The following is a 72,089-nucleotide window of genomic DNA, read 5'->3' as shown; positions in this document are numbered from 1 at the left end:
TTTAATTCCATCTCCCATAATTCCACCTGAATAGACTTCATAGAAAGCAAACCCAGCATATGTCTAACTGCCAGTAATTTCCACCATAATGGTTTCTGTCACTCCACATTCTTTCCAATATTGTTCACATAGCGTGGGTTTAAAAAAAAAATTGTATTTTATCCATGTCAAGGTAGGACTGTATTCTCTGTGATATAGCACTTAATTTCCCTAAGTTGTAAATGTAAGCATCTTTTAACTTTTCTCATTTTTCTTCATTTAAAAATATACACAGAAAAGAATAAAACAAAAGTTGTGTAATTGAATCAGTCATTATAAACTAAATACTATGTAACCATCACCCAGATGGAGAAATACATCGCTACTGCCCAGAATCATCTCTGTGTCTCTTCCTGATCATATTCTTTCTCCCCCCCAGGAATAGCTACACATTATCCTATCAATTTTGATATCGATAGATACTTAAATATTATATACAATATTACATAAAATACAGAAAAGTATTCATTAAATCCAGGAACTAAATATATGCATATATATGAAAAAACTAAATTTATATATAAAATATATAAGATAAATATAAATATTATATATATATATAATTTAGCTTTTATTCTTTTCTAACTTTCTATAAACAAAATAACATACGTGTTCTTTGAAATCCTGCTTCTTGTACTCAAGTTATGCTTGTGAGATCTGTCTGTATTCTTTTATTTAATAGCACTTGGTTCTTTTATAGCATTGTGTGATATTCCACTGCATGAATAAACAACGGTTTGTCTGTTCTACTGGTGATGGGTATTTGGGTTGTTTCCAGGTTGAAGTTGTCATCTGTTATGCTTCTATATGTGCTGGTGCATGTGGGCAGCAGTCCTATTGAGCACCTAAAAGTAGAAACAATCAGTCATTGGCTATACAAAGCTTTGGACTTACTAGATAGTGCCAATATATTTTCTAAAATTATTGTACAAAATTACATTCCTATCATCATTATATGAGAGCTTCTGTCACTACACATTCTCACCAATTGATGGTAGTATACTGCTAAGTCACCTCAGTCGTGTCCGACTCTGTGCGACCCCATAGGTGGCAGACCAGCAGGCTCCGCGGTCCCTGGGATTCTCCAGGCAAGAACACTGGAGTGGGTTGCCATTTCCTTCTCCAATGCATGAAAGTGAAAAGTGAAAGTGAAGTCGCTCAGTCGTGCCCGACTCTCAGCGACCCCATGGACTGCAGCTTACCAGGCTCCTCCATCCATGGGATTTTCCAGGCAAGAGTACTGGAGTGGGGTGCCATTGCCTTCTCCGCGAAAACTGCTTAATTTTTGCTGATCTGATTAGAATTAGAATATAATTGTATATTAGGATTCAATTTAGAGTTTTCTAATTAATAATGAGGCTGAACAGCTTTTCATGTTTGTTGATTATGTATTTGGACTTTCTTTTTATCAAATGTCTGCTAAAGATGTTTTCCACTTTTCTACTGGTTTTCTTTCTTCCTATTGATTTGAAGAAATAATTTATATATTCATGAAATTAGTCCTTTATCATTTAAATATACTATCTAATCCAGTAGATTTTCTTTTCAGGACTGTTATAGTACTTTTTGATACACAGAAGATACAGGATAACTGCTGTTCCAGTCCCATTTCATTGCAAAGACCGTCCTTCTCCTCATTTCTCTGTAATGACAGCAGGGGCACAGACATGTATGAGTTGAATGTATTTATAGATTCTCCTTCATCTCCCAGTAGTCTGTTTATTTCTACCTATGCAAAATTGTATTGTCCTAATTAATTTAATTTCATAAGTCTTAAAGGCATCTCCCTAATTTTTATTCAAGAGTGTCTTTGCTATTCTTTTCCAATTATATTTCTACATTGATGTTGAACATCATTTGTAAGAAACATGTTTACAGATCACCTATTATGTGATTATAGAAGTAACGAATTATACCACAGGGATTACATTACCCAAAAAAATAGACAAAACTTCACATGCTTGTGGAGCTTACATTCTAACTTGTGTGGTAAAGAATAGGCCATGACAGTAATAATAAGAAAAAGATACATTATAAGGAATACTAGAGGGTAAAGAGAGCTACAGAAATTACAGATCAGAGTATGTGGGATCCAGTTGTTTGGTGGAGGGGTCTGAACTACAAATAGGTTAGTCACAGGAGACTGCTAATCAACTTGTTTGATTCTTGAACTTTTAAATATTTTAATAAAGAGAAAAGTCATATTTTTTATATCAGGAGAAAAGATATTTTTAGCACAATTGTACCAGCCAATTAAAAAACATGGCTTATTTATCCTTTATTTGGCTACTTATCCTTTATTTTCTTTTACGACTGTCAATTATTAGAATTTTTCCTGTGGGGGTCTTAACTGTCTTTTGTTCCTGGGTACTTGATTTCTTAAATGATATTTTAGTTTTTAAAGTTTATTTTCTAATTATTGCTGGTATGTGAGAAAATATTCAATTTTCAATTATCTATCAATCATGTCAAACTCATTAATTATAACAAATACAGAGGCTGAAAAAAAATCTGTATAAAAAATTCACATGATCTGTCCTAAACTTCTTCCTGATAAATTCCGATACCATCCATTCATTTATTCATGCTTTCCAATGCAGCCAGGACCTTCTACACTGTGTTAAATGTCAATAGAGCACACAACCTGGTCTTATTCCTAATCTCTGATGGAAAGACTTTAACATTTCACATTTAAATGTGATGATTTACTGACTCTTTTAAAGATAAGATTTGAAAAGTTGCTTTCTGTATTAGAGTTCTCCAGAGAAACAGAAAAAATAATAAACATAAGGCACTAAAATCTATGGATATTATGTGGTATATCAATATCTGTACACTAAGACAGTATAGACATAGAGGTAGAGGGAGGATTTTTTTTTTTTTCAATTGTCTACAGGTAGAATTTTTTTCTCTATGGAAAGGTCTCAGTATTATTCTCTTAAGAGCTTTAACTGATTGGATAAGGCCTGCCCATATTATGATGGATAATCTGCTTTACTCAAAGACTACCAATACAAATGTTAACCATGTCTTAAAAATTCCTTCATCTTGACTGGTTGTTTGACCAAACATCTAGGTACAATTGTCCAGCCAAGTTGACACATAAAATCAATTTACTAGTTATTCCTTTATTCTCAGTTCAGTAACTACTTTTAATATGAAAGGATGTTGAACACTGTTAAATGCTTTTTCTGTACTTATTAAGATAAAATTGTTTTTTCACTATTAATATGAATATGTGATAGATCAATCCAAATTTTACCTAAATCAACAGATCAATAGATAGATGGATATATAGATTGACTGGCCAGTATTTTGTTCTGGACTTCTGTTTCTAAGTTAATGAGCAATTTTGTCCTGTAAATTTTCATTTTTGTCTGGTTCTTAAGAGTTTTGGTATAAAGATAATGTATAGCACTTGAAAATTGAATGAGGAATGGTCTCTCTCTCTTTTTTTTATTCTCTGGATATATTTATAAGCACTTAGAATTATTTCTTAAAATTCTGGTGGAATTTTCTGATGAAACTGTGCATGACTGTAATTTTCTACAAGGAAGGCTTTTAAACTGCTCATTCAGTTACTTTAATAGTTATCATACTATTGAGGCTTTATTACTTCTTGAATCAGAATGTTATAATTTTATAATATTTTTGTTTCTAAAACTTTCCACTTCATATAAGTTTTCTAATTTATTGGTTAAGGTTTTTTTTTAATAATATCATTAAAGTATCTAAATTGGGTCTGTGACATTTGATAAATTAGATGATGACTAAATTAAAGGCTAGTGCTTCACTCAGTGGGTACTCAGTGGGTTGAAAATAGGATAGAAAGCTAATGCTCAGCCTAAGGGACAGTGTGGCGGCAAAATTAATGTTATCAGTGCTGTGTTCTGACCATTTCAGAATCTTCTGGGGAATGAGAGCTGAACTTTCCCAACAAACTGCTGATCTTCTCCTCCAGAGGAACTTTCTGGTTGACCAGGAGCTTACCTGATAAGCTCAGTGGGTTTAAATAACAAACATTTGGAGACCTGTAATAGAGGAAGCAGTTTCTTCCTCTGAAACTTATTTCAAAGGCAACTGTTGAGCCCTGCCCGCAAGGCCACAGGTGCAAGGCCTTGCACCAAGGCCACAAGCATGGAGCTCAGATGAAGGACACCTCCGAAGCTGACTGCGCCCCTTTGTAACCTTGCCAAGAGCCCCCTGATTGTCACTAACACGCTTCCTGACTCCCAATTAGGCAAAGATGCCCACTCCAGCAAACACCCTTTAGCACCCCAACAAATCCCCTAATGCCAGCCTGCCAGCAGGAATTCTCTTTGTCTTGAGACTATAAAAATTGGCTATTAACCCATGAAAACTGTCACCTCCCCCTGGTCTGTCATGAGGTCAGCCCACTGCGCTGGCAGGACCCACTTTATCTCTGCTCTTTGTTCTTAATCGACTCACTCCTTTCTGCAATACTCTGTGTCTGGCCTCAGCAGCAACTACAATATTTTCTTCCAATACTTTTCCTCCTTTAGGGATTTTATTATAAGAAGACACTTGAAATTTTCTTTGCAGATGAGTGTGAAAGACAGGTGCTCCTTTTCTACTAAGGGAGATGAGCAGTTCAACGTCTTTTGAACTTCCCTCAGAGCGGCAGAACTTTGCATGGGGTGTGCTTTCTTTCCATATACTCTGAACCTGCGTCCATATTTGATGGGGTCAGAGCTTGCACCTCCTTCTAGAAACAGTACTACACATTCATCAGATGGTCAGGTCAATATCCTCAAGAGTAAGAGTTTATGACAGCATGGGATTTTTGTCTTCCTTGTTCTTTATTGTATAAGATGCATCTAAATAGCAGACAATAAATACATATTTTTTGAAGAATTATTGAATGGATAAATGTATTGCAGACACATATTTACCATGAATTGGCCTAAAGATGTAGATCTGAGGAGGAATGCAGGAATCATATTTTGGTCTTAGATGTAAATCTTCTTCTGCAATCCAGACTTGTTAGTAATAAAAGAGATATAAGTTTTTAATTACTATCAGTCTCAAATATATATTTCTCAAAGGATCTAAAATTTATAGAGTAGAATTATAATTGATTAATTGATATATATATTCTCACATATTAATAAAAAATTCTAAGTATGAAAGTCATTAAAAAGGAGATTAATCCATTAGTCCAGAATATGTGGTACATGTGGGATATAGTGCAATAAATGAATGCTAGTCTGATGAAAAATATTTCTCAAATATATCAGCATTTCTTCTGATATGGAAACAGATACCCAGAGATACTGGTGTCACAATTGTTTAAGTCATAGAGCTATTTGGTATAGGATTTGGTACAAGAAGTTACGAAAACTGACACCTACTTTATTTATTTTGTATGAGCTTTTGTAGATTTTTTAAAATGTATATGTTTTATCTGTAATTCATAAAAAATAGTGACTCAGAAGGGTTTTACACTGTTCTCAAAAAATTAAATGTAATATTTTATTCATTTTATCTGTGAAGCAACATGCATTGTCATGGTGGCAGAAACATTCTCCTAATGGCTGGGCAATTATATGGAGAGATATTGAGTAATATCTGCGGTCAGACACTCTGGGTGTGAACTCTGAAATGACCCGTATTTGTAATGTATAACTTGGGAAAATTTGCTTAATCTTTCCGAGGCTCAATTTCCTCAATTGTAAAGTGACTGTAAGATTACTCACCCTCCAGGGGGAGTGTGAATATTAAAGGTAATAATACATGTGCGAACGCCAGGTACCCAAGATAGGACTTGATAGATGCAATTATATCTGGATTGCATTCATGCAAACTGTAAATAGGAGTTTGCATCTGGTCATCTCTGCTTACAATAAGGACTACAGATTGGAGCCTTCAGGGAGAGAAGTAAGATGAGTTAGAGAAGAACATGAGTCATTTCTATTTTTACCCTCTGAGTCATTTTTCCAAGCTCTGTCCATTTACCACCTCCATCAACCAGAACCACCTGTGGGATGATTAAAAATGAATACTCCTTAATTTTCTTTGTACCCCTCAAGTTAACCCACAGTGAAAAACCTACTATACTCAGAAAACCTTCAGTGTGATGGGAGCACTGAATATGATGGGGGCGCGGAAGGGATGAAGTAAAAGACAGACTGTGAGCACTAGGTCATAACATGGAGGAAATTCCTTATAATATGAGAAATAGAGAGTTAATAAAAGGATTTTTCAAGTAAGGGAGTGCAAAATTATATTTTAAAAAATCACTCAAAATTAAGAAAACGCGCATTTAATATTTCTATGCAATCATAGAAGAGCAATGACTCAAGCTACAAAGACAAGAAGCACAAGAACACAGAGACGCCAGCGGTAAATGGAGTGCTCTGAGTCCGTGCTTATGTCTTGCATTTGTATTATTTTTAGTTATAGCGAGCAGGGCTCATTGGCTCAGTTAAACATACAGACCTGTATTGAATTCCACCAGGCAGCAGTTTCTCTTCTTGGCAGTGCAAATTGGAAAATTGAATTTTCCCCTGCCTTCTAACCCAATTCAAAATTTATTTGTATTTAGACCCTCTATATAATTATTACTATCATCATTATTTAGCAGCTTTTGCTTAATCTATTAATGAGAAATGGATATTTTCAATGCGGGTGTGCGGTGAGGTCTATTAGGGATGATTACTGCTAGGAGCCTGGTGCAGCAGTAAAGCTGGGAATGCTTTACTGTTCTCAGCAGCCAGGCCAGGCTGGGAGCTGGGAAAGAAACATCATGGAGTCAGAGAAGGGAAGTCGGACTGGTGCATGGAAGAACCTCAGCATTTTATCTAAGCACTAGTAGGATTTTAGAAGAAAACAGATCTGAAATGAATGTTAACGGTATTAACACTTGGAAGAAAACAACAACAACAACAACAACAAAAACTGTTCCTTGACAGTTTCTTCCAGTCTGGATCCTCATAAACTTAACGGAACAGAAGGGGATTACTTTGATAATAATTTCCCCAGCTCACAACTCTCTCCCTAATTGTGACTGCTGGAACTCTCATGACCCACCTTGCACTTAACTATGCCAGCTCCCAGCACTTCAGGATCCCTAGATCTGTAGAATCAAGACACTGTTGAAGTCTTTCAGTCCAGGGATATGAAGATGAAGGGAGAGGCCAAATTTCTCCTTATACTTTCTAGTTATAACATTTTGTATCACGTGCTTCTAAGTGTTTTACGAGTATTAATTCATGTCTCTTAATCAATGCATGTAGTAAATTGGGGACACAGGAGAACACGGCACAGAAGTTGGAAACATTACAACATTAACATTTAAGAGGGGGTATCTTTTCCTTTGGCTGAGTATAGAAAGACAATTTAAACAAAGTATTATGTTTTAGAGAAATCTTCTGGTTAAAATCAGGGCTCTTTTTAATCTGAGTTCCTAACTTCTTGGTATATGCATATCCTTCAAAGAATTTCTTGTTTAATTTTATTTTTACTTCTACATTCACCTTATGATACCCTACTATGTCTTTAAATCTAGAATGCACAGTAGCAAAATTAAAGAGCCCCTGAATTAGAAGGTGCCATAGAGATCATTAAACTATTTCCTTTTATTTTACTGATGAGGGGATTAATCAGAAATCCTGCTAAAGAGAAGTGGGCTGAATGGTGCAAGGTTATCCTTACTGAACTTGTGACAGAAAGAGGGATGAATTTCTCATTAATAAATAGATTGAGAACATGAACATTTGCATAGTTTATTAAGAATAATATATTCTTATATAATATATTTCAGGGAGAAAGAAGCCTTGCCGCCCACCTTAACTGCTTGCACTTGAACAAGTATCGAAAACGTGATGGACAATAAGCTCCCGGGAAACATGCTTGGCTTTCCCAGGTAGACCAGCATTTGAGGCAAAAGAGAAATAGCAAAATGTTAAGGAAAAAGATTTTGAAATTTTGTTTTCCGTATTGTTTTTTTCTTCTAGAAGTTACTCAAACATGATTTGAAAGTTTAGTTTATAAACATATTCTTCATTGTTTCTTGTTTATTGCATACATTGATGATGATATTAACATATAATGAAATTGTGCATTCCTTGTATTCCATAGTAAATGTTCAGTCATTCTTTATTGTGCATTTTATTATTCTTATACAATCTGGAAGTGAAAATTTCTACTTCGAGTGCTGCTATAGATTGATATCTAGTCCGTGTGTATATTGTCTGCCTGTCTCTGATGAGCTCTGATGCAGGATGGAGGAAACGAGGTAAACAGGCTTCTCTTCATCTACCCTCTTAACAGGCTCATTTCTTCCTGGTATGTATTTTATACATCCAAACAGAGTGAAGCCGAGATAAAAGTATGGGTGCTTAGTTGAACATGGAATTTTTTTCCAGAGGCTTCAGTCAGCTATTAGACTATAAAATAATAGCCACTCACTCGCTATTATACCTCGGCCTCACCCCAAAACAGTGAATCTAATAGAATCCCAAGGCCCCCGACATCCCATGCAAAGATGGTGCTGGTGGTTTCATTTGATAACTAAGGATTAGGGTGAAGAAATAAGAGGTAATGCTGTTTGCTAAATTCTACCAATAAAATCTCAATAGCTTTATTTTCTTCTGCAGGGACCCTGATATCTATTTGTATTTATAGGATTCATGGGGAAAAGAGGGGAAGTGAGGACAATCTGATATAAAAATGCTAAAATGATTTCTCCTGGTGTATCTCAGAATTTTTGAGGCTTCTTAAATCAGTCAGTCAAGGGAGAGTCAGAACAAAAAATGAGAATAATAACAAGCAGCATGTTAGATGCTCAGAAGCATTTTCTATCACAGTTGTGTTAGACAGCTAATGAAATCACCAAATAGCAGGTACACATGGTGCAGCCATTTTCCGAAAGGGAAAATAGGAAGAGTAGCCAGTAATTTTTTAACCATAATTGCACATTTGAATCACCCAGGAGACATTAAAAAATATGTATTTCAGAATGTTCAGATTTTACACTGAGAAAATTTGATTGAATTAGTCTGCTGGTTGGAAATCAGTTCCAACCAAAGAAGCTCACAACTGTAATTCTAATACACAGTTAGACAACCATTGGTGTAGAAAACCACAGATAAAAGAAGATATGACTTTTTCTCACATTTTAAAGAAAAAAGTAATTAGGAGCTTAAACTGTAGGAACATGACTCCCATGTCATAATTTTATTGACTAGTTACAACTTCAAATGACATGTCAAACCATCACATATTTTTAAATGCTTCATATGTTCTAATACTTATTACAAGCGGAAAATTATAGAGAAAGATCCAGAATGTAAGAAATCTCTTAAGCCAAAGTGAGGGGTTTGGAATTTCTCCAGTTGACCTTGCAGAGTGACCTTGGAGATTATCTGAGCAAAGGTGAGGTTGGGTAGTTCAGGTAGCTGTTGGAAAAGCACCCAGAGAAGATGGTGTGGTATCTCTTCTCTTTAAGTGAGCAATGATCAGGGATTTATCAGGTCAGGCCAGGTACAATAAGGAAGGGAGATTATGTCTGTGATTGATTTTTTTAATTAGAATTGCTAACAAATGCTAGTTTCAGATATGAAAAACAAAGGAAGTGTTAAGGATCTTTCTAAGGTTTTTGGTATAGGGGAGTTGTAGAATGCTGAAGATAGTCTCCAAAATTAAAAAAAAACAACAGAGACTGTATTTTCAGGTTGTTTGAAAGGTAGGGGTATGCAGAAAATGGGGAACAGAGTCTTAGTCTGTAAGAATGAGGAAACAGGCAAGCCCATTCCAGGTCAAGTAAGGATGAGGAATCCTCCTTCACACTGAGACTTAAAGAGACACCAAAGGGTCAAAGCATCAATGATACAGGGTCAGAGAACAGAGGTGGCCGCTGTGGCCCTACAGCAGAAGAGCTTCACATTTGGAAAGGCTACTGAAGTGTTTCTGTTGTTTGCTGATGGCCTGAGATGAGAGGACATGAGTTAAATCCACAAGCGTATTGAGATCTGTGGATGAAGTGTTTTGTCAGCAAAAGTGCACTTCTAGGGTGAACCATGAGGGGGCTCGGATGAGCGCAAGAAGGTATAGGTGGCCCCAGGTAGAGCCAGAGCCAAACTGTACTTAATGGAGAATCTGGAGGCTGTGCAGCCACACAGCAAGAGCATGTTAAGGATTGAAGGATGACAATGATTAGTGGAAAAAGAAAAAAGAATGAAAAAGTTTTTGGTAAAATTTAAATGTGTTCCTTATGAAAGACTCTGCCAGAAATCTGTAGCAAACATCGTTATTAATTATGAAACAATGCAAATATTTATATCAAATTTAGGAACAAGCAAGAAAGTTCATTACCAATAGAACTATTCAGAGCAGAGAAATAGGAAATATGAAAACAATGACTTTTTGTTCATATTATACCTGCTAACCGATAAAAATCTTTGAGAATTAATTTAGGAAGGATAATAAAGTGTTCAATATGTGGATTTTTCCAAAGGAGAGCCTAAAATAGGGACAAGTGAGCCTACAGTTTAATTGGAAGATTTCAAGAAGCAGGAGAGAGAGCCCTGGGAGAGTGGCAGGGGGAAAGGAAGAAAACCAATGTGGGAATGTCAAGGTTGCATCCAGGGGCCTGGGGGCTCTTTGCACAGGGACTTCCTGAGAACCGTACAGAATTCTTTCACCAGTGGACAGAAGTCAGGAGCATTTATCCATCCTCACTGACTTAGGGTTGCTCTGATGATATTATCTGCTATATATTTCCATGCTAACCATGGATCCAGGCTGTCCAAAATCCCATTGCATCCATGTCATCAGAGAATTCTGTGGCAAGAGGAAGTGCTTAGTATAGGTGAAGCCTTGCTATGGACTGAATGTTTGTGAGCCCTCCAATTGATACGTTAAATTCTAATGCCCAATGTGACAGTGTTTGCAGGTGAGGTCTTTGGGAAGTGATTAGATCACACCACAGAGGACTCTTGTACAAGAGACACCAAAGGGTTCCCTCGACCATTCCACTAGGTGAGGACACAGTGAGGAGACAATCATCTATGAACCAGAAAGTGGGCCTTCATACTGGACACTTAATCTGCTGGTGCCTTGAATCTGGGCTTCTCAGGCACCATGACTGTGAGAAATAAATGTCTGTTGTTCATAAACTACGCAGTCTACAACATTTTGTTACAGCAGGCCCGACAGACTAAGACAGACTTGAAGCAGGCAGCATGAAGTGAGGCCATGCCTACAAGGAACAGTGTCCTTTTAAGGGAAAAACCACAGGCTCAAATTGGCACCACTTGTGCTAAACCTATGATACCAAATCTAGATTTAATACCTGACCTAACTGCAGTTTTGATCTTAACCTTAGTCAACCAGTTTAGAATTTTTCTGGTCAAGATCATGGAGGTACTCTGTCACAGTGGACTCTCTCCATCCCGAGAGGAAGCATAGGCAACCTGCCTGAGGAAACCCTTGTACTTCTCTCCTTCATGAAACGATGTCCTGGAAGAAAAGAAAGTGAAAGTGAAAGTCGCTCAGTTGTGTCCGAATCTTTGTGACCCCATGGACTGTACAGTTCATGGAATTCTCCAGGACAGAATACTGGAGTGGGTAGCCTTTCCCTTCTCCAGGGGTTCTTCCCCATCCAGGGATCAAACCCATGTCTCCTACATTGCAGGTGGATTCTTTAACAACTGAGCCACCAGGGAAGTCCGAGAATACTGGATTGGTAGCTTATCCCTTCTCCAGGGGATCTTCCCGACCCAGGAATCTAACCGGGGTCTCCTGCATTGCAGGCAGATTCTTTACCAACTGAACTACCAGAGAAGTTCTTTTGTGCTGACAGCTCCCTTGTCCCATCCTTCTTCCTATAAAACCTTCTACTTGGTGCAACCCCTCCAAGTACCCTTCTAGTTGGAGGACCAGGTGCTGCCTCATGGATTCATTTGTTGTTGTTGTCCAGTCATTCAGTTGTGTTGGACTCTTTGTGACCCCATGGAGCCCCGCCAGGGTCCTCTGTCCATGGGATTTCTCAGGCACGAATACTGGAGTGGGTTGCCATTTCCTTCTTCAGGGGATGGATTCATGGATTGTTGAATAAAATCAGTGAGATCTTCAGATTTATTTGACTGAATATGGTTTTAGAAGTAGTGCCAAGGGGGCAGGAGCAGGTGCTGATACAGTGAACAACTGAATGTCAGGAATCTGCCTTCACAGCAGTAACACCAAATGAAAAGTGGAGAGAAGGAAATAGTACCTTTACTGATGTTAGCAGATGATCTGACCAAGAATAAAGATTACATCTGTTACTATGGCTTCCTATAAATATCTTTTCATTTCTCCTCCTCACTATATTTCATTAATGCATCAGATACATTTACATGGGATGCTTTCTCTACCTACCTCTTCCCAATGGTACAACTTTTTACTTGGATAAACCCTAAAATTCTACAAATAATTTAGGACTCAAAACTCAGACCTGGTACCATCCATATCAGGAAATCTGTATGACTCCTTAGTTAAAATTTGTGCTCATACAGTTTTCTCTGTAAAGTTGTCGCTGAACTCACCACAATGTACTAAAATGATCTATTCACTTTATCCTTCATTGGGATCATTAAGCATTTGGGGAAGAATTCCTATTCTACTTTACTTTTTAAAATAGAGTTGACTAGGTTTTCCTTGGCCATTTAGTGGTTGAGAGTCCGCCTGCCAATGCAGGAGACACAGGTTTGATTCCTAGTCCAGGAGGATCCCATATGCCTCAGAGCAATGGAGCCCGTGGGCCACAACTACAGAGCCTGCACTCTTAAGTGCACAAGTCACAGCTACTGGTCCCATGAGCTGCAATTCCTGAAGACCGTGCACCCTAGAGCCCGTGTGCTGCAATGAAGAGCAGCTCCCACTCGCTTTAACTAGAGAAAGCCTGTGCAGCGCTGAAGACCCAGTGCAGCCAAAAATAACTAACTAAAAAAAAAAAAAAACTGAAAAACAAACAAACAAAAAAATAGATGGCTACATTATTGTGAAATGCAGGATAAAATGAAATTGCATGATCTTTTGTTCAAAAATCAGGAAACTAGCTCTGGTAAAGACTCTCAGTTATAAAGTTTTTGGATTTCTTTTATAACCACTTTCTTGCCTTGTCATGGTGTTTTTTCACTTGCTAGTCAATGTCATTCTGAGTTGAAAAATATATAAAATAAAATTGTAAATGATTAGCATGAATTGTATGTTTACCTTTACATTGTAAAATTAGTTTTAAATGCAAACATGTGAGTATTTAACTTATATGTGGAAGCATTAAATTATAAGACTTATCTTTTACAGCTCATACATGACTATGCATTTCATTCTCAGCAGGACAAAGTAATCTCTGCACAAAGTAAACTCAACTGGTTTTACTGGATTTGATATGCACATATTCTACCAATACCTTGCACACGTGGTTTACTGATTAGTGATTAGTGAAAAAAAAAATAGAACCATATAGAAAAAGATTCATGGGTTTCCCTTTCCTTCTAAGTCATCATTTCATCCTAAGTGGTTGGCTAATACAGGGAAATCATGAGGAAGAAAGAATATGATAGAGTTCCTTGGTCACTCAGTTTTTGTAAAGCATCACTCTCTCCTTTCTGCAAGTTTGGGTTTCAATGACAAATGTGGCTTCTAGAAGCTGTCACCACCCCCAATTAATCCTAGATGTAAAATGCTCAGTTTGTACTTGCTTTGAGTCTTGCTTAACTCCACCAACCACGGGGAGCAGGATTCTGTGCTCGAAGGGCATTGGGGAGCACTATCTAGAAACAAGTAACAAGAAGTAGCACCCCACTACAAATATGCCACTCCAAATATGCTTCCGTGGTGCAAGGATTATCTTGAGCTGATTATTTCTAAGAAAGAACAAGCTTTCTTAAAAGGAGAAGCTCCTTCTTACAGGAAAGAAAGTGGAAGTGTTGGTCACTCAGTCGTGTCTGACTCTTGTGACCCCATGGACTGTAGCTGACCAGGCTCCTCTGTCCATGGAATTCTCCAGGCAAGAATACTGGAGTGGGTTGCCATTTCCTCTTCCAGGGGATCTTCCCCACACAGGGATCAAAGCTGGGTCTCCTGCTTGCAGGAGGATTCTTTACTGTGTAAGCCATCTTACAGGAGAAGTTCTGAAAACCAAATAGTAGAAGTTACCTTTTTGTAAGGGAAATTTACATTCATAAAGGAAATCTCCATTTGTCAGGGGGTCTCCCTCTTTGTAATAGGACTAGGAGGGTAACTGAATCTCTGGAAACGCTCTCAGTGAAAAAGACAACTGACTTAACTCCTCGTAACAACCCTACCCATGTTAACTGCAGGCTGCCTGGTAACTTTCCACGCCATAGCAGCCTTCCCTCAGCATCTCCCTATCTTTAGCTGGAGATGGTATTTAAGGTGCTGGCTTGAGCCATTCTAGACAGTAACTCGTTTTCCTGAGTGTCTCCCATGTATACAGGAATTATACTCATTATTAAACTTCTGAGTATTTCTTTTTGTTTGTTTTGCTTTTTTTTTCCTGCTGATGTTTTATTACAAGGAGTTTCCTAGCCAAGAACTTAAAAGGGAAAAGATTTCACTTATAAAACACACAAGTTCAAAATAAAATCATTCACAATTTTAATACAGTCACAGCCGAACATTAAAACCATCATGAATCCCGCTGAGCACAGAGCTCGTTGTGACTCCATGTGTCTCAGCCCCATGAAACCAGTCTTGCTTCTAAATTATGGGGAAACAGCAGGATGCATGGCCCTGGGTCAGGGGCCCATTTCTCTACAATGTCTGTCTCCTGTCCTTGAGTACAGGAGGCTGAAGGAACCCACTGCATGGCCCAGTGTTTTGGAGGGAAGCTTTATCTCTAGGAAGAAGTGAAGAAACAGCTAACGTGGTGGAGGCCAATTTCCTGCTCAGCATCTGCGCTTTCCCCAGGCTGTGTGCCAGTTAGCAGTGGAGCCCTGTGCGACCTGGGGGTGAATGCACCAGTCTCTGCCCTGATTAGTGAAGGCTTCTCTCTGTTCTGCTAAGTTAAACAGTTCGCTAGCCTTGCTCCCCTTGTTTGTTTTCCATTTCTAAGTAATTGGCATTTAAGTAGCTACTTAGACTCCTCTCTGTCTAGTATTGATAGGAATTGGCAAAGCTCACTAAGGAAGTCATCATTTTGCTAGGTTTTCACAAAGGCTTTTTTGCTCAGTTGAACACAGACATTGCTTAACCTTTTTGTATGTTTATTTGTTCCAAGATTTTTCAGTGCAAAATGAGTTTGGGATGCTTTATATAATAATATATAATTAAATTCACTTCATTTCCATTCAATTAAAAAATAAAAATAGTGAGAACCTATACATACTAAATTATGTTAGATTTCTAAGTCTTGATTTTGTCTGTCTGTGTATAATGAGGATATAATAATAGAATATACAGTTCATGGAACTATGATGATACTTGCAACTCAAATTATGAAAGCACCTCGCGAAATTCTGCACTCATAGTAAACAATCACCTGAAAGGTGTATGTAAGAACCATGGGGGAAATGCAGAATTGATTGTCAGCACCTCTCCCTGTAAACTGCTCCCAGTGTGGTCGATGCAGTGCAGTGGGACTGAACACCGAGATGGAGGAAATCCAAATTTAGATGAAGGCACTGCCATTGTAAGTAGCTAAGACTTTGTATTTATATAAAGACCCCTGTGGACTTCCCAGGTGGCTCAGCCATAAAGAATCTGCCTGCAATGCAGAAGACCTGGGTTTGATCCCTGGGTCGGGAAGATGGCAACCCACTCCAGTATCCTTGCCTGGAGAATCCCACAGACAGAGGAGCCTGGTGGGCTACAGTCCATAGGATTTCAAAGAGTCAGACACAACTGAAGCAACTTACCATGCACGCATACATGCAGAGATCCCTGCAGGGGGCAAAATTTGCCACCGTAAAATGTTTCTCGGCAGGCAAACTATTTCAGACTGAAAACAAAGACCCAGAGACTCAGACAGAAACTTTGACCTCCCTCCACCTGTCTAAATGAATTTTGATAAGGGGCCTGTTTCCAGAATAGATCGATCACCAGAGGTATCTGTGAGGAATACGGACTAGGTGTGGTGGGAAACTCTTGGAGATCTGTGCCCCTTTGTTTCTGCCTGGCCCAGCAATCATGTGTTCACTAAACTTGTTTGTCCGCCTCCACGTGAATTGCCTTCCTCCCGTCTGAGGTCCCCTAATGACCACTCCCAACATCCTCATCTTTAGCTGAAGTCGTTTGTAAGCTGAGTGCTTCAGCCATATTGGGATTTGCTCAGTTTTCCTGGGTCTCTTCCATGCACATGTTACTAAAGTTTGGTTTGCTTTTCTCTTGTTGATCTGCCTCTTGTGAATTTAATTCTTTGATCAGTCAGAACCTAGTAGGGTCAAGCAAAATTACTTCCTTCCTGACACCCCTTATATGCCAGACACTATCAGGTGAGGAGCACACACTGGGGATCTACAGAAACAAATAACCCTACTATTACAAGTGTATGTATCATCTATAAAACTGACAGAACAATATGGGCCCCTCAGTTTTTATGTGATGTTCAAATGAGTTCTGGCACAAGAACTCTTTGTAAAGTGATTTCTCTTCAAATGCTCATTGATAAACTTACTAGGTGCCAGGCATGATATTAGAGGCTGAAGATGCAAAGCTAAATTAAATATGCATCCTTTTAAGACCTTAAACTCTAAGAAGTGAAGGAGTAGAAATGAAAACAGGTAATTTCTATAGAATGAGATAAAATTAGTCTTTTGGGGGATTCAGTGAAAGAGAGTTTAGTGTTATTTAATGGGGGTTGATCATAAAATATATGACAGAAGTTTCTGGTATTTAAACACATCTTGAAGGCAAGTTTGCTAGTGATCAAGGCAGGAGAAGTATTAGAGATAGAGGAAAACATATGAAGAATGAGTGTGTGTGTGTGTGTGTGTGTGTGTGTGTGTGTGTGTGTGTGTGTAAAAGGTCCTGGACAAAGTCATGGAGTTAAAGAAAAAATATTTCTCTCCTTTTTTGGCTATTTTTAAATTCTAATTGTCAGGTGTCTCATCAAGTTTAGGAATTCTTTTTTCAAAAATGAATATGTATAACTGAATCAACTTACTGTACACCTGGAACTAACATGATGCTGTAAATCAACTCTATTTCTACTATAAAATAAAAATTAAATTTAAAAAATCAATCTGTTACATTTAAAACATGTTAGTCATGTGGTCTCTTTACAACTGGCATAATGTAGCATTATGCAAATATCTCCTTACAAAATAGGTCTGATCTCTCTACTTTCTTATTTGACAATTATTTATAGAGTGCCTAAGATGTCAGGCGTCTTGTCAAGCATTAGGATACAAAGATAAATAAGACAGTGTCTTCAATAACTCCACTGTCCAGTGGCAAGAAAAATAAGTGATTAATGATCCCTGGGTTAGGAAGATCCCCTGGAGAAGGGAATGGCTATCCATGCCAGTACTCTTGCCTGGAGAATCCCATGGACAGAGAAGCCTGGTGGGCTACAGTCCACGGGGTTGCAAAGAGTCTGATAGGACTTAATGACTAACACTACACATGAGATATTAAATAGTGAATAATTTTGTAGATTAGAAGAGATGAAAACTCAGCTAAAAAGGAGAGAGAGACACCCACAGAGAGAGGAATTAATTGGTTTACATTAAAGGGAAGGGATGAGGATGTCTTCAGAGAGGAAACTGAATCTGGAGTCTTGGAAGAGATCAGGAATCTTGTTTACTGTCCAGTCTATGTCTCTCTTCAAAGATTATGCTAATTCTTCCCAACTTCTTTAGGGCAAGATTATAGGAGCTCAAACTGATACTCCTACCAACCTCCAATTTGAGAACCTAAGGGCATATTTCGGATTAACTAACCGTGTGTATATGCATGGGTCATACATCACCATGTTCAAGGGAGAAGTTTTCTCCTGAGTCGAGGACCTGTCCACACAGAGGCCGGGGTAGCTAGAGAATCTCCCCATTCCAGGGGATTCAGGCACAAGTCCTATATGAGCACAGTGAGCAAGGGATTGGTTAGGGGTGAGAGCAGGGTCTGGACAGTGGCTTTGAGTTGAACTTTGAGTGCCTGTGCTCGCTCAGTTGTGTCTGAGTCTTGTGGTCTCACCAGGCTCCTCTGTCCATGGGACTTTTCAAGGAAGAATACTGGAGTGGGTAACCACATCCTTCTCCAGGGGATTTTCCCGACCCAGGGATCGAACCCACGTATTTTGGGTCTCCTGCACTGCCAGGTGGGGTCTTTACCAGCTAAGCCACTGGGAAGCTCTTAACTGAATTTTAAGATGACATAAGTTTAGCCATTGGAGGAGGGTGGACCAGGGGGCACTGGAGTTAGGAAAAAGTAGCAGACTGTATAGAAGTACACTAAAGGACACAATCATAGTAAGCTCCAGCAACTGAACATAGATCAGAAATAAGAAGATAAAAATAGTGTGGCCTCAGATAAGATGAGTGATATCATCATAAAGTGGACTGGCACATTACTAATGTGTCTTCCCCAAACCAACGCAGGATGGAGATAAAACAGTACTATTAATGATGTGGTTTATTATGTTCATTATTTGAATTATGTAAGGTCAAAGAATATTATTTAATAAATGCTTCTCAAGTCTTAATTATGTTTAATGGCAAGCCTTGAGCTTAAACAGCAAAATTAATAACAAAAAGAAAGCTCATTAATGTTAATAATGGTTTGTTTTAGGTCTTTTCTGCATAGGATAACAAAATTCCATTAGGAATTTTCATCCATATTTCATTGTAATACACCCCCACTTCTCTGGAAGCTGGCAGGATCAGAGTGTGGTATTGGCAGGAGGTTGTGGAAATACCTGGAGCTGCACTGATGCTGGGTGACACCCAAATGGCCATTCAGGTGGGAATCCCTTTCTCCCCTCTGCTCTGGTGACTCCATAACCCCCTTCTGCCCCCCTTTCACTGGGCATAGTTTGATCCTCTGGGTATTATTTCCACATGCATCTCATCTCAGTATTAAAACAAGCTCAGGGGTCACTTAAATTTTCTCTGCTCCTCCTTCTACAAGAAACTTAAGCAATCAGCTTTCGGAAGAGTAACTCATCAATGACAGGTATTTAATAAATACTGAATATATCTGTATAGGAAAGTCGGTCTAAATTTTTTTAATGGGTCCTTAACAGTACTTTCATAAATTGAATATCTAAGCTTTAATTTTCAAAACTGATTTAGATAATCTAAATAAATGGATTTAGATAATTTTAGATAGTTTAGAATTTAGATGAAACGTTTGTATTATTCTTATCACTTTAGTCTGTTTCTATTTCAACCCCAAGTCTACAAATATGAGAAGATACCTCCTATAACGGCCTCATCTAAGTGTTTGCTTTCTTTAGACTATATTATTGACAACTCATTCAGACAAACTAAACTTAGAAATGCTAATAAACTCAAAACTCATTCTTTATTTCTTCTTTATAGGGTGGGCATTTCCAACCTCAGATTCTGACAGATGTAAATGAAAACACAAACCCTCTAAATTATTTGATTTGCAATTTTTAAATATATTATATTACTTTTTACATGTAATAGTACTTATACAAGACTTCTAGAAAGTTTAAACAAATTTAAAACCAAATTTAAAATTAAAAAATCATTTATTCACAGCAAACTATTCAGTAATTAAATTTAGTATAGTTCCTCATACTCTTTTTCTATAAAATATTTTACAGATGTAATTTAGCAGTTTTTTATTAAATGACATCTATGTAAGCACTTGGGATATATTAGCAAAGAAAACTGACAAATTCCTGTCTTTCTGAAGCTTATATTTTAGTGGGTGAGTGATACAAGAAACATGTTGTACATGTAAATGATATAACATAGTATAATAAAGTGTTACAGAAACATGCACAGCCATACACATATGGAGAGGCTCAGGCTGAAACGTTAAATAGGTAAGTCTCACTGAGAGGGAGCCATGTGGACAAAGATTTGAAAAGGATGATGAAATTAACATTGTGAATATTCTGAGCATGAGATAGATAATTTAGGTAGCCTAACGATCTGAAGATTTAATACTGTTAGGAAAAAGAAGTCAGGCCAAATCCCTTTGTTTGTACAGCTAAAGAGAGTGAGTCCAGATAGTAAATTACTTTTTCAAGGTTTGGTAAGTTTCAGAGACACAAGAGCAACTCAAGTCCCATCCATGGCTCGAAGGGGAGGGTGCACACAACCTGGGAAGTATGTTAAGGATGCTTGGAACTGAGAATCACAAGGTGCTAATCACTGTCCTGCCAAGCTAGTTACATGTAGACAGCTTCTAAAATAGTCCCTAAATATCCTGGTCCTTATGGATTTGTATAATCCCCTTCCCTTCAGTTATTTGCTCCTAACCAACTCAATACCTTGACATTGAGAGGATGAAACTTTCATGATAAGAGCGCAAGAAATGAATCAAGCTGCATGTCATGAACTGTGCCTACATGAAAGGAACTGAAAGTGGCTCTGTTCATTGACCAAGAAACCGGGGCCATCAGTCCAACAATTTGAAAGGAAATGAACCAAACAAGCATGAAAGTGGGCTCCTTTCCAGTGAAGTATTAGATGAGCTACCATCCCGGCAGCCTTGTGAGACATCCTGAAGCAGATGCCCAGCTAAGCCTTGCCTGAATTGATCCACAGACCCTAAGGTGCTGCTTTAAACTGCTAAGTTTTGTGGTAGTTTTTAATGCACCAACAGACAACTAACACACACACTTTCTGTTGCCTCATGCTATTTTCTTAAGATATCACATTTAAGAAAATTATCTGTCAATTATTTTATATTACTGAAAATCAAAGCAAAAACTATTGAAAAGAGTCTGAAATATCAAAGTTAATTTAATAAAAACATAATTATAATTATTAAGAATGAGACCATTTTAATTTACTTATATAGTTTATATTAAAAGCAAACTAGCAAACCTTTTCCTCCAAGCTTATATGTATTGGTAGTTTTCATATTTGGGCTTCCCAAGTGGTACAGTGGTGAAGAATCTGCCTGCCAATGCAGGAGACTTGAGAGATGCAAGAGGTGAGGGTTCTATCCCTGGGTTGGGAAGATCCCCTGGAAAAGGAAATGGCAACCCACTCCAGTATTCTTGCCTGGAAAATTCCAGGGGCAGAGGAGCCTGGTGGGCTACAGTCCATGGGGCTGCAGAATCAGACACGACTGAGCACACATACATACACAGTGTTCATATTTACTGCAGAGGTAATTGTGTGAATTAAATGTGGTCAGACTGTCTAAGGACATGCATTCAAAAGTACCTCACTCAAGGCAAATGCTAAATCTATACTAGTTATTTTCAACATGATCATCAGAGGATACAAAACAATTTAATCATCTTAAAAGGATATCTATGATAATCTGTATAGCCTTAAAGACATTTTAGAGCAGTGCTACCATCTCAGCCTATGAAGATAAAATTAGAGTTGTCTCCCTACAAAGTGCAAATTCAAAAATTAATTTCTGTAAGCAGGTCACTCTCTGTAAACCATTCCCATATGATTCTTCTAGCACAGTCCATCTAAGATGTAGCCCTGAGCATCCTTGTACTCCCTTGAGTGGGCTCCACAAATTCACAGGTGATTTATTTTCACTTTCCTGCAAGGTTTTCTATTTTTCCTGTGGATGCCAGTCTTCTTTCCTCTCCACTTATCCTTTCCAGGGTCCTCAAGTCCTTCCTTCTGCCTCTTCTGCCAGTCACGTGGTTTCTCCCCCAAACATTCTCTCCTGTAACTAGACTAACTACGACCCAAGTAAAGAGATGCAAGGGATCTTTCACATCCCCTTCCAAAAGTAAGTGCCTGGGTTCCTGGAGGGCCATGAAATCTATTACTAGCCAATCCTGCAGAGCTACGATAATATGTTGACATGTGGGATTGGATATGTGAAATTTTTAGCACCTAGCACATAGAAAGCACTTGGTGAATTACAGATATTGCTATTTATTATTACTGTTACCACCATTACAATCCTTAGATATGTCTGTCTGCACAGCAAGACTGTGAGAGAAGGAATCACATCACATTTATCTTTGGAAATGCCCCAGCACTCAGCACAGGACCTGATACACTGGCCATAGATGTTTGCTGAATGTGTAGCCTTGAGACAACCCCCTCTAGGCATGACTCAAAGATCAACTTTGCACAACTCACCCATATCCGCCTACAGGCAACAATCCGCAGAACAACAGCCTGGGCAGAGCAGACTCTTAATGACCTGTCTCCAAAGAAATACTGCCAGGGACTACAGTGATTCACCACCAAAAGGTGCGTTTTATGGTCTCATTTTTCTTCTGTGATATTTTGTGCCATGTTAAATTTTATCCATAGCAATTGAGATTCTAAATCCAAGCTTAAAGGCAGAAGGCCAGGGAGGGGGCTATCATTACAGTGACGCTGGGAGCAATGACTGCATTCAGCAGTGAAGCGAGGCTTCTGCTTCAGTGTTAACACGTGGTAATTAACTGGGAGAGAGCTTCTTCCTTGCCCCAGGTGAAACAGTGAAATTCTGAGCCGAGATGCGGGGCTTAAATGTGCCTCCATCTCCCTTACCTGTCATACTAGCAAGTCACGTCTATGGCATAGCCAGGACTCCTTTTTAGAGGAGCTGGGGGAGGGAGGTGCTTCCTTGTTGATTCACTTATTCAGTCATTTTATCTACATACAGATGTGCATCCACTAATTAAATCTGTCTCCTAGCACTGCTCAGTTCTCCAAACCTTTCTCATGTGTTCTCTGGAATGCAGTATCATGCTGAGTAGACTAAAATTACAATAATGACACTAATTCAATTAATTCAGTTCAGTACAGTTCAGTCACTCAGTCGTGTCTGACTCTTTGTGGACTCATGGAATGCAGCACGCCAGGTCTCCCTGTCCATTGCCACCTCCTGGAGTTTACTCAAACTCATGTCTGTTGAGCCGGTGATGCCATCCAACCATCTCATCCTGTGCCGTCCTCTTCTCCTCTTGCCTTCAATCTTTCCCAGCATCAGGATCTTTTCCAATGAGTCAGTTCTTCATATCAGGTGGCCAAAGTATTGGAGTTTCAGCTTCAGCATCAGTCCTTCCAATGAATATTCAGGACTGATTTCCTTTAGGATGGACTGATTGATTAAGATGGAAGATAAAGAAAATGAAGAAATAAACCCAATGCAGTATGAGAAGGAATCTTTAGCAATCATGTCATATCACGTATTAGGTACATATTCTGAGTTTTGTACATATTTGTTTTTATTAAGTTAATATATTTGCTTTGTAAATAAGGAAAGTGAAGCAAAGACCTACCCTCTGATACCTGAGGAATGAATCAAGATAAGACTGGATAAGGGCAAATACAAATTAAAAATAAGTCTTGGTTCTCCCTTTTGAAAATACAGGAAGAGATATCCCTCCCTCACTCCTTTTCTTATAGCATTTACTTTAGAAAACATGTATCAATAATGGGAGGTTCTTTCTCTGTCTGAAATGCACATAAATCTTTTCAAAAGCTACATAAACCTCTAACCTGAGTTATAACCCAAGAACATCATTCTCAAGGACCTGGGACTATTTCTTTGAATGTAGTTGTCAAGGAAGATTACAAGTCTCTCAGTTCCTAGGAGAGGGTAAGAGTCTAACTTCCACTTTCCATGTAGCCTTACTCCAGGTTACAAAATTACTTCTCCTTGTAAAGATATGAAAAGTGTACTTCTCTTTGAATAAAGCCAATTAGCTGAGAAGATTGTCACTCTAACTACCAAATAAATTTAGAATGAACTATTTGTGATCAAAGGTACTGTCAAGTAAAGACTAGAGATCTCTTCAAGAAAATTAGAGATACCAAAGGAACATTTCATGCAAAGATAGGCTCGATAAAGGACAGAAATGGTATGGACCTAACAGAAGCAGAAGATATTAAGAAGAGGTGGCAAGAATACACAGAAGAACTGTACAAAAAAGATCTTCACGACCCAGATCATCACGATGGTGTGATCACTCACCTAGAGCCAGATGTCCTGGAATGTGAAGTCAAGTGGGCCTTAGAAAGCATCACTACGAACAAAGCTAGTGGAGGTGATGGAATTCCAGTTGAGCTATTTCAAATCCTCAAAGGTGATGCTGTGAAAGTGCTGCACTCGATATGCCAGCAAATTTGGAAAACTCAGCAGTGGCCACAGGACTGGAAAAGGTCAGTTTTCATTCCAATCCCAAAGAAAGGCAATGCCAAAGAATGCTCAAACTACTGCACAATTGCACTCATCTCACACTCTAGTAAAGTAATGCTCAAAATTCTCCAAGCTAGGCTTCAGCAATACGTGAACCGTGAACTTCCAGATGTTCAAGCTGGTTTCAGAAAAGGCAGAGGAACCAGAGATCAAATTGCCAATATCTGCTGGATCATCGAAAAAGCAAGAGAGTTCCATAAAAACATCTATTTCTGCTTTCTTGACTATGCCAAAGCCTTTGACTGTGTGGATCACAATAAACTGTGGAAAATTCTGAAAGAGATGGGAATACCAGACCCCCTGACCTGCCTCTTGAGAAACCTGTATGCAGGTCAGGAAGCAACAGTTAGAACTGGACATGGAACAACAGACTGGTTCCAAATAGGAAAAGGAGTACGTCAAGGCTGTATATTGTCACCCTGCTTATTTAACTTCTATGCAGAGTACATCATGAGAAACGCTGGGCTGGAAGAAACACAAGCTGGAATCAAGATTGCCGGGAGAAATATCAGTAACCTCAGATATGCAGATGACATCACCCTGATGGCAGAAAGTGAAGAAGAACTAAAGAGCCTCTTGATGAAAGTGAAAGAGGAGAGTGAAAAAGTTGGCTTAAAGCTCAACATTCAGAAAACTAAGATCATGGCATCTGGTCCCATCACTTCATAGGAAATAGATGGGGAAACGGTGGAAACAGTGTCAGACTTTATTTTTTTGGGCTCCAGAATCACTGCTGATGGTGACTGCAGCCATGAAATTAAAAGACGCCTACTCCTTGGAAGGAAGGTTATGGCCAACCTAGATAGCATATTTAAAAGCAGAGACATTACTTTGCCAACAAAAGTCCATCTAGTCAAGGCTATGGTTTTTCCAGTGGTCATGTATGGATGTGAGAGTTGGACGGTGAAGAAAGCTGAGCGCAGAAGAATTGATGCTTTTGAACTGTGGTGTTGGAGAAGACTCTTGAGAGTCCCTTGGACTGCAAGGAGATCTAATCAATCCATCCTAAAAGAGATCAATCCTGGGTGTTCATTGGAAGGTCTGATGTTGAAGCTGAAACTCCAATACTTTGGGCACCTCATGCAAAGGGTTGACTCATTGGAAAAGACCCTAATGCTGGGTAAGATTGGGGGCGGGAGGAGAAGGGGACGACAGAGGATGAGATGGTTGGATGGCATCACCGACTTGATGGACATGGGTTTGGGTAGACTCCGGGAGTTGGTGATGGACAGGGAGGCCTGGCGTGCTGCAATTCATGGGGTCGCAAAGAGTCGGACATGACTGAGCGACTGAACTGAACTGAACTGAGTCATTATTTTTCTTGAGAACACGTATGGGTCCTCATAATAGATGTATCTGGTTGGCTCTAGAAAAGGATGACATTTCTTTCTGGCTTTTCAATCTCTTAGCAGCTGACTTTCTGATTTAATGCCTTTTTTAATATTAAACTTGTTTTTTTTTTTCTCTTCTACTTCGTGGAGAGGTTTGGAGTGGACATTTTTTAAATTATATTTCCCCAACAAGTGCAAGAACGGGACATTAAGATAAAAGAGATTAATGGTGAACACTAGAATCTAATTCTATATTTATAACTATGTTTACCCCTGAGAAATAAAGGAACTGAGGCAATATAACTTTGACTTTTGATTTTATGTATTTGCCAAATTGGTTGATTCTTTGCAATGAGAGTATGTGTTACACACTCCAGACCATAGTGTGGGAAGCCGAGGGCTGGTGCTGCCAACTGCAGCATATTCGGAGCCTTCATAAAGGCCCCCAGAGCCTCGTGACTGCATTTTTCTTTTTGATATTTGAAAATATGCACATCCTTTACTGATATATGTAAGAACTTGGCTGTTGTAACAAGTAACCACAAGTTTGGTGACCTTAACAGAAATGCATTGTTCACAGTTCCGGAGGTCAGAAGTATGAAATGGGTTGGGAGGGTTATGCTCCTGCTGGGAGCTCCAGGGGAGGGCCCACATCCTTGTTTCTCCCAGCTTTCAGATGTGGTTTACATTCCTTAGTCATAGTCCTTGCTCATCTTCAATGTCAACAGAGCAGCATCTTTCAATATCTCACTCTCTATCTCTGTCTCTGTGTCTTTCTCGCTCTCATCATTTGCAGGAAATATGGAAGAAAGATAGTGTGTTAATCTGTTTGAGATGCTATAACAAAAACACCATAAACTGAGGGGCTTAAATAACAAATGTGTATTTCTCACAACTCTGAAGGCTGGTTTGTCTTCTCCCTGGAAGCCGACTTGACAGACAGGACAAGGGAGCTCTCTGAAGTCTTCTTTATAAAGACATCAGTCCTGTCGTGAGGGCTCCACCCTCATGATTTTATTACTTCCCAAAGAAAGGCTCTTCCAGGTACTATCACATAGGGATTAGAGTTCATATGAAAACTCAGTGAACACAAACATTCATTCTACAGAAGATGGTCTTTGTGGAGGAGATTGATAAGACTGAAGTCATTCTGTTTAGTTCATAACTTTATCTTCAAAGGTTTATCCCATTCAGCATCTGTTGTTCTTTTGTTCAGCCCAAAGATAATAAGATCAGCCTTTCTCTGGGCCTTGATCTCACCCTGGTCACCACCTAGAGTAACTAAAGCTCAAGCCCAATTTATATGGAAGTTTAGAGAAGACCAGAATCCAGCACTCAGACATAAACATGTTAAACTTCTCTCCTGCTGAGTCAACCAGGAGCCGCACTCGCTCTGCAGCCAACACTTCATAATAGTTATGTGCTCAATAAACGTCCACCCAGAATATGGATTTCAGGAAAATGCAACACTATAGCCACCCCAAGGGTTTATGATCCATAATTCATTTTGGAAAATGGCTTGATTCACTTGGAGTAGTAAAATCTGAGAACTTCATGGCTCATAATAATGTCAGAGGGAGCAATCTCCCATGCTAATGGCGCACAGAGAATCAAAGCTGCACTGTTTCAACACCGCACCCACCCTGTCCCCACACAAATCAGGTGGGGCCCACCCCTGAACATTCTGATGAGTAACGATCAAGACTAATTCATATTTTATTTTCCGCAAACCAGGCAAAGTGTTGATATAGGCATTTCCTAGAAAGTAAGCTCACCAAGAGAGGTGGTTTCTAGTCTCAATAGGTCAATTGGTTAACTTTGTGACCCTTTCTGACCTCAACCTATTTTCAGGCCTTAGTTTTTCACATACTTCACATCCTGTGACTCTTTAACAAAAGAGTTTCTCATATTTCCCAGGATGAGTGTTTTTCCTATCTCCAAGCATTTACACAGAGGTTATCACTGCCTAAAAATGTGCCTATTTACACTTCAAGCCTAATTTGATGCAACTTCTTTCAGGAACTCTTATGCTGTTATGTAATCTTTGAAAGCAAGGGCTGTTTTTCAGGTTGATTGGTACTTAGTAGTTGCTCATTTATGTTTGTTTGCATGTTGATTTTATTTGATGTGTTCTAAATGTTAAACATGTAGGTAATATAATTTCACAGCTGTTAGAATTTGAGTCTGACTATACCATCTAATTGATGCAAACCAAGAGACAAGGACAATTGAGAAATGTGAGGGAGGGTCATAACCAGACTATCTCCCTTTTTTGAGTAGAATGCAAGGCTCTCCCACTATCAAAAAGTAAAGTGTTCCTAGGGAATCTTTGCTAAGCCAAAATGGCTAAAGTGAAGATGCAATTACCTAGGACATATATCACTAATTTTTTCAGTCTCTCAGTCGTGTCCAACTCTTTGTGACCCCATGGACTGCAGCACACCAGGCTTCCCTGTCCTTGACCAACTCCCAGAACTTGCTCAAACTCATGTCCATTAAGTCCGTGAGCCATCCGGTCATCTTGTCCTCTGTCAACCCCTTTTCCTCCTGCCTTCGGTCTTTCCCAGCATCAGGGTCTTTTGTAATGAGTCAGCTTTTTTGCATCAGGTGGCCAAAGTATTGGAGTTTCAGCTTCAGCATCAGTCCTTCCAATGAATATTCAGAGTTGATTTCCTTTAGGATTCACTGGTTTGATCTCCTTGCTGTCTGAGAGATTCTCAAGAGTCTTCACCACCACCACAGCTCGAAAGCATCAATTCTTTGGTGCTCAGCTTTCTTTAATATTGCTAATGGATTCCAAAATAAAAGGAGATAAAGCACAGATGCTCACAGACAGTTCAAAGCTGGGTGACTCGATGCTGAGATGCTGAGAGCGGTCCCCAGGAAAAACCTTGGCTGGACCACTCCTGTCGCTGGGGCTGTAGCTCTCTCTAAAAGGGCTTGCTACTAATACAAAACAAATGCTGAAATCAATTTTTTTTTTTTTTTGTAAAAGCAAAAACCCTCTTCAGATCTTTTTCGGTCAGCAAAAACAGGTACTAATGTATGTGTTTCATAAAAGCTCCATGGTGTAAGCAAACTTTCAAAAAGGAGGGGAAGCCTTACCTGACTTCCAGTCAAGTATTTGTCCCTGTCGTGTTATGGGGCATTGCATCCTTTCAAAAAGATAACACGGGATAATGTCACTAAGTGCTTGGTATTGTGCCTGGCACATCTTTGAGGCATCTAGTAGAGGCTTTTATTGTTTGCATGTTGTATTGCTGTTATCACTGCCGCTTAAGTCTGCTTTTCACCACAAAGTAAACATTATTATCCTTAATTTACGTAAGAGGCAAGCGAGGCTTATCGTTTTTAAAGTCCTCGTGAATATCATCCTGTTACCTAGGCAGTGTTCAAACCTCATTAACTTGTACCATTTTATATTTGAATGTCCTTTCTCCCTCTATCCCAGCTCACACACTGCCTTGTGGGTCAGAGGAGGGTTTGATCTGCAAGGAGACCTAAGGTCCTGTGTTCGAAGATGCTATTGTGTTCCCAGCGGAAGGAACTGGGTCCACGGATCAGCGAGCACTGTCTGGTCTTCAGGAAGCGGCTGTCTCCAGGACACCGTGCATTTCTTCAGAAGCCCTGGGGCAGAGCACGTTGTTCGTCTGGCTCTGGCTTCGATCTGTCTAATTATTCCTAAAATCATTCATCATGGAAATAATGACAACTTATTAGGATGGACACATTCTTAAAGTGAAACAAAATGTCAAGCTCCAGCAACCGCGGACCTTGAGGCTGCATCTTGGGGGAGCTCCTGCTGAGCCTTCCAATGGGATGGAAGTTCAGCTCACCATTTGCTCAGATATTTTCCTGCCAACGGAAGAGGAATCAGATGAGCTCTTAGACAAATATTTAGTGAGCACCTGCTAAGTAAAGCATATGGAACACATGATGGATGATATAGAAGAGTATACTCTTGGTGAAAACAAAACCCCTTGTCCTCCAAGACTTGGAAACCCTGGAACTCTAGAGGGAGTATAATTTGTTACACTCAGTTTGGTAAATTGGTAGTAACTCTGAATCTAAGCATCCAACGACCTTCTGGCTGAGCAGTTGCTCTCTTATTTGTATACCAATGAGCGGTGAATGCCCATGTTCACCAAAGACACAAAAGAGAACGTCCAAAGCAGCCAAAAATAGAAAAAAGAAAAGCCATCAACAATAGAATGAGTGAATAAATAGTAACCTATTCATATACTGAAATAATACTTAGAAATAAATAAAGAACAAACTACTTACTGCTATGCATATCAACATACAGAAATCCGACAGTTAGTCTTGAGTAAGTTGCTGCTGCTGCTAAGTCGCTTCAGTCATGTCCGACTCTGTGCGACCCCATAGACGGCAGCCCACCAGGCTCCCCTGTCCCTGAGATTCTCCAGGCAAGAACACTGGAGTGGGTTGCCGTTTCCTTCTCCAATGCATGAAAGTGAAATGTGAAAAGTTAATACTGAGTAAAAAGAAGACAGAAGTGCATATTTTATGCTTCCATATGTATGAAGTAAAGGCTTCCCTGGTGGCTCAGGGATAAAGAGTCTGCCTGCAATGAGTCCGAGGTTCGATCCCTGGGTCGGGAAGATCTCCTGGAGGAGGGCATTGCAATCTCCTCCAGTATTCTTGCCTGGAGAATCCCATGGACAGAGGAGCCTGGCAGGCTACAGTCCATAGGGTCACAAAGAGTCGGACACGACTGAAGTGACTGAGCATGCATGCATGCATGTATGAACTGCAAGGAAAAGCAAAACTGAGATGATGGAATCAGCATAATAATTATTTTAGTGTAGTGAGTGAAGATGAGTGAAAGGATCTTCTGGGTGCCTCAAATGTTCTACCTCTTGATCTAGATGTTATATGAATAGTAGTCAAACCCCACATACATGCATATAAATGTATAAAAATATGGTTGTAGATCCGTTTTGCTGTACCATAATAAGTGTACCTTTTCTGTATGTAAGTTTTTCTTAACTTATTATCAAAATAAGGAAAAAGCCCCAAATACCAAACAAACAAAACACACCTGGACCTTGCACTGCCTACAGAATAGAAAACCCTGAGATACAGTGGTCCTCACACATTATATATACTATGAATTTTATGAAAACAAATTGTGTGCATAAACATGATACAGCAGTTTTTGCTAGTCAATGACTCTTTATTTCATTTATTTATTCCTTCAAGTGAATCTATAAAGGCCAACACCATATATAGTTGAAGTAAAGAGGGGAGACAACTTAAATGCCACCCCAAGATGAAAAGTGGAAGACAAGCTAAGCCATTACAGATCCAAAGTGCTCAGGAGCCCAGGGCAGCACAAACATAGCAAAACTATTAACGTAAGCTCTTAATGGTTAAGAAGGAAAATACTGACACTCAGAGACATGATTTAAAGAGCCTAGTAAAACTGAAAATGGAAGTTAGACTTCTTATAACCAAGTGAGTATGCTTCTTTGAAAGTTATAGGCCACTCCACTTCCTTGATCCAAGAGGTCCTGATCCTGAGTGGCAGTGTAAGGAATGGGACTGTTGGAGCTGGAGGGAGTCTGGGGGCTTGGAGGCATAGTATCTGTGTTTCAGACCTGGAATAAACCCTTATTGCATGGCTGTGGCCTATAACCAAGCACTCTGAGCTCCACTTCCTACAGCTGTAGAATGAGAATAACATTTACAAAATGCTTTCCAAGACATAAAGATAATATCTCAAACAGGGTAATGTGATTTTCCAAGTTGCTCCCAACTCTTTTGCTGCTTCATTTTCTGTGTGTACTCATGAATTATTTGTTGAAGGCCCACTGGAGAGCAGATGCTTTCCCAGATGCCTGAGATTGTGAAGAGGGCAAGATGGAACTATGTTTTGGAAGAAGATAGACAATGAACAGAAAATAATTCAATTCCAGAGAGGATTGATGATGTGAAAAAATACAGGAGGTATGATAGAGGAAGTGCGGGGTGACTGACTCAAGGTTGACTCAAGGTTCAAACAATGTGGAAGGCGTGTCAAAGGAAGTAACATTTGACCTGAGCTCAGTGTGGCCATCTTTTGTGCCTCACTGCCCATTCTCTCGGTCTACTCCTTAGGCCAGCTACCTTTAGCCCTCAGCTCCAACAGAAATGTAAATGGACGGTTCCTTGCCGCAGCTTCACCTTATGTTTCTTGCACTCTATGCTCTCTGATGTCACACTGTAGAATGCCTGTAGGAAAGCATTAGGCCTTACAGATGTATCAGCCTGCAAGGACAGGAGAGAATTAATACATCACGGGGAACCCTTGACAATGATAGATGGCATCCACAAGACAAGTTCTCCTTCCTCCCACCTTTTGGATGGGTGATTGTAAAGATTCATTCTACATGGCTTTTCAAAAGATACAGAGCTCACACTGTCCACAGCAGAAACTCACTTAACAATGTACTTCCTTCTTCCGTGCTTCACACCATCTGCTAACCCTCCTCCCTGATTTTATATATGTCTCAGGCTAAACTGAATGCAGAGTTCCAAAGAATAGCAAGGAGAGATAAGAAAGCCTTCCTCAGCGATCAATGCAAAGAAATAGAGGAAAACAACAGATTGGGAAAGACTAGAGATCTCTTCAAGAGAATTAGAGATACCAAGGGAACATTTCATGCAAAGATAGGCTCGATAAAGGACAGAAATGGCATGGACCTAACAGAAGCAGAAGATATTAAGAAGAGGAGGCAAGAATACACAGAAGAACTGTACAAAAAAGATCTTCACGACCCAGATCATCACGATGGTGTGATCACTCACCTAGAGCCAGACATCCTGGAATGTGAAGTCAAGTGGGCCTTAGAAAGCATCACTACGAACAAAGCTGGTGGAGGTGATGGAATTCCAGTTGAGCTATTTCAAATCCTCAAAGGTGATGCTGTGAAAGTGCTGCACTCGATATACCAGCAAATTTGAAAAACTCAGCAGTGGCCACAGGACTGGAAAAGGTCAGTCTTCACTCCAATCCCAAAGAAAGGCAATGCCAAAGAATGCTCAAACTACTGCACAATTGCACTCATCTCACACACTAGTTAAGTAATGCTCAAAATTCCCCAAGCCAGGCTTCAGCAATACGTGAACCATGAATTCCAGATGTTCAAGCTGGTTTTAGAAAAGGCAGAGGAACCAGAGATCAAATTGTCAACATCTGCTGGATCATTGAAAAAGCAAGAGAGTTCCATAAAAACATCTATTTCTGCTTTATTGACTATGCCAAAGCCTTTGACTGTGTGGATCACAATAAACTGTGGAAAATTCTGAAAGAGATGGGAATACCAGACCCCCTGACCTGCCTCTTGAGAAACCTGTATGCAGGTCAGGAAGCAACAGTTAGATCTGGACGTGGAACAACAGACTGGTTCCAAATAGGAAAAGGAGTCCGTCAAGGCTGTATATTGTCACCTTGCTTATTTAACTTCTATGCAGAGTACATCATGAGAAATGCTGGACTGGAAGAAACACAAGCTGAAATCAAGATTGCTGGGAGAAATATCAATAACTTCAGATATGCAGATGACACCACCCTGATGGCAGAAAGTGAAGAAGAACTAAAGAGCCTCTTGATGAAAGTGAAAGAGGAGAGTGAAAAAGTAAACTAAGATCATGGCATCTGGTCCCATCACTTCATGGGAAATAGATGGGGAAACAGTGGAAACAGTGTCAGACTTTATTTTTCTGGGCTCCAAAATCACTGCTGATGGTGATTGCAGCCATGAAATTAAAAGACGCTTACTCCTTGGAAGGAAGATTATGGCCAACCTTGATAGCATATTTAAAAGCAGAGACATTACTTTGCCAACAAAAGTCCATCTAGTCAAGGCTATGGTTTTTCCAGTGGTCATGTATGGATGTGAGAGTAGGATGGTGAAGAAAGCTGAGCATCGCAGTATTGATGCTTTTGAACTGTGGTGTTGGAGAAGACTCTTGAGAGTCCCTTGGACTGCAAGGAGATCCAATCAATCCATCCTAAAGGAGATCAATCCTGGGTGTTCATTGGAAGGACTGATGTTGAAGCTGAAACTCCAATAACTTTGGCCACCTCATGCAAAGAGTTGACTCATTGGAAAAGACCCTAATGCTGAGTAGGATTGGGGGCAGGAGGAGAAGGGGACGACAGAGGATGAGATGGTTGGATGGCATCACTGACTCGATGGACATGGGTTTGGGTAGACTCTGGGAGTTGGTGATGGACAGAGAGGCCTGGCATGATGCAATTCATGGGGTCACAAAGAGTCGGACACGACTGAGTGACTGAACTGAACAGGCTAAACTGCCTGCAATGCAAGCCAATGTCTCTTGGAAAAAACAAGGAAAAGACAGATTCAAATGTTAAGAAAGAGCCGGCCATGTGATGATGAGGAAGCGAGTATTCGAGGCAGAGGAAACAGCAAGTAAAAACTCCTTGAGTGTTCCTTTTACTATCACAACCCTAAACTTTCTCACAATTTAAGAGTCCACAGCCATGACTAGAAAATAAAACTGTATTTTGTGTCATGAAGAAACTATAGGAACCACTTTGTTCTATAAGACTCTGCCTGCCACATTACAGGGCTGGGAGTGCTGGACAGTATTTCTAAATGTAATGGGAAAGTTTCATGAAGTCTAGGAGAGGGACAATGATATTTACACTCTGAAATGCAGGTGTCTGGGTAGAGAATGTGGTGAAGAGGAAAGGACATGGAAGCAGAAGTTTGCTTTGCGGCTTTGATGGGAGACAATTTTCCAGATCAAGACATGATTATGACACCATCTCTGGAACAGAGGAAGAGGGAGATACAGGGCAGCTATATAGACTCAAGGACACTTAAGAGACCAATCAGTTTTTCTATTACAATACTGAGATCCTAATTTAAACAAACTATATTATATCGTGGGCTTCCCTGGTGGCTCAGATGGTGAAGAATCCTCTGGCAATGCAGGAGATCTGGGTTCGATCCCTGGGTCAGGAAGATGCCCCGGAGAAGGGAATAGCTACCCACTCCAATATTATTGCCTGGAAAATTCCATGGACAGAGAAGCTTGGCAGGCTATAGTCCACAGCGTCACAAAGAGTTGAATATGATTGAGCAACTAATGCATGCATGCATGCATATTATATTGCATATGTAATACCTGTTTATATCTATCCTATCTACCCTTATGCATCTATCTCTAGATAGACATATAGACAATAAAGATATATATATAAACACATAAATACACATTTATATATATAGATAGGTCTGTATACCATTTATGAGAAATACGAAGCTTAGTGAATATATGACAGTATCAAAAATGATTATTCCTTGATTTTGAGGCATCAAAATGGCACTGTGATTAAGAAAGAGTCAATATCTTTCAAAGAAATGTACTGAAATTTTTATGGATGGAATAATACAATAACTGGAATTGGATTCAAAGTAGAGCATGATGGAGGGAGAGGGGTGTAGGCATAGATGAAATAGCAATGGTCATTAAATGATAATTGTTGAAGCTATATGATAGATATATCAAGATTTTTGAGGATTCCATCTACTTTGGTAAATATTCAAATGTTCCATAACAAAAATAAAGACAGAGAAGTGTGTGCGTGTGTAAGAGAGAGACTGTGAGAAAGCTGCTGTGGTTTGGTGGGACTTGGGCTATTGGGTGGCTCCTGAGAAGGATAAGATATAGTCAGAGTCTCAGGTATTTAACAGGTTGAGTGAACAGGACTTGCTGATGGATGTCTAAGTCTCTGAGATTTTTGGACAATGGTTTTATTCTGTAGTCAGTTCTGAGCCACTGGAGGTGTTTTTTTTTTTTTTTTTTTTTGATCAAGAGGTTTCTATGATCAGTCATGCTTTGAGACTATGGCTGACAGCATGGGATTAAAGCCAAGAACTCTGGTGCTTTTTCAATATGGGATGGAACCTCTGAGAGGTACTATGGTTTTATTCTAAATGGGTTTTGATCCCAGTGGGCATGGAGTGTGTCCACCTCTGTATTCAGCAGTGCCTATCATGCACTGTCTGTGATCAGCAATCAAGCACAAGATAAAGAATCCAGCTTCTCAAATGGATTAATGAGCTAAAATTATCATCAGTTGGGAAAGCGATGACCCACCCAGGCATTAAATAAACGCACACTCTGCATGCTTGCATTTCCACTTAAGACCCAGTGTAATCTGCTTTTCACATTCACAGAGTCCTTTAAAGTATATAGATTGTCCCAGATTTTAAAATGCTTCCCTAAAGAGCATCGAGCATTTGCCTATTTGGGAGCAACTTGGACTGTGCTCTGAATAGAAATTCTCAACTCGTGGAAGCCCAGTCATTTATTTCATTTTCTTGTTCAATTCCTTACTGCTTCCATCCATGACAGATTTTGCTTATACCTTGTGGAACAGACTATTTAGATAATGAGTTAAAAAGCACACCTTACAGAAATCTATCTGCATTCCTTTGCTCACAAGACATTTTTGTTCTGAGGTGCCCTCTCTTGAACCCTCCAAGTTGAAAACTGTCTTCCTCCATGAAAATCACCTTCAATCTCTAGGAACATCTCGCTCATTTTTGAATTACAGCACAGAAACATGGGCCTCTGAGTCAACTCTTAATAACCTTCAGTGAAATACAGCTTCAGGCATACTTGTCTGTCTCTACTGATAGGCTGTAAAAACCTTTAGGACAAGCAATTAAACAAACTAGTTAGAAGTTTGCTCTCTTGAGAGAGTTACAAGTTTAAAATTCAGCTCTGCCACTTAAAATGGGTGCAGCCTTTCTAACGACTTGTCTTACTCATTTCTAACACAGAAATATAAGACGTTTTCATAGATCATATGATATAGAATGTGTGAAATTGTTGATATGGAACCTGGCATCAGCAGCCAATAAATGTTCACTATAACCGTCATAACCATCACTATGATTCTCATCCATCCACGTCACAACGTCACACATGAGTGCCAACTAACTGGACAAGTTGAAATACGGGAGTTAAAATAATCAATACCTACTTTAAACTTTAGTGTGGATAAAAATCACTAGGAGTCTGAATAATACGCAGATCCATCTGCAATTCTCATAAGTACCCAGCCAATGGCCATGCTACAAATGGCCCTCAGACCACACATGGAGCAGCAAGAGTTTAGATCTTTGTCATCATAGAGAATCATTTTAGATATAAAGAAAAGTAACTCTAGGAGGTGTGGAGTTTATGATTTTTATTACATACAGGTATTATGTTAGTAATAATAAAGCCATCAGTTTTGAAGATAGCCTGTATTTATCTAATTTACACCAGGACACATAAGAGCTAACACTGAAGTTAGGAATTATTTCTCTGGCATAATGAGAGTAGGGGAAAAAGCAGTGAAATTCAGGGCAAGTCACATGGATTTCAGGAAAAATAAGTTGAGAAGGCACAATCACAGCACTCTTGGGCCATGTATTGTCTCTAGAGCCTGGCTTTTCTGATATGTGATTAGCGATGCCTTTTTGATGGTTCGATGAGATAATGGCTCTGAAAGGTGTCAGCGCAAATCCTGAGAGTAGAGTGACAAAGGATGAGATCCTCGGATGGCATCACCGATTCAATGGACATGAACTTGGGCAAACTCCAGGAGATGGTGAGGGATGGGGAAGTCTGGCATGCTGCAGTCCATGGGGTCGCGGAGAGTCGGAAATGACTTAGCAACAGAAGAAAACAACAACAGGACTTCTGTAACAAATGTTATTAATTGCTTCCATCCCTGTTTCCTTGGTGTGTGCGTGCATGCTCAGTAGTGTCTGACTCTGTGTGATATGTGTGTACATATGTGTATTCTCTCACTGTAAAAATACAGCTTCAGGTTTTGATTATTTATGTATTTTATACAGAAAAAAGCCTATTGTCATTGTTAAAACTGTGGACTTTGAAGTCTGGGAGATCTGAGTTAGCATCCCTGTTTCATTGCTTTCTGCCTATGCAACTTTGAGCAATTTAATTAATATAACTATGGCATGCTTTTAGATACAAAAGAGTATGTGGATCAGTTTATACAAGTATTTATACACATAAATTTAAATAAATGCTAAATATTATTTTATTAACTATTCTTCCATGAACATATCCCCATATTCAGTTCATGTTCAGTTCAGTCGCTCAGCCATGTCTGACTCTTTGTGACCCCATGAAGTGCAGGACGCCAGGCCTCCCTGTCCATCACCAACTCCCAGAGTTTACAAAACTCATGTCCATCGAGTCAGTGATGCCATCCAGCCATCTCATCCTCTGTCATCCCTGTCTCCTCTGATCCTTCCCAGCATCAGGGTCTTTTCCAATGAGTCAACTCTTCGCATGACGTGGCCAAAGTTATTGGAGTTTCAGCTTCAACATCAATCCTTCCAATGAACACCCAGGGCTGATCTCCCTTAGGATGGGCTGGTTGGATCTCCTTGCACTCCAATGGACTCTCAAAAGTCTTTTCCAAAAGCATCAATTCTTCAGCACTCAGCTTTCTTCACAGTCTAAAACTCACATCCATACATGACTACTGGAAAAACAATAGCCTTGACTAGATGGACGTTTGTTGGCAAAGTAATGTCTCTGCTTTTTAATATGCTATCTAGGTTGGTCAAAACTTTCCTTCCAAGGAGTAAGTGTCTTTTAATTTCATGGCTGCAATCACCATCAGCAGTGATTTTGGAGCCCCCCAAAATAAAGTCTGACACTGTTTCCCCATCTATTTCCCATGAAGTGATGGGACCAGATGCCATGATCTTAGTTTTCTGAATGTTGAGCTTTAAGCCAACTTTTTCACTCTCCTCTTTCACTTTCATCAAGAGGCTCTTTAGTTCTTCACTTTCTGCCATTAGTGTGGTGTTGTCTGCATATCTGAGGTTATTGATATTTCTCCCAGCAATCTTCATTCCAGCTTGTGCTTGTTCCAGCCCAGCATTTCTCATGATGTACTCTGCATAGAAGTTAAATAAGCAGGGTGACAATATACAGCCTTGACGTACTCCTTTTCCTATTTGGAAACAGTCTGTTGTTCCATGTCCAGATCTAACTGTTGCTTCCTGACCTGCATACAGGTTTCTCAAGAGGCAGGTCAGGTGGTCTGGTATTCCCATCTCTTTCAGAATTTTCCACAGTTTATTGTGATCCACAAAGTCAAAGTCTTTGGCATAGTCAATAAAGCAGAAATAGATGTTTTTCTGGAACTCTCTTGCTTTTTCGATAATCCAGCAGATGTTGACAATTTGATCTCTGGTTTCTCTGCCTTTTCTAAAACCAGCTTGAATATCTGGAAGTTCATGGTTCACGTATTGCTGAAGCCTGGCTTGGAGAATTTTGAGCATTACTTTACCAGCGTGTGAGATGAGTGCAATTGTGCGGTAGTTTGAGCATTCTTTGACATTGCCTTTCTTTGGAATTGGAATGAAAACTGACCTTTTCTGGTCCTGTGGCCACTGCTGAGTTTTCCAAATTTGCTGGTATATTGAGTGCAGCACTTTCACAGCATCATCTTTGAGGATTTGAAATAGCTCAACTGGAATTCCATCACCTCCACTAGCTTTGTTCATATTCTGATAATGTATCTGGCAAATGGCACACCACAAATGGCTGGAGAATGCACAGTAATTTACTTAAGCATCAGCTTATAAAAACCTTTGCAAGTTATTTAGCTCAAAATATTTCATTGTTTTAAATTCTATTCTGAAATTATTTTCATGGTGTTTTACCTCTTTTTTTTTTTTGGTTGCTTATCCACAACTTTTGTTCATTTTTATCACTGTTAATATTTTATCATAATGTGTATATGTTATATATTAATGTCTGCAATTTCCTGCATGTATTTTCCATATTATTACCATCATCATGTTCAAGCTGAAGCTCCAATACTTTGGCCACCTGATGAGAAGAGTTTGACTCATTGGAAAAGACCCTGATGCTGGGAAAGATTGAAGGCAGGAGGAGAGGGGGGGCGACAGAGGACGAGATGGCTGGATGGCATCAAGACTCAATGGACATGAGTTTGAGCAAACCCCAGGAGATGGCGAAGGAACCGGAAGCCTGACCTGCTGCAGTCCATGGGGTCACAAAGAGTCAGAAATGACTTAGAGGCTCAACAACATCATCATCATTTTTTTTTAACACTCATTTCTTTCTTGTTAGTACCAAAGTTTATATGGGACAGGATAGAAAAAAATTCTGCAATAAAAGTATTTAAATGTTTCACCTAAAACTCATCCTTTTGGTTAAGTCTTATATACCTAGAAGCCCTCTTCTCTTAGGGTAATTTTTCCTCTAAATATCAGTAAGCTCTTATGAAAAAAGGCGCCTAGTGGAATCTCCAGACATATATATATATGTCTATAAATAATAGTTATTTTCTGTCCCTTGTGGAAGACAGTATAGTTTATATTGTTCAGAAGGAGTTGGATAGAAGCATGTGTGGACCAGAAATAACATCCTGAATAACAATCTCTTTATTAATGCATTTCCTGTTAATTATATTTATCCCACAAATATTCATATTTAGGTGAAGTGACGTCATATCTATGTAAACACACAGTATTTTCATCCATTAAAACAAAGAAAATACATGATTTCCATGAGGAAAAAAGCATATTTATGTTTTTAATTCACACATACGTGCAGTGTCCTACCAAAACAATCACTTAAATATAGTGCACTAGGTTGGTATGTTTTCAACGAAGCAAAGGCAAAAGCTACAGCCATTGCTGGTGGCCTATTTCCTTTTTATTCAATGATTACATTTTTTTTTTCCTTTCCAAAGCTTTTGATTGATGAAAACACATCAAGAAATTGTTAAGAGAAGAGAGAATAACAAAAGAGAGTTACAAACAAAGAACAGGAAATTGCTATTATGACAAAAGAAATGAATGAAGTAGATTTTTGGCCAAATCGGAAGTCTGTAATAAATACAAAAGAAAAATTGTATGTCATAGTGGAAATAAAACAAAGTAAGAACTCAAAAGAAATAAATGCCTCAGTCAACTTTTATTTTTCCCTATCTGTGCAACAGAACACTTTGTGATTCATTCCCTCTGCTTATACATGCCCACTCTAGCAGTGGAATAGTGGCCATATATGCGTGCCTGAATGCTAAGTTACTTCAGTCAGGTCTGACTCTTTTGCGACTCCATGGACTGTAGCCTGCTAAGTTCCTCTGTCCATGGTATTTCCCAGGAAAGGATACTGGAGTGGGTTGCCATGCTCTCCTCCAGGGGATCTTCCCCACCCAGAGATGGAATCTGAGTCTCTTTTGTCTCCTGCATTGGCAGTTTGTTTGTTTGTTTTTGTTTTTTCACCAGGAGAGCAACCTGGAAAGCCCATGGTCATATATAAAAGCAGGAATTCCTGCTGTTCACATTTCCTAGTGAGTCTCTCTGGAAGGTTTGTTAATTCTTTCAGGGCATCAGAGAAGCTTTAACTACATAAATCTCCAATGCATTTTTTTCAGAAGCTTATATTCCATTTTATGGATATCCATTGGGGCACACTGATTTTGTGGTGGTGAATCAGAAATGTCACACAGAGGAACCTCTGCATTTGAAATTTGAGGATCTGAAATTTAGATGTGATTAGACCATTTACTTTGGCCACCTGATGCGAGGAACCAACTCATTGAAAAAGACCCTGATGTTGGGAAAGATTGAGGGCAAGAGGAGAAGGGTGTGACAGAGGATGAGGTAGTTGGATGGCATCAATGGACATGAGTTTGAGCAAACTCCAGGAGATGGTGAAGGACAGGGAAGCCTGGCAAAGAGGAGTGGCAAAGAGTCAGACATGACTGCGAAACTCAGCAACAACAATACCATTTACTGGGCTTCCCTGGTGGCATAGATAGCAAAGAATCTGCCTTCTAATACAGGAGAGGTAAGAGATATGGGTTCGATCCCTGGTTTGGGAAGATCCCCTGGAGAAGGGAATGGCTACCCACTCCAATATTCTTGCCTTGAGAATTCCATGGACAGAGGAGCCTGGCAGGCTATAGTCCATGGGGTCACCGGGAATCATACATGACTCAGTGACTAACACACACACAAGAAACCATTCACTAATTTTGTGACTCTCAAGAAATTTCTTCAATTCTTTAAATGGTCAATTTCCTGAATTTTACAGACTGAGAGGAAAAATTACCTCCTCTTGGTGACTAAAAGGTATAAATAAAATAATGCATGATAACACTCTATTTTTAAATGTAAATTTCTTTATGAGTTTTATGATCAATATTTAAATTATGTATGTGTAATATATAGACATACCTTACAATAGTCTGGATTCCATTAAATTTAACCTACTTTTAGCTATTGATTACCCTGTGAACCACTAAACAAGCTAAGCATATAGATTCTACAGTTTAGATTACAACCTCAAAGGCATACATCCTCAATCTAGCATCTATTAGATCATAGAGTCTAGTAGAACACTTGCTTTCTCACAAAATATTGAATCTATGAATAAATGAAATCCTTTGCAGGGACTGAGAGAAAAATGTACCTGCTTACTTACAAATGAATACAAATATTCAACTTGTTTATGAGCTATTCTTTTTTTTCCCCTAGACCTAGAAATGTATTCTCTTATAACTTACAACTAAAATATTATCTGATGGTAATTAACAATTTTAAAACAGAATTTTGATTGACACTTCATGTAGCTGAAATAATACATTTTCAATGGAAAAAATAGCCAAGGAAGAACAAAAAATATTGTTCAATGCTCTTAAAATGTTTAATGATTAAACCAAATTTTAAAAACTTTATCTAGAAATCTAGAACTTACATAGGAAAAAATCTTGGTAACTTGGGAGTACTGGGAAATAAGTAGAAATTAATAAAGATTTCAACTTGTTTTTGGGTTAGTCTCAAATAATCTCTCAGGTTGACAAAAATAGGACATGTTTCTTTTTGTTAAAAAATGTCCTAGGAAACGAAAGAACAGGCTTATTATTTTGTTTCAAAAAGGAATAAAAGTGAATTTGAGAGGAAAAAAGAGACATTTGGGCCATGCGTATATAAAAGAAATAAAAATTCCCTTAAGGAAAATTTAATTAAGCTACATTTTGCTCTTTGCACAGTTGCTTCAGTCATGTCCAACTCTTTGTGACCACATGAATTGTAACCCACCAGGCTCAACCGAGATTCTGATTCCGGTGTCTCCTGCATTGCAGGCAGATTCTTTACCCCTGAGCCACCAGGTAAGCCACACACAGGGTAAGATACAAAGGAAGGAAAACAAGGAGGTACCATAAAGCATAGCTGCTATGTCATCATTACTAACAAGGAAACATCCCCTCAAATCTATACCCTTAGTAAACTATTCAGATGATGAGAAGAGATGAGAATAGATGAGAAGGAGGCAATATTAGCATTTATGGGATTGCTTATACTCAGTTCATAATGCATTAATAGGTACCTACATTTCCAAAACAAGAATATACAAAACAAAGCCTTATACGTGTCTTATTAGAAAACTCAATTCTAATTACCATATGTCAGAAGCTATTTAACAAAAAATGTACATAACAAAGAGTCTTGGAGAATTAAAATTCCTAGAATGATACAAGCAAATATTTATTCTCTATTGCACTTGTGGAAGAACTATGAAGAAATTAATAGAATTAAAGTCTGATAAAACTTTCCTAAGCAAATCAATTTCTTTTCCTATTGACAAAAATGCTCTTCTGATCCTGAAAAGAAGTTTCAAAACATTTTTTATTCTAAACACAAATTTCATAATTTGTAATTATCAATGGTCAATGATTCAATGTTTTGCTTTTGTAAGAAGTAGTATGGATACTCATGCTTTCTCTTAAATGGGAAATTCGGTCAATCAACATTTCCCTCTAAATCATGTGCTTGCAGATCCCTTGAGAGGTACAGCCAAGTAGGCAGAATGAAATATAGATAAAGAGCTCTTTTGTCCTTCCTCCATACAGAAAAAGAGTACTGAGAGTTCATCCATTTTAATTTTTTATATTGAATGGCATCATTGACTTAAACCAACTATTGACACATAAAACGCTCATCAAATGATTTTTGTGTAAGTGGTTCAAATTTTTTAAAAAAAGAGAAAGTTTGAAACATAGTATTGGGGAGTTTTATCTCAGTATTTTGATACCCAGATGCGTTACTTTATAGTGAAATGGAAACTTTTTTCATTGTCTTATGTACAATCTATTTTTTATCAAAAATAAGCATTAACCAAACAAAAGTTTCAATTTCAGTGTGTTTGATTTGCCCTCCTAGAGGCCTATTGGGTTTTGTAAAAATTGTTTGCCTAACTGTGCCATTCTTTGCATCAGTCACTGGTTTTGTCAGGGCTCTTCTCATTGGTCATTACAACTGTAAATCCCCAGTCATGAGAAAATGTATTTGACACATCACAGATATTAAATAAAATCTATTATATTGAATTAAGATAGTGTTTATTGTATCCTTTCAGAGTCTTCATCTTAGGAGAAATGTTACATGTAGAAGGGAATTTCTCTCACTCACCTGTGAAGTAAGTTTAGACATAAGTAGTTTATGACTGCCACTATACATCTTCATTAACAACATGTGTGATGTGCGCAGGAGATAGTCCTTGGCCTCTGTTTCTCTATCAGTAAATTAAGAGAACTAGATGATAATTGTAGAGTGCTCTCTTTAGCTAAAATGTGCTGGCCTTCAGAACAAGAGGGTTGTGACAGATTGCTAGATCCAGATAGATGCTAGACGGGTAATAAAGGAATAATATATTTCTGCAAAATTGCCTCCTTGACAAGGTAGAGCTATGGAGCAGACAGGTGTGACATATTGGAGGTCCTTTTAAAACAGATTCTGTGCAGCCCCTAGTGCTGCTCTGAACTAAGAAATCCTGTGATTGAGCCAGCAGCCTCAATTCCTACAGCCTTCTCACAGCAACAGTGCAATTCAAGAGACGTGCAGGACTGCAGCAGGCTTCAGTCATCAGTCATGCTGACGTCCTCTCCACATTCCACCTGCTAATTATAATAGACAGCCAGGTAAAAATGTTTGGAGCAGGTAACTTGTAGGGAGATGCTTCAAAGCCATTATGCCGGTTATTAAGCCACTGTGGTAGAAAACAGTATTTGGAGGACTGGATTAGGAGCTCAATATCTAAGTTTTTATGCTGGATCATAAATATATGGTTTCTGTTGTTCAGTTGCTAAGTCATGTCCAATTCCTTGCGACCCCATGCACTGTAGTACTCCAGGCTTCCCTGTCCATGGGATTCTCCAGGCAAGAATAATGAAGTGGGTTGTCATTTCCCCCTCCAGGGGATCTTTCCAATCCAGGGATCGAACCCGTGTCTCCAGTCTCGTGCATTGCAGGCAGATTCTTTGCTGGGAAGTTACTGGGGAAGCTCCATTATTAAATAAATGGTTAAGTAATTCAGCATCGTGTTAACTTTGATAACATAGAATCATATGCTTATATTGAACCCAATAAAATTATCCCATAAATAAATTTATTAGAAGGGTCCCCATGTGTAACCAGAACAGAAGTCAAAACAATAACAACAAATTTAAGTAGAATTTAAGGAAAGTCTGGTTAATGTGCCTCAATTCACAGTACCATATGTAAAAAGGATTCTTTATATGAAAGCTGAAGCAATGCTTGAGGACAACAGGTTAAGTTTTGCAGTTGATTCACTCTGCTAATTAAGTCTATTCTTCCAAACTGATAGCAATTTAATAAGACTGCAAATTCCATTGAATTATTTGCCTTTGTAAGTATGACATCTCACTAAAAATCCCCTGTTTCAGAACCCTCAGGTGAAATATTACTTTTCTGAATTACTAAATATTGTCATAATTAAAAGGCAGAAAATACACAATGCAGAGATTCTCAGTTTGTCTCTCTTGATATGCCTGTTACTTGATGTAAAGATACAATATCATACTTTTCATTATTAGTTTTGCACTTGTAATAAATAAAATAATTTCCTTTCAAACATTCCCTTTTAGGAAAATATTATAACCCACATTTTTCTTCAGAACTAGGGAATAAAGTGGTGTGACGCAGGGAGGACAGGGCAAGGGGAGGAAGGAAGGGTCACTGATCCCACTGTTTGCTGCTAATCTCACAACCCAGCAAACTGAAGGTCAGGGACGTCCACTGCAGATGAGAGCAAGAAATGTGACATATGAAGATAGTATTGGCTACACAATAACACAAATACGTGGTCAAATTTTCAGCAAAGGCACCTTGTTGGGTGTGTTTTCTTTTTGTCATAATTACTTTAAAAGAGAGAGAAATGGTCAATATGTCATAGTAGGAGGAACTTACTTCCTTCTATGACCCCATCAGAATTACAATCCCTTAAAGAGCAACCATGCATGAGAATAACTTGAAGATAAGCTGAGAAGATTTTCCACAACTGAAGAAAAAAGAAAGCTCAAGATAGGTAGAAGGGGTGGCGAGACAGTACAGTCAGGACCCACAGCTCTGAGTTGGCAACCTGCAAACAGGAGGAACATCACAGTCACAGACGTGCTCCCCAGGAGGGACAGGCCCAAGCCCACGCCCCACATTCGGTGTCTCAGTGCAGAAGTCCTGCACCAAGATTAGCCCCCAGAACATCTGGCTTTGAAAACCAGTGGGACTTGTGTTAAGGAGAGCTTCAGGGCTATAGGAAACAGACTCTGGTCTTAGAAGGTATGCACAAAATAGTGCAAGCTCCAAGTTCCAGTGCAGAGGCTTTAATCTGAATAACCTCAGTCAGACTCACCTGCTGATCTTGGAGAGTCTCATGGAGAAGAGCAATGGGGGCTCTCCCTGGGGATGGAGACTCGGGAGGCAGCTGTTACTGGGAGTGTGTTCTACTGCAAGACCACTGATGCTGGTGGGAGCCTGTGGGCCCCACAGGGCTTGTCTTACATAAGCCTACTTCTCTAACATTGCAAAATGTCACTGACATTCCTAACACATAGAAATAGAGAACCGAGAATTTAAAGAGGCATGTGTACCCCAATGTTCATCACAGCATTGTTTACAATAGCTAGGACATAGAAGCAACCTGGATGTCCATCAGCAGACTAATGGATAAGAAAGCTGTGGTACATATACACAATGGAATATTACACAGCTATTAAAAATAATGCGTTTGATTCAGTTCTAATGAGGTGGATGAAACTGGAGCCTATTATACAGACTAAAGTAAGTAAGAAAGAAAAACACCAATACAGTATATTAACACATTCAGAAAACTAAGATCATGGCATCTGGTCCCATCACTTCATGGGAAATAGATGGGGAAACAGTGGAAACAGTGTCAGACTTTATTTTTGGGGGCTCCAAAATCACTGCTGATGGTGACTGCAGCCATGAAATTAAAAGACGCTTACTCCTTGGAAGGAAGGTTATGGCCAACCTAGATAGCATATTAAAAAGCAAAGACATTACTTTGCCAACAAATGTCCGTCTAGTCAAGGCTATTGTTTTTCCAGTAGTCATGTGTGGATGTGAGAGTTGGACTGTGAATAAAGCTGAGTGCCGAAGAATTGATACTTTTGAACTGTGGTGTTGGAGAAGACTCTTGAGAGTCCCTTGGACTACAAGGAGATCCAACCAGTCCATCCTAAAGGAGATCAGTCCTGGGTGTTCATTGGAAGGACTGATGTTGAAGCTGAAACTCCAATACTTTGGCCACGTCATGCGAAGAGTTGACTCATTGGAAAAGACTCTGATGCTGGGAAGGATTGGGGGCAGGAGGAGACGGGGACGACAGAGGGTGAGATGGCTGGATGGCATCACCGACTTGATGGACATGAGTTTGGGTAAACTCCGGTAGTTGGTGATGGACAAGGAAGCCTGGCATGCTGTGATTCATGGGGTCGCAAAGAGTCAGACACGACTGAGTGACTGAACTGAGCTGAACTGATATGGAATTTAGAAAGATGGTAACGGTGACCCTATATGCAAGACAGCAAAAGAGACACAGATATAAAGAACAGACTTTTGGACTCTGTGGGAGAAGGCGCAGGTGGGATGATTTGAGAGAATAACATTGAAACATGTATATTACCATATGTGAAACAGATCACCAGTCCAGGTTTGATGCATGAGACAGGGCACTCTGGGTCGGTGCACTGGGATGACCCTGAGGGATGGGATGAGGAGGGGTTTGGGAGGGGGTTCAGGATGGGGGACACATATACACCCATCGCTGATTCATGTCAATGTATGGCAAAAACCGCTACAATATTGTAAAGTGATTAGCCTCCAATTAAAATAAATAAATAAATTTAAAAAAAAAGAAATAGAGAACTGGGCAAAGTGAGAAGACAGAGAAATAATTGTTCCAATAAAGAAGCAAATGATCTCAAAAAAGAACTAAACAAAGTAGAGATAAACAATCCACCTGAGGAAGAGTTCTTGGTAATGATCGTAAAGATTTTCAACAAACTGGGGAGAAGAATGGATGAACACAGTGAGGATCTCAAAAAATTGTTAGAAAATGTAACAAAGAATGAAACAGTGAAAATAATATAATTACTTAAATTTTAAAAGTCACAAGAAGGAATAAATAGCATATTAGATGGCACAGAGGAATAAATCAACAGTCTGGAAGACAGACTAGAGCTGATTATCCAAGATGAAAAGAAAAAGAAAAAGATTTTTTTTTCAAATATGAGGGTAGTTTTAGAAACCTCTGGAACATCAAGTGTACTAAGAATACATTACATGGGTCCAGAAGAACAGAGAGAGAAGGCAAAGAATTTATTTGAAGAAATAACAGCTGAAAACTTCCCCTAACCTCTGGAAGGAAGTAGACATCTAGCTCTAGGAAGCACAGAAAGTCTTAAACAAGAAGAACCCAAAGAGGAACACACCAAAAACACATATAATTTAAATGGTCAAATTAAAGATAAAGACAGAATCTTAAAAGTAGCAAGAGGAAAGCAACTAGTTATGTATAAGGGAACTCCTATAAGACCATAAGCTGACTTTTCAGCAGGAAATTTTCAGACCAGAGGGGAGTGGAATGATATACACAAAGTGATGAAAGGGAAAAAAAACAAAAAACATTTATCCCACAAGGTTATCATTCAGAATTTAACTAAAAATGAGGATGAGTGGAGGGAGTTAAGAGATACAAACTTTCAGTTATAAAATAAATAAGTCACATGATGTAATATTCAGCACAAGGAACACGGTCAATATTATTGTAGTACCTTTATATGGGGACAGATGGTTACTAGACTTATCACGGTGATCGTAAATGCCATAACCACACAGTATACCTGAGACTAACAAATATTATACATAAACTACATTTCAATAGAGACAGATACTCATATGCTATAAACATCCTTGAATTTTCACATCAATTTTTTTTAATAAATATACATAACATAAGAACTTAACAGATCTGAATTACCTATTTTCTCATGGGTTTATCATCATCTTGAGTTGAATAACTGCTGCCCACTTTAGAATGACATATGACCTTCCATTTCTTAGAATCTCCACGTGGAGAAAAACAACCATTTGTGTTACCTCTCTGGCCCTTATATAAATTCAATGTGCTGACATCAATCTCAAGTCTGCTGAATCCTCTCATGGACACAGTGCCTTCTGGGGTAATGAAAACCTAACCTAACCCATACATTGAAAACAACTTTAGTGGTTCCTCCCTTAAATTAGGGCTTCCCTGATAGCTCAGTTGGTAAAGAGTCCACCTACAATGGAGGAGACCCGGGTTCAATTCCTGGGTCGAGTAGATCCGTTGGAGAAGGGATAGGCTACCCACTCCAGTATTCTTGGGCTTCCCTTGTGGCTCAGCTGGTAGAGAATCCACATGCAATGCGTGAGACCTGGGTTCAATCCCTGGGTGGGAAGATCCCCTAGAGAAGGGAAAGGCTACCTATTCCAGTATTCTGGCCTGGAGAATTCCATATACAGTCCAGGGGCTCACAAAGAGTCGGACACGACAGAGTGAATTTCACTTTCACTTTCCTTAAACCTACGTGATGAATTGGTGCAATAGTGTGTGATTTGAGTTTCTCCATTGTTGAGTTCTCTTTTTTTTAAGTAGTAGATAATCTCCTTCATTCCCATGTTTGCTTATAAACATCACACCCACCTGCCTTTTCCATTCCTCTTTTCTACTCAGAAGCTTGAACATTTCATCTCCATTTCTCAGGACTGATTGGTTGTCACTATTTTGGTTTTAGCTTCCCATGAGGCAGAGCCAATGTCAAGACTTCTGTCCAGGTAATGTATCTGGGAGATGATCCCAGGGAGTAAGAGTCCACTGACTCATGGGACAATCATCGAGACAAAGTGAAAACAATGATGTAAGAATGTTCTACAGAGATGGTCAGAGCTAATAGAAGAGAAGCTTGTTCTGAGCAGTATCTTCTGAGTAACAAAGGAGACTTTTCCTCAAATTGTCTGCCCAAGAAACGACAGGGAAAGACGGATCCATTATCACCTGTGTACCACTGGTGAGAGTTGCTTGTGAGGCCACTAACTTCTCTGCACTTTTCAGCTACCTATGTGTGGGTGCCAAGTGTATCAGCAGAGAAGACCCAGAGAGTAAACAGCAGATGTGAGCATGGGCTCCAGGGTTAACAGTATCAGCCACGTGGTTCAAAGCCTTACCTTTGCTGCAGTCATGGCAGGAGTGACTGGGAGGCTGCGAGGTGGTGATAAGATGTGTTTAGTAGAGTCTAACCTCACTCATGTGTACACAACTTTAAGTCTAGTGTATCGCGGAGTTGTCAGTGAGGCCAGCAGTGAATCTGTAAAACTGACTTACTATGGTGGGGTGATGAAATAAGCTGCAGTCTCCCCTGATACAGGCTATAATTAAACTTGTCCACGAGCTCAGTTGCTCAGTCATGTCCGACTCTCTGCGACCGCATGGACTGTAGCCCACCAGGCTCCTCTGTCCATGGGATTTCCCAGGCAAGAATACTGGAGTGGGTTGCCATTTCCTCCTCCAGGGATCTTTCCGACCCAGGGATCATCCAACTTGAGTCTCTGGCATCTCCTGCATTAGTTGGTGGATTTTTTTTTTTTTTTTTTTTTTTTTTACCACTGGGACACCTGAGAAGCCCTATAATTAAACTTACTATCACCCTATTGCAAACCACTTTCCATTTCCTTTACTTTGGGCCAGGACTTCAGCTTCTCTTGGCAGTCTGCCTGATGGGTGACTAGAGGTGTCTGATGCTGGGTTGCCATGCTCCTGCTGGTCACAGCGCAACTGTGCTCAGTCACCACTGTCCACAAATCACACCTCCTGGCTGCAGACACGCCCTTGGGTCACGAATGAGTAGCAGCACCCTCACACCTCACAGTGATTATTCGCAGTGATCTATTTGAGGGCAATGCTTCCTTGATCAATTGTTTCACAGGTATGCGATGCCCAAACTGACCTGACACTATTGGGTGGCTACAAGTTGAGGGGAATGTTTGTCGTGTTCCCTGGGGAAACTACACCCCTAGGAACAACTACACCAACAGACTCTAAGATTGTGGGGGAGAAGATCACATACCAGCTGATCACTGCAAGTGTGCAAAGGAAGGTTTTCATTATTCCAGCCCTTTTGGGACCCCATCCATCTATTCTATCTGTTAGGCCCACAGCACTCTCTGTATCAGCTATCAGTTTACTGAATATACTCCATCCTGTAGACACATACCACTTCTGGAGGGGTCATTCCCAGGCTGGTGTTCACTGAAGCCTTTCAAAAATCATTACACACACATACACAATCCACCATTATTAAACAGAAGTTTTATTGAATCACATTTTATCCTGTAACTGCAGAAGAAATTTTCAATGAAAATGATCTTTAAATGGTACCTGACAGATCCTGCAATTTTACAGAGTGCACAAAGATAACTCCTGCCTTAACTGAGTCTGTCATTTTCTTTTTTACCAGGCTTCTGAAGCAGTTCACCCAGAGTGGACAACCTCAAAGCCTAGGGATTATCATTGCCTGGTGGAAATCAAAGGATGGAGCCACCATAGAAGTCAATTCTCCCTCCTGATTGAAACACATCTTAATTCTGCCACAAATGAGGGACTTGGTAACTGTGATGCTAATATGTGCAAGTGAGGTTACCACTAGACCTCTTGTTTAAACAATAGGATCCCTATTATGATCCACGGAGGAGGATTTGCAGCATTCCCCCTGGGGATCTTGTTCCTTAGAAGAAAATTTATGACAAACGTATACAGTGTATTAAAAAGCAGAGACATCAGTTCGCCAACAAAGGTCCATCTAGTCAGAGCTATGTTTTTTCCTGTAGTTATTTACGCATGTGAGAGTTGAACCATAAAGAAGGCTGTGTCGAAGAATTGATGTTTTCAAACTGTGGTGTTGGAGAAGACTCTTGAGAGTCCCTTGGACAGAAAGGAGATCAAACCAGTCAATCCTAAAAGAAATCATCACTAATGAATATTCATTAGAAGGAATGATGCTGAAGCTCCACTACTTTGGTCACCTGATATGAAGAGCCAACTCATTGGAAAAGACCCTGATGCTGGGAAAGATTGAAGGCGGGATAAGGGGGTGGCAACAGAAGATGAGATGGTTGGATGACATCACTGGCTCAATGGACATGAGTTTGAGCTAACTCCGGTAGATAGTGAAGGACAGGGAAGTCTGACGTGCTGCAGTCCACAGGGTCACAAAGAGTTGGACACGACTGAGCAAGTGAACAACAACAATAGCCCTGGGGATCTACTTTTCAGGTCTACTCCGAGGAGCAGCCTCTACCCGGATTCTGTCTGTAAGCAGAACTCGAGTCAGTTTACTCATCAGTGTAGCTTATTTGAGGACAGATCTCAAGAAGCAGGAGTGAGGTCCTCTGTCCAACAGGGAAGGACAGTGTTATCTGTCTGCTCCTGACTCCTTTTGTTCAGGGGCTGCCCCAGGCTGTGCTAACTTCCCCTGCACTCTGACTGTCTGTTCATGTCTAACTGAGTAGGACTTTCCCTAGTTCCCAGCTCTGGTGTCAGAGACATATGGGGCAGAGAGCTGGAGAAACATCTTGCGGGCTTGAAGTAAGACATTTTCTGCGAGGGGTGCGCCAAATGCAGCAGGAAGCTGTATGTCATAGCCATGAGCAGCCAGAGCCAGAGGGAAGGCCACGGCAGCAGGAGCAGGTTCAAAACAGGAAGCAGATGCCTCTTCTTCATTAGGAGGTGAGATATTCTTCTCTGTGAATTGTCACCGTACTCTGCACGCACTCTGATAACCAACTATTTCTGGTGGCTGGACCCTGAGCTCTTGAGGTCAGACACTGAATCTCTATTTTGCACTCTTTTTTTTCTTTTTAATCTTTGCACATATGGAACATAGCATTCATACTTCCTGAATGATTAAATAAAGGATTTAAAAACTTCACATGTGAATGCATCTTTATAGTAGTTTACTATTTTTCAAAATTTTTCTCTTGCATTATGTGTTTTACTAAGTTGGTCTTCCAATGGATCACATTTTATCAGTCCCATTTTTATAGATGTAGAAACTATTTGAAATATCTCTAAGATCATTAAACAGGGTTTGATTCAATCCCTCCAAGATTATCTGAGTAAATAAATGAATGTTTCCTGGAAATAGCAAATGTGACTTCCAGTCAAGCAAATTAAGTAAAAATCATTTATAGTGGATCATTTTTTGCAGAGTAAGCTTGGAGAAGACGTTGAAATTTTAATGTAAAGTTTTTCAGAGAAGAGAGTGTTTAGGAATGGAATCTAGGGCACTAAAAGTAAGCCTTCCTTTTTTCAACAATGTTCAAAACCTGTATCAGATGTTCAAATGCCATTTCTCCAGGCTCAGAGAACAATGGCAACAATACATTCTCTGCTTGACCCCAAATTCCAGTTGCCATAACAACTTGAGACAGTTCTATAAATGAAGATGTGTTTATTGTACAATTTTGCATTGAGGAAAAAAAAGAGATATACCCTAACATACTTTTTTCCTCAGTGTGTCATCTGTAATGTTGAATTCTTTAAGGATTTCTTTAATTAGCCTACATGTAAATACACTTGCTTTAAAGTATATTAGCGCTAATTGCACTTCAATTTGAAATGGTTTTCTGGTTTTCTAATGATTTTAAAAGGGCTTATATAGCTATCCCTGGCAAGTGTAGTGGAGCTATTTCTGCCTGGAATGAGCTGGCTAATAACCTCAATTCACTCATCATTGTCACAGCAGAGACCTAACCAAGGGAATAACCATACAAAAGCAGCAGAAAACCAAGAAAAGAAAATTATAAAATCCCACAGGGATCAGGACTAACAGGAAAAGACATGCCCCTGACCAGGGGAACAAAAACTAAAGAGACAATGTCTTTTTTTTTTTTTTTTTTTTGCTCCTTTTATAGAAGCAAGAAAGACTGAGAGAGGTTATCATGTATATTGTTCTTTTGAGTGACCGGACCATCCATAAACATCCTTTATAGTATACTCAAAATAGTCATTTTGGAAATTAACCTAGGTAAGCCAACGTTATAAACAAGCTATAAAAGAGTTAGTTTTCCTCTATCAAGATGAGGTTCTGCTACTGTGCATTGTTGCCATCATTGGTTTTCACTGCTGTATTGTACTCCATAGTTAACAAAGCTACAGTGCATATATTACCTCCCTTGATTTTCACAATAGCCCCAGTTTACAACCAAGGAAACTTCATAGGAAATGTGGATACTGAGCAGAGAAATGAACTTGATCCTTTTCTCTGCTGTATTTTAACTGTATGACCTCAGACCTATACTTTCCTGGGTCTCAGCTGCTTAACATGTAAAGTCAAATGATGAAATATGGCTTGAAAGTTTATTGTGAAGATGAATGTATTTTACATGCTGGAATGTGTTATAGATGTTAAGACTTTATCTTCCGTTTAGAATTTTATAGGCTTGTTTTTTTTTTTTTTTATGGGCTTCCTTAATTAGGAAAGGAAGTCTCCTGACCCATTGTCACATTGGATTTAAATTAGTCATTGTTGTTTAGGTGCTAAGTTGTTCCAATCTTTTGGGACCAAATGGACTGTATCCCATCAGGTTCCTCTGTCCAAGGGATTTCCCAGGCAAGAATACTGGAGTGGGTAGTCATTTCCTCCTCCAGGGGATTTTTCTGACCCAGCGATCAAATACACATCTCCTGCTTGGGAGGTGGATTCTTTACCACTGAGCCACCTAGGAAGCCTGAATTTAAATTAGGGCATATGCCGTTTTTAAAAAGCAGCTTATAATGTTTGTGGCAGGAAAAAAAGTGATTAAAGTGATTACATGCAATTATTCTTGGGAACAATATGTAATCAGATGTATGGTTGTATGGAATATATGAGTATGGGGCATTTCAGAGAAATTCTAGTTTCTAAAGTGGCACAAAGACTTCTGTGGAATTTAGGAAATTCAAGCATGGTCTTGAAGAACAGATCCAACCTCAAGTAATATGACATACTCATTTGATGAAAATGACTAATAACAAATATAAGTGCTAAAAATAGAAATGGCCATATACAGACACAGTAGTTAAAAAAAAAACAAAACACAATTGAATTCAAATGAAAGAGTCCAAGATGCCAGGAATTAAATAAGATACAAAAGACCTTCATAAACAATGATGACACTGCAGCAATCCAGGGGAATTTGGAACAAAGATGCATGTTGCAGGGATGGGGCTGTGGGATTTTCATGCTTATAAGAGGAAAGGAGTCCAGGCTTTCAGATAAAATAATGTCAATGAGAAGTCAGTCATAGCATCAGTTCTGCACCACAAATAGGTAGTGTCTTAAATATACTTTGACTGCACAAAGTAGATGTGATAATACCACATCCAGAAACGCAAACTGATCTAATAAATCTGAAAGCCTTTAGAGATTTGAAAAACAAAGCATGACCTTGTTTTCAAAGACTCCATTCACAAAGGAGGGTTCAAAGAACCCTCACATCTAAAATAGCCTCTACTGAAAAATAGTAGATAATAATAATTGCAAGCAATTTTGAGACACAATGTCTCTAAAATGCTAAAGAAAAAAAATGCAGAAATTCAATAAAGGAGGATAATTGGTGGCGGTAGTTGTTTGGTTGTTAAGTCCTGCACAGCTCTTGCCCCCAAGGACTGTGACCTGCCACCAGGACTCCCTGTCCATCACCAACTCCTGGAGTTTACTCAAACTCATCTCCACTGAGTCGGTGATGCCATCCAACCTTCTCATCCTCTGTTGTCCCCTTCTCCTCCTGCCTTCAATCTTTCCCAGCATCAGGGTCTTTTCAAATGAGTCAGCTCTTTGCATCAAGTGGCCAAAGGATTGGAGTTTCAGCCTCAACATCAGTCCTTCCAATGAATATTCAGGACTGACTTTCTTTAGGATGGACTGGTTGGATCTTCTTGCAGTCTAAGGGACTCTCAAGAGTTTTCTCCAACACTACAGTTCAAAAGCATCAATTTTTTGGCACTCAGCTTTCTTTATAGTCCAACTCTCACATCCATACTGGAAAAACCATACTACTGGAAACCATACTACTGGAAAAACGATAGCCTTGACTAGACGGACCTTTGTTGGCAAAGCAATGTCTCTGCTTTTTAATATGCTATCTAGGTTGGTCATAACTTTTCTTCCAAGGAGTAAGCATCTTTTAATTTCATGGCTGTAGTCACCATCTACAGTGATTTTGGAGCCCCCCAAAAATAGAGTCTATCACCGTTTCTACTGTTTCCCCAACTATTTGCCATGAAGTGATGGGACCGGAAGCCATGATCTTAGTTTTCTGAATATTGAGCTTTAAGCCAACTTTTTCTCTCTCCTCTTTCACTTTCATCAAGAGGCTCTTTTAGTTCTTTGCTTTCTGTCATAAGGGTGGTGTCATCTGCATATCTGAGGTTATTGATATTTCTCCTGGCAAACTTGATTCCAGCTTGTGCTTCATCCAGCTCAGTGTTTCTCATGATGTACTCTGCATATAAGTTAAATAAGCAGGGTGACGTTATATAGCCTTGACGTACTCTTTTCCCTATTTGGAACCAGTCTGTTGTTCCGTGTCCAGCTCTAACTGTTGCTTCCTGACTGGCGTACGTATCTCTCAAGAGGCAGATCAGGTGGTCTGGTATTCCCATCTCTTTCAGAATTTTCCACAGTTTATTGTGATCCACACAGTCAAAGGTTTTGGCATAATCAATAAAGCAGAAATAGATGGTTTTTTGGGAAACCTCTTGCTTTTTCGATGATCCAGCGGATGTTGACAATTTGCCTCTGCCTTTTCTAAAACCAGCTTGAACATCTGGAAGTTCACAGTTCATGTATTGGTTAAGCATGGCTTGGAGAATTTTGAGCATTACTTTACTAGCATGTGAGATGAGTGCAATTGTGAAGTAGTTTGAGCATTTTTGGCATTGCCTTTCTTTGGGATTGGAATGAAAACTGACCTTTTCTGGTCCTGTGGCCACTGCTGAGTTTTCCAAATTTGCTGACATATTGAGTGCAGCATTTTCGCACCATCATCTTTTAGGATTGAAATAACTCAACTGGAATTCCATCACCTCCACTAGCTTTGTCCATAGTGATGCTTCCTAAGGCCCACTTGACTTCACATTCCAGGATGTCTGGCTCTAGGTGAGTGATCACACCATTATGATTATCTGGGTTGTGAAAATCTTTTTTGTATATTTCTTCTGTGTATTCTTGCCACCTCTTCTTAATATCTTCTGCTTCTGTTAAGTCCATACCATTTCTGTCCTTTATTGAGCCAATCTTTGCATGAAATGTTCCCTTGGTATCTCTAATTTTCTTGAAGAGATCTCTAGTCTTTCCCATTCTATTGTTTTCCTCTATTTCTTTGCACTGATCACTGAGGAAGGCTTTCTTTTCTCTCCTTGCTGTTCTTTGGAATTCTGCATTCAAATGAGTATATCTTTCCTTTTCTCCTTTGCTTTTTGCTTCTTTTCTTTTCACAGCTATTTGCAAGCCCTCCTCAGACAGCCATTTTGCTTTTTTTCATTTCTTTTTCTTGGGGATGGTCTTGATCCCTGTCTCCTGTACAATGTCATGAACCTCTGTCCATAGTTCATCAGGCACTCTGTCTATCAGTTCTAGTCCCTTAAATCTATTTCCCACTTCCACTGTATAATTGTGAGGGATTTGATTTAGGTCATGCTTGAATGGTATAGTGGTTTTCCCTACTTTCTTCAATTTAAGTTTGAATTTGATAGTAAGGAGTCTTCTTGCCTTGAGAACCCCATGAATAGTATGAAAAGGCAAAATGATAGGACACTGAAAGATGAACTCTCCAGGTTGGTAGGTGCCCAATATGCTACTGGAGATCAGTGGAGAAATAACTTCAGAAAGAATGAAGAGACAGAGCTAAACCAAAAACAACACCCAGTCATGGATGTGACTGGTAGTGGAAGCAGGGTCCGATGCTGTAAAGAGCAATATTGCAAAGGAATCTGAATGTTAGGTCCATGAATAAAGGCAAATTGTAAGTTGTCAAACAGGATATGGCAAGAGTGAACATAGACATTTTAGGAATCAGCAAAATACAATGCACTGAAATGAGTGAATTTAACTCAGATGACCATTATATCTACTACTGTGGTCAAAAATCCCTTAGAAGAAATGGAGTAGCCATCATAGTCAACAAAAGAGTCCAAAATGCAGTACTTGGATGCAATCTCAAAAGGGACAGAATGATCTCTGTTCATTTCCAAGGCAAACTATTCATTATCACAGTAATCCATGTCTATGCCCCGACCAGTAATGCTGAAGAAGCTGAAATTGAATGGTTCTATGAAGACCTCAAGATCTTTTAGAACTCACACCCAAAAATGATGTCCTTTTCATTATAGGGGACTGGAATGCAAAAGTAGGAAGTCAAGAAACGCCTGGACTTACAGGCAAATTTGGCCTTGGAGTACAGAATGAAGCAGGGCAAAGGCTAATAGAGTTTTGCTAAGAGAATGCACTGGTCATAGCAAACACCCTCTTCAAACAACACAAGAGAAGACTCTACACATGGACATCACCAGATGTTCAATACCAAAATCAGATTGTTTATATTCTTTGCAGCCAAAGATGGAGAAGCTGTATACAGTCAGCAAAAACAAGACCAGGAGCTGACTGTGGCTCAGATCATGAACTCCTTCTTGCCAAACAGGATAATTAGTACCTTGGAATTTGAAATCATAAAAATAAATATGAATTAATAAATTTACATGCTTGAAATGATTAGAAAGTCATATAGAACAGGCAAGACTGGAACTCCACAAAAAATATTTTTAAAAAAGTAAATAAACTTTTCCAGAGAGGAGTTCAAAATCAGGTTAAATATGAAAGAGTGAGTGTCAAAGTGGCATCAGCCTTCTCAATAGCAATACTGTATCTTACACACTTATAAGATACTCTTAGACACATCCACCTCCAGTAATCCTTGAATAAAATTTAGAAATGGTTTTAAATTTGGAATGTATCATAAAGCAGGCCAACTAAAACAGATCACACTCTGTACTTTCCAGAAAATCAAAATAAACACTCTATTCTAATAATATGCTATATATTCTAAGTAGATTTCCAAGTGTGTTTTAGAAGAATTCTTCTACATAAAAATCCAACTGTTAACTAAGAAGTTCACAAAATACATGCAAATTTGCCTTCTTGTAAGGGCAGCAAGCATGTGTTCTCTGAGTCTATTACTTTAGCAGCTGTAAATCAGTTTCATTTATTCAAGATCCTCTACTTACTATTCACCTTGGATTAGCCAAGTTCTTACTTGGGTCTGAATATCAGAATAACTTGGGAAGATTTAAAAATATATATACATGCTGGAACACACCCCTGAGAAGCCAAAATTTACCGGAGATTTACTAAAGTCAAGTATGTTCATATTTTAAAAGCTCCACCAACTGATTCTGAATCATTTAAACTTAGAACTATTGAGTGGGAAGGGTAACTGGAGGATGATTTTTTAATATTGGCTTTAAGTTACCCTATGAATTTGACAATATATATATATTTAGCTGAGAAAAACTTGTCACATTCACTTTCACTTAATAAATGAGGAACCTGAGACCCAAGTCCAAGTAAACATGTCTTTTTATTTCATTATAGCCAGTTTGTGTGGTTGTATATGTGGGATATAAATTAACAGAAACCTCAGAGATATATATTATGGAGTTAGATAGATAGATGATGATAAATTAATGTTTTTGAATTGTGGTGCTGCAGGAGACTCTTAGAGTCCCTTGGACAGCAAGGAGATCAAATCAGTCAATCCTAAAGGAAATTATCCCTGAATATTCATCGAAAGGACTGATGTTGAAGCTGAAGATCCAATACTTTGACCACTGATGTGAACAGTCAACTTGCTTGAAAAGACCCTGATGCTGGGAAAAGTGAAGGCAAAAAGAAAAGGAGGCAGCAGAGGATGAGATGTTTGGATAGCATTACTGATTCAATGAACATAAATTTGAGCAAACTCTGGGAAATGGTGAAGGATGGAGGAGCCTGGTGTACTGCAGTCCGTGTGGTCACAAAGAGTCAGACACTATTTAGCAATTGAAGAACAACAACTACAAGACTGATAGATAGACAGATAAATTAAGTTGTCCAAGAGAATTTGGTTCTATATGAAACTGACAATTTACTTGGACTACATACTACATTAGACAAAGTGAATGCAAACACAAAAACATGCTTTTCGTCATGAAAAACTTCATAGAAAAAATAAGGTCAGGAACATTAATCAATAATTATGATATGGTAAAATAGACCATAAATATAATACAGCACAATTCAGTAGCATAATAATTTGAAGATGAAATTACAAGGTGATATAGAAGAACAAAACAACTATATCTATCATTGAATATTTCTATGACCTTAACCTAAGGGTAGTAGTCCCCTTTTCAGCAGGTAGAAAAAATGATACAGGCTTTTCATCTCTATTTTCCCTTTATATTACAGAGCTGCCCATTTCCTGGGAGTGAACTTGTACATCTCAAGATACTGAAGAGATTGTTCACTGGGTAATTATTAGGATGTCAGTAATTGTACCCCATAGCCACAAGCAAAATATGAAATATCTAAGTTGCCTAAGCTCAGTCTGTCATGCCTTTTTTTTGGACAATTGAATGTTCACACACCACCTCCTCACCCTCAACTCCCAACCCACCCCACCCCACTCCCTGCCATACCATGAGGAAGTGCCATTTATTGAAAGGCATGAACTTTGAATAAAGCAGTTCTAGCTTTCATTCTGGACTCGACTACTTATCTTAGGGGTGACCTCGGGTAAGGGCTTCCCAGGTGGCTCAGTGGTGAAGAATCTGCCTGCCAATGCAGGAGATGCAGGAGCCCCAGGTTCGATCCCTAGGTAGGGAAGATCCTCTGGAGGAGGAAATGGCAACCCACTCCAATAGTCTTGCCTGGGAAATGCCATGGACAGAGGAGACTGTTGGGCTACAGTCCACAGGGTCTCAAAGAGTCAGACACAACTGAGAGACTGAGCACACACACAACCTTGGGAAAATTATTTAACCTTTGGGAGCCTCAGTTTCCTTGTTCACAAAGTGGAAAGAATGGTGCCTCATGAGGGTATTCTGATCACCAAACCCAACTTGTATATGTTGGGTTAACATATACAAGTTAACATATATATATATATATATATACATATACATATATATACATATACATATATATATATATATATACATATATATATATATACATATATATATAACATATATATATATATATATATATAACATATACATGTTAACCCACCAGCAATGCTCCAACACCATCTGAGTATCTGACAACTCAACTCCATCTACCTCAATTCTGCACTGTCTACCCAGACATGGCATCGTATCCAAAGGTTGAGGGCTCAGTCCTACAAGACCGTCCCCTGACCCCTACTCCACAACTTCAGATGCCAGCAGCAGGCCCAGATTGTTAACTGTGTTTCTGATCAATGAGCTACAGATTTCAAAAATTCCCGAGAACCCCTCCTTGGGTTTGATTCATTTACCAAAGTGACTCACAGAAGCATTTTACTTAGCAGGCCATTGGTGTATTATAAAAGAATATAACTCAGGAACAGCCAGATGGAAGAGATGCTTGGCAAAGCATAGGGCAGAGGGGAGCTCACATGCCCTCTCCAGGAGCACCTCCATATGTTTGCCAACCTGGAAAGCCTTTTAGGTTTCCATGGAGGCTTCATTACATAGTCAAGATTGATTAAACTATTGGCTATTGGAAATTGTAATCAACTTCCAGCCCCACCTCTCTTGGGAGGAGGGAGAAGGGGGCTGAAAGTTTCAACCATCTATTCTCAGGATCGGTTCCCCTGGCAACCAACCTCCAGCTCCCATTCTTAGGTTACCAAAGGACTTTCCAAAACTTACTTCAGTGGCATGACAAAAGATACATTTATTGCTCTTATCACAGGACATGCCAAGGATCTTAAGAGCTGTGAGCCAGTATTGTAAAGTAATTAGCCTCCAATTAATATAAATAAATTAATTTTAAAAAAAAAGCTGTGAGCCAGGGACTGTAGACAAAGACCAAATATATATTTCTCATACACAATAGTCTAGTGCCTGATTTACTGGGTTCTTATGAGTGAATTAACATATCACAAAGTTTCAAGCCAAGTGTCTGGTCAACACGTATTTGGTAGGGATTTGATACTTTTTCTCCTATTTCTTTTTAATCAAAGTGATCACCATTGTTCTGTTCAATCACTGGAGAAACTATGCACTCAGAATCATCAGCAATTAGATAAAGCAGACCACTTGGTTGGTGGCTGTGGAAGACCTTAAGGAGTGTGAGGGCTACCCTAAGAATCTTGCCTTTAGACAAAGGGTTCTGTGGGTGTGCCGAGCCAAAGACTGCTTTAGCTACCATTTGCACTATATTTTCTACCACTTGCTATTTTTCCTCCTCTTGGGTTTGGCCTGGGAAACAAAAGGTTGAATTAAAGAGCTGGCAAAAAAAAAAAAAAGAGGTTAAGAGTTTCTAAAGTTTGACACATTACATTATAGGAAGAAAATCTTTTCACATTTATCAAATTGTCTCTTTGGGTTAATTTTAGCATCCTAGGATGAGTTAGTTGGCATAAGAAATATACCACTGGCTGCATTGGTTTCTTCTTTCTTCATTGGTACTTCTCATGAAGTAGCAGTGAGGCCACCTGTCTGATTGCTCAGCCCAGTGGCCCTTGACTTCAAAAAAAGAAAAAGAATATTCAGAAAAGGATGCTGGCTTTGCAGAACTTATTAAAATCATGAACATCAATTGTCCAGGCTTCTTAGCCAACCGGTTTAAAAAAAATCAAAACAAAAACTCATCTCATAATAAGATGGATCTCTATTTGTGTGTTTGAAATTTAATTAGCTTAAGGAACTTTTTTCCAGAACACTTCAAAACCTACCCAAGATGCTAACATGCTTTTTAATTTTTTTAATAGAATATAGTCCATTAGAACAAAGCTCAGAGAGACCAGAGACCATGTTTGCTTTTGTTTCCTTGTTACTTGTAGCTTCAATACAGAACAATAATATGTTGTAAATGCCTACGAATGTTTACTGGATAAATAAAAGTGGCACGTGATTTCTTTTCTCCAGCAAACATAGTGACTGCACTATCCTGAAATTTTGAAATTCCATATTTTAGATGAGAACCAATAAGCCAAGCCTTGGATTTTCTTATTAACTAATATAACAAAAGAAAAATGGAGAGGTTAGTAAATATTAGGCAGTGTCTCAACTGCCTTCCTGGGCAAATTTAAGCTGTGATATTATTCAAATCCTAGGTCTTCTTGTTTAGTCTTGAACCTGTGTCCAACTCTTTGTGACCTCGTGGACTGTAGTACGGCAGGCTGCTCTGTCCTTCACTATCTCCAGAAGTTTGCTCAGCTTTGTGTCCATTCAGTCATTGATGCTATCTAACCATCTTATTCTCTGTTGTCCCCTTCTCCTCCTGCCTTCAATCTTTCCCAGCGTCAGGGTCTTTTCCAAAGAGTCAACTTTTCTCAGGTGGCCAAAGTATTGGAAGTTCAGCTTCAACAACAGTGTTTCCAATGAATATTCAGGGTTGATTTCCTTTAGGATTGACTGGTTTGATCTCTTTGCCATCCAAGGGACTCTCAAGAGTCTTCTCCAGTACCACAGTTCAAAAGCATCAATTCTTCACCACTCAGCCTTCTCTATGGTCAAACTCTCACATTCATACTTGAATACTGGATAAACCATAGCTTTGACTATATGGACGTTTGTTGGCCACAGAATGTCTCTGCTTTTTAACATGCTGTCTTAATTTGTCATAGCTTTCCTTCCTAGGAGCAAGTGTCTTTTCATTTCATGGCTTCAGTCAGCAACCACAGTGATTTTGGAGTCCAAGTAAACAAAATTTGTCATGGTTTCCACATTTTCCTCTTCTGTTTACCTTGAAGAGATGAGACTGGAGGCCATGATCTTGGTGTGTTTTTTTTTTTTTTTTTAATGTAGTGATTCAAGGGTAAGTTTAATGTTGAGTTTCAGGGGCTTTCCTGGTAGCTCAAATGGTAAACAGTCTGCCTGCAATGTAGGGGTCAGGAAGATGCCCTGAAGAAGGGGATGGCTGTTGTTCAGTCACTCAATCATGTCCGACTCTTTGCAACCTATGGAATTCAGCATGCCAGGTTGCCCTGTCCTTCACCATCTCCCAGAGCTTGCTAAAACTCATGTCCATAGAGTTGGTGATACCATCCAACCATCTCATCTTCTGTCCTCTCCTTCTCTTCCTGTCTTTGATCTTTCCCAGCATCAGAGTCTTTTCTAATGAGTTGGCTCTTCGCATCAAGTGGCCAAAGTATTGGAGTTTCAGCATCAGCATCAGTCCTTCCAATGAATATTCAGGGTTGATATCCTTTAGGATTGACTGGTTTGATCTCCTTGCTGTCCAAGGGACTCTCAAGAGTCTTCACTAGCACCACAGTTTGAAGGCATGAGTTCTTCAGTGCTCAGACTTTTTATTGTCCAGCTCTCACATCCATACATAACTACTGGAAAAACCTTAGCTTTGACTATACGGATCTTTGTAGGCAAAGTAATGTCTCTGCTTGTTAATATGCTATCTAGGTTTGTCATTGCTTTTCTTCCAAGGATAAAGCATCTTTTAATTTCATGGCTCCAGTCTCCATCCACAGAAATTTTGGAGCCTAAGAAAATAAAATCTGTCACTATTTCCACTGTTTCACCCTCTATTTTCCATGAAGTGATGGGACTGGATGCCATTATTTTCATTTTTTTGAATGTTGAGTTTTAAGCCAGCTTTTTCACTCTCCTTTTTCACCTTCATCAAGAGGCTCTTTAATTCCTCTTCACTTTCTACCAGAGAACAAATTGCCAACATTTGTTGGATCATAGAAAAAGCTACAGAATTCCAGAAAAACATCTACTTCTGCTTCATTGACTATGCTAAAGCCTTTGACCTTTGTGTAGGTCATAACAAACTGTGGAAAATTCTTTAAGAGATGGGAATACCAAAAAAAAAAAAAAGAGATGGGAATACCAGACCACCTTACCTGCCTCCTACAAAACCTTTATGCAGGTCAAGAAGCAACAGTTAGAACTGGGCATGGAACAATGGACTGGTTCCAAATTGGGAAAGGAGTACATCAAGTCTGTATATTGCCACCCGCTTATTTAAGTTATATGCAGAGTATATCATGTGAAATGCTAGGCTGGATGAAGTACAAGATGGAATCAAGATTGAGGGAAGAAATATCAATAAGCTCAGATATGCAGATGACACCACCCTACTGGCATAAAGCAAAGAGGGAATGGGTACCCACTCTAGTATTCTTGCCTGGAGAATTCGATGGACAGAGGAACCTTGTGAGCTACAGTCCATGGGATGGCAAAGAGTCTGACACAACTAAACAACTCTCACTTTCACCTTTGAAGAGTAAAAGAGGAGAGTGAAAAAGCTGGCCTGAAACTCAAGTCCTAAGTCATGAGAGGCAAAACTGAGCATCTGAATAAAACAGCAGGTAAAAACAGCAGGACTGAAGTAAAACAGCAGGACTGTTCCCCAGGTGGGAAACTACAGAATCAATACATTGCCAAAAACATCCATTGAGGAAAACGGAGTTGGGCAGCTCCTCAACACAACTATAAGGGAAGAGAGGAGAAATTCATATTTCAGGTAAACGGTTCGCAACTAGAGACGAACAAAATGGTCAGATTCCCTGTTGGGTATAAGGTGGAGGGTGGTGTAGAAAAGAGGTCCTTGTGCTTATCTGGGAACATTCCTTGAGAGCACAGCAATAGTGAAGGGAAATGCCTCCCTCCTGAGAACAGAGCTTCAAGAGAAAGACCAAGAAGACAGTTTTCCCCCTTCCTTCCTCATTTCCTACACTTTTCATACATATTTATGAAATTAGGCACCATTTACGCCACTGTGTGTGCACGGACGGGAAAGAAAGGAAACTGGTCTGGTCTCCTGCCTCACACATCTTAATTCTCCTTCTAACAGGAATGCGACTACCATCCAAAACAATTGCTCCAAGGGAAGACTTGAGTAAAAGTTTTACGGCGAAAATCCACAACACAAGCTGATGAAGAAGGAAAGAAAACTGGCTTAAACCAGATAAAAGTGTGGGGGGAAATTAACCATATCACAGGGGGAAAAAAAATTCCTGCAAGTTTATCCTGGCATTCAATTTCCAAATAGAGCATGACACTAACAATTTTGTGGTTTCAGGCTTCTTGCATTGTTAATTATTTTCTTTTGTGCATAAATGTATTGTATTTAACTGGAGGGTAAATCAGGAAATGGCACCCCAATCCAGTACTCTTGCCTGGAAAATCCCATGGACAGAGGAGCCTGGTAGGCTGCAGTCCATGGGGTCGCTAAGAGTCGGACACGACTGAGTGACTCCACTTTCACTTTTCACTTTCATGCATTGGAGAAGGAAATGGCAACCCACTCCAGTATTCTTGCCTGGAGAATCCCAGGGATGGAGGAGCCTGGTGGGCTGCCTTCTATGAGGTCGCACAGAGTCAGACACGACTGAAGCGACTTAGCAGCAGCAGCAGCAGGAGGGTAAATGCCTCATGGAAAAGAATCATGTACTAAAAATCTGTAGCACAGTATATCCAACTATACTAAAGTTTTAAACATGTTGATAATGATGATGACTGTGAAGATTGTGATAATCAGTACTTTATATATATTTTTTTCATTTAATCCTTATGATATGTGAAGAAATGTTATTTTTCATAGAGAAATAACAAACAACTATTTTGGCATTATAATAGCACCTTATTTTGCTGGTACTTTCCACTTGAGAGAATGGTTTTGTGTTGACTGGAGTGTCATGGTAACTGTATGAATACTGTTACTTTAGTAGGTAAGGAGGGCTCATCTGACAGGGGCAGGAAGAGAGATAATCCAGAAGAGTGGCATTTTGCAATTTACATAATTATCCTGTCAAATTTGAGGGCAGTCACTCCATGGCAGGACTTCAGGGTATGAGAAACAAACTATCCCATATGGATGGTGATATGGACACCACACACAGGAGGGGGGATTTTAGCGAGTTGAGTTATGGGAGATTCATTTCCAAGGGAAAACTTGAGAGTTTTCTACAATAAAAGAGCCATGTTTGGAAGCTTATTTCTATGGATAGAGCCAAGGTCATAGGGTCAAGGAGAGGATAACTGATGAATGTTGTGACCCTATAGCTCAGTGATGCCTCCTGTACCCATCATGGGTGATTCCTAGTCCCAGAACCTAGTGGTCTGGCTCACTCATTGGCAAAGACAACCCTGGGGATGAAGGCCAGCAAATAATTCATCTGAAAGTGGACACAATAAGCAGGGGCAGATGGCGGACAAGCTTATTTCATTAATTATGTGCTGACCTGGCACCAAGAAGCCATATATGTAAGGGATGCCAATTAAAAATGTCAACTGTCTTAGAAGAAGAGAGATTTTATCTTTCACTCTCTTTTTCTTTTTCTCCATCTATAAAATCACTCAGCTTCTACTATACCTTAATTTGAGAAATTGCCCTAACTGAAGAAGAATAAAATAAATATTAAAATCTTTTTTGTATTAAACATTGATGTACTATTCAAAAATAAATGACTATGTCAGTTTATTTCACCCTTTACAGTTTATAGCAACAGCAACTTTGTCAGTTACATTAGGAATATATATACACAATATACGAAACTGGGACAAACATAACAGGAGAGGACACACTAAGGGTTGTAGGAACATGCTATGAAATTTATAGCATAGACCATTTGCAAAACTGACTATCGCATTTTCATTTACCATGAAATGCATGCTCTTGAGGTCAGACAGATGATATCTATGGGGAAGCTAATCTCCTCAAATAGCCAATAGATTTAATGGCTGAGAAAGTCCTCAATAGCTCTTCTTCAAGACACAATTTCAGAGATAAAATATTGTGACTCATTGTAAGGCTGGGTATTCAGTTCAGTTCAGTTGCTCAGTCGTGTCCGACTCTTTGAGACCTCATGGACTGCAACATGCCAAGCTTCCCTGTCCATCACCAACTCCCAGGGCTTGCTCAAACTCATGTCCATCCAACCATCTCATCCTCTGTCTTCCCCTCTCCTCCCACCTTCAATCTTTCCCAGCATCAGGGTCTTTTCAAATGAGTCAGTTCTTTGCAGCAGGTGGCCAAAGCAGTCAATAAAGCAGTTTGGGGTGACCGAAGATGTTTACAGGCCACTGCTTGGTCATCTTCTTTAATGATAGTACTCCTGTCTCTTAACATCTCAACAGTTATTTTTTATGAGCTGCTTGGATAATATTCTAATTGCTAATGCTCATTACTCCAGGGCAACATTGCTGATTTTTCCTTTCTTACTGTGAGATCAACCTGGCTGGCTGGTGACCAGATATTATGGAAAGAGAAGGGACAGCTGAAACCTGAGAAGATGACAAGAAGATGACAAGACTTGGCATTTGTGAAAGGGGAGTGTATCTGATTCTTCCCTACAGTAGGGGTATGACCTTGGGCAGGCTGCTCCCCTCTCTGAGATATTGTATCTGTCTGAAGGCTGGTGACAGTTCCTCTCCTTCCTCTCTTATGGAACCATCTATGGCCCTTCCTTTTCCTGGTCTTTTATGCATCAGTATTTCAATCACATCTATGTCATGGCCAGCATAAGTACTCCATCCGATAAATGTACATCGTACACCACACTTCTTCATAAATAAATCACTTGGTAATCCTGACTTCAGAGACCATGGCTGTGTTTCTGGTACCCTGGTCTTGGTACCATCGCAAACACTACTGAGTATCGTGTAACTGACCTCTCACTTGGCTACACGGCCCTCTCTCTCTGAATGCCCCAAATATGAGCAAACCCATCAGCTCAGATGACAATCACACAATTTCAAATTCAAAACCGCTCCTTCCACTCTCCGTCCATATCCAGAGGAGGTGGATCTGATTGTCATAACAGTTAAAGAAAACAATGGCTCTTAAAGCACTTTGGGGAAAAAAGACCAGGCCACCTCACAGAGGTAATGGTGTGTGTGTGTGTGTGTGTGTGTGTATTTTCCCCAGTTTAAAATATATTATCCACTAAAGTAGATTCCTTGGAAGATGCAGCCATGGCTCCTCCCAGATGCAAAATAGAAAGGGAAAACAAAAAGCAATGGTACAGGGAACTTCAGGGAAAGAGGGAGAATGTAGCTTGTCAAAAGACTCTCAGCTTTACCTCCTCACAACAGGAAACAGAAATAAACTTCCAGGGCCTTGGTGCTAGGTCTCACCCCTTTGTTAGAGGGAGGGCTTTAAGTTACTGTTAGAATAAAAACAACCAATCACACAACTGGCCCCTCAGCAGAACCTTGTGTTCAACCACATGTTGAACCAGATTATTTTCTGTACTTTCTCTGACATCAGATTACATTGTAAATTCTTGGGCCTACTTCTTCCCTGTGGTGGCTCTAGTCACATCTCTTGATCCCAGGAAAGTTCTCATACTCCCGTAAGTCTAAAACAAGCAAACAACTAAAAGTGATATTCAATGTTTGGACCTAAGGTGCTCTAAAATTCCAAGCAACACAGACTTGACTCAAAGAAGCCCAACCAGTAAAGCAATTCCATGCATTCCCAGCAGGAAGTCTAAGCAGTTCATTAACACTGTTTTCTCTATCTTTCATAAGCTGCTTTCTCTACCTTTAATAAGCTGCTTTATTTTCCTTCTAAGGTTAGTCTCTAGCATCAAAACAGGGTGACCAAACAACCTGGTTTTCTGGGAAAACCTATTTTGTGCTTTTCACCTGTGATAATCATTAACAACTCTCCCTGTCACTCTCAGTAGTGTCCTGATTTGACAGATGATAAATTATCAGGTCACCTGCATCACATTTTTGCTGCCAGTTGTAAATGGGGTCACACTGCTCCTTGTATCCAGAGGGAAAAATAGGGAGGCTCTTTTAGAAAAGCGAGAACTTACTCATATACCTCCAAAAAATCTCTCCTCCCATTTATTTAGCCCAAATTATGATATAAGGTGGGCGGGGGGGGGGTGGTCCCAGGTGGTGCTAGTGGTAAAGAACACACCTGCCAATGCAGGAGATGTAAGAGTCTTGGTTTGACTCCTGGATTGGGAAGATCTCCTGGAGGAGGGCATGACAACCCACTCCAGTATGTTTTAAAATTTCTGCATCATTCAGTTATCCAGTGCATATTATTGACCACCCACCATGTTTTAGGAATAATTTAGTCACAAGAAAAACAATAATTATAGCATGCTTCACCATAAGAGAAGCCCGCACACCCCAATTGAAGACCCAGTGCAGCCAAAAAAAAAAAAAAAATAGCAAATATATAATATGTTAGAGGGTGATAAGTGCTCTGGGGAAAGGAAAAGAGATAAGCAGGACTAGGAGTGCAGAGGAGGGTCAGGGAGACTGACAATCATGAAAAGGTCACACAAAGGTGGCATCTGGGCTGAATCCACAGGACTCTGAGGGAAGTAAGGGACCAAGCCACACAGATATCTCAGAATGTTTAGAATCATGATTTATTCATTTCTATGTTCCCTGCATAACGCCTGTAAGGAGCAATTCGATAAATGTTTGATGGATGCCTCTGACTCATAATTGTTTTTCATAGCATAATATTTAATATCCTGATCCCAGTGATTAGATGGATTGTAGTCCCATCTGGACAAAGAGGGAACAAAAAGCTGTCGATCTTCCTTTAGACCATACACATGCCACACATTCTGGGCTTAACCTGACCTTCATTTACAGAAACAGAGTGACAGAGAGCACATCATTAACTGTGGCTCTCTCTGATGATATTAATCAAAGAATCTCTAAATACACGTGACCCCATTTTAATTGTCTTTTATGTTGTTTGCCTCTGTGCTTTGCAGCATGCAGGAAGCAACTACTAAAGTGATTCTATTACATTGGCTCCAGGAATTACAAATCATATGATGCACCCATTATAGAGTGAGTAATAAATAGTGTTGCAATTTTGTAGTGGCTAAATAAATCTTCCTGGATAACATTTTTCTAAGATGTTCTGAGAGTCTCTGTATCAAGTATGTGGAAATCCACCTGCCCTAAAAAAATCACTCTTTATTGGATGAACAGGCAATCTGAACTATTATGCAAATGTGACCTTCTGGGAAGTGGAGGAGCAAAAAAAAGCATCCCATCAGCTGTCCAAGTGTATTTTGCCTACACTTCTTTTCTGAATAAAGATGCAAATCTGAGCTATGGAGCTCCAGTATAATAATCAATCATCATTATTTTCATTGTGTGGGGTAGAATTTGCACAAAATAGATTTTTCCATCATTTCATTTTCACTCTTTTTCTATCTTTATGTTTTAGATGTCTTTCCTAAAAACACAAGACTGAATTTCATTTTTGAGGTTTTCGTTCATGTGCTAACTTGGCAATCTTTGTATTTTTGAATGAAGAATTTAATTCTCTTAGATTTTAAATGATTAGCTATATAGTTCAATTCGTCTGCTTCTATACTTCCTATTTGTTCCATGATTCTCTTCTCTCCTCTTTCCTTTGTATTGACACTTCCTCTATCATTCTACTTTCCCCTCTAAGAGTGTTTAAGGCTCTATGCTTAGCATGTTGGTGTAGTCTAAGAAATTATAGTGTACATAATTTGGTACAATTATTCTGTCCCCAAACCACACAAAATTCAGAACTTTTTTCACACCCTTTCAGGTTGACATTAATATGGTTATATTATCTAGTTTCATTTCATTTATTTAAAAATTGCAAATACTATAATTTTATACTGTAATTTTGCTGTCATAGATGGTGTGTAGGCATCTTTTCTCATTCCCATCCTCTCTCTGCTTCCCTTATGTGGGCAGGATCTGGAAGCCTTAAACTACATTTTCCGGCTCATTTATCAGCAAGGTTTCAGT

At 39.4% G+C, this 72,089-nt stretch overlaps 1 long non-coding RNA gene across 1 annotated transcript; it reads left to right on the top strand.

Annotated features, from left to right (window-relative positions):
- Positions 1-53,567: 53,567 nt before the first annotated feature.
- Positions 53,568-70,504, top strand: LOC145508744 (uncharacterized). The gene is made up of 3 exons (XR_014055586.1): positions 53,568-54,147; positions 60,607-60,668; positions 68,507-70,504. It is a non-coding gene; the product is annotated as an uncharacterized LOC145508744 (long non-coding RNA).
- Positions 70,505-72,089: the final 1,585 nt, after the last annotated feature.

This window comes from Giraffa tippelskirchi, chromosome 6, assembly GCF_054371585.1.
Source record: "Giraffa tippelskirchi isolate mGirTip1 chromosome 6, T2T-mGirTip1v1.2.pri, whole genome shotgun sequence".
Taxonomy (NCBI): domain Eukaryota; kingdom Metazoa; phylum Chordata; class Mammalia; order Artiodactyla; family Giraffidae; genus Giraffa; species Giraffa tippelskirchi.
The sequence above is the reverse complement of the archived record's forward strand: the minus strand, read 5'-3'. Positions and strand labels throughout refer to the sequence as shown.